General features: G+C 42.7%; 2 protein-coding genes and 2 pseudogenes across 2 annotated transcripts; 3 read left to right on the forward strand and 1 right to left on the reverse strand.

Moving 5' to 3' along the window:
• Positions 1 to 2,346: 2,346 nt before the first annotated feature.
• On the forward strand, positions 2,347 to 3,461 carry LOC142430213 (glyceraldehyde-3-phosphate dehydrogenase-like). The gene has a single exon (XM_075535235.1). The coding sequence runs from the start codon at positions 2,421 to 2,423 to the stop codon at positions 3,420 to 3,422; it is 1,002 nt and encodes a 333-aa protein (XP_075391350.1). The 5' UTR covers positions 2,347 to 2,420; the 3' UTR covers positions 3,423 to 3,461.
• Positions 3,462 to 8,985: 5,524 nt separating this feature from the next.
• LOC142430462 (ras-related C3 botulinum toxin substrate 3 pseudogene) lies at positions 8,986 to 14,638 on the forward strand (annotated as a pseudogene).
• Positions 14,639 to 16,043: 1,405 nt separating this feature from the next.
• Positions 16,044 to 40,700, reverse strand: SPESP1 (sperm equatorial segment protein 1). The gene is made up of 2 exons (XM_075535601.1): positions 40,453 to 40,700; positions 16,044 to 17,209 (listed from the first exon to the last, which is right to left on the reverse strand). The coding sequence occupies exons 1-2, from the start codon at positions 40,514 to 40,516 to the stop codon at positions 16,194 to 16,196; spliced, it is 1,080 nt and encodes a 359-aa protein (XP_075391716.1). The 5' UTR covers positions 40,517 to 40,700; the 3' UTR covers positions 16,044 to 16,193.
• A 112-nt stretch (positions 40,701 to 40,812) lies between these two features.
• Positions 40,813 to 42,921, forward strand: LOC142430464 (RNA binding motif protein, X-linked-like-1; annotated as a pseudogene).
• The last annotated feature ends 29,168 nt before the right edge of the window (positions 42,922 to 72,089 follow it).

Genomic DNA, 72,089 nt, shown 5'->3' on the forward strand with positions numbered 1-72,089 from the left:
GGGGGGAAATGAGGAGCTGATGCCAGGGGCTTAGGTGGAGAGTAAATGTTTTGAGAATGATGAGGGTAGTGAATGTACAAATGTGCTTTATACAATTGATGTATGTATGGATTGTGATAAGAGTTGTATGAGCCCCCAATAAAACGATTGTTTTTTAATGTTGGAGTGGACACAGTAAGATAGGAACTCTCATTTGCTGCTGGTGGTCTTGTAGACATGTACAGCCACTATAGAAAGTGATTTGACAATACCTAAAACAGATGGAAATCATTGCCATAGGACCCAGCAATCCCAGTACTGGGCATATGTTAGTCTGGGTAGATTAGAGGAAAAAATTGATGGAGACACTCATATGCGTATAAGAAAGAGAATTATATACACGAGCAATTGAACATTGAGAAAAAATCCCAGTCCAGTCCAGATCAAGTCCATAAGTCTGATATTAGCCCATATGTCTGATACCAATCTATAAAATCCTATTTAGACTCATGAACAAATGTAATGACACTGAATGTAGATCACGGGCCAGTGGGTAGAAAGTCCTTGGATCCAATGGAATTGGAAACATCTTAGCGCTGGCAGGGGTCTCTGCATCCAGGTCGGTCCATGTGTCTTGTCAGTTACTATGTCTCCCAAGATGTGAGCAGAGAGTCTCCCATCTCCAAGGAGGAAAATTCAATAATTCCCAGAATCCTTAGGGGAAGGCCATGCCCACACAGATCTCATTGGCCATATCCTGATTAATAGCCTAGACTCCACCCCTACACCCCTCATCCTCAAATTGACCCTTGATTATGTAACTACTACAGCATATACCCAGAAGAAGTAAGAAAAAGGCCATGGCCAGACATCTGCACTCCAATGGTCACTGCCGTGCGGTTCACAATTGCAAAGAATTGGAAACAGCCTAAATTCCTGTCAATAGACGAAGGATTAAAAATTCTGGTATATACACAAATGGAGTACTATGTATGCCAAAAAGAGTGATCAAAAGATGAAGCACCTCGTCTCGTGGTAAGAGTTGGAGGATATTATGCTGAGTGAAGTTAGCCAAGCACAAAATGACAAGTATAACATGAGTCCACTGGCTGCTGACTGCAGAAGTTCAAACAGCAGAATGGTCATAGGGGGAAATGTACATATTTCACAGTTCCTGAGCTGAGGACCAGATATTATGGTGAGAGAAACCAAATCCAATAATGTGTATCACACCTGTGCTGAAATACATCTTACCCCCACCCTCCTATACCTTTCTAGTCCACAGAGGGGTAGGGGAACAGGGCACTAATCCACCCAAGCGGAGGGTATTGTTTAAGTCTACAGAGAAAAGGGAGAGAGATAACAGACCTCATTTTGGTGCACCAAGACTTGGGGGCAAATAAATAAATAAATAAATAAATAGAGACTTGGGGCAAGGTTCTTGCTCTGAGCAGCTTGTTCACAGAGATGACTGCTGGGTCAGCCTCAGCTAGAGACATGATGTCCCCTCCCTAGATGACCATGCTACAGAGGACAGTACTGAAGATCCAGTTCAGGGAGTGTGGCCAGTCTGACCTACTCACATGGGGGGAAAACCAAGAGGGAAGTGCAACAGAGCAACAACCGGAGCAAAGCCACAATGTCCCTGAGGATTCCCAATTGTAGACTTCTGATGGGTGCTTGGCACCTCATTTGTATTGGTTGGGGGGATATTCACAAGGGGACCACAATGAAAGTCTAAAGATGTAATGGGGTGGAGGGTAGGGCACTGGATCGCTCCATCCTTGACTGCAGGAAGAGCAATGGGGTCTTGTAGAAGGTGCTAAAAGGGTGTAAGTGCTGTTAGATCAGTGGGTCCTGGGATATGGATCCCTGAAAGAAAAGAGGATTGGACTGATGGATTATAACAGGGCCCACTTGCCATTTAAGATAGAGATACTCATCTGCTCTGTGTCAGGACAATAGTCAAACTTGGAACTATTTGTATGGTTTGAAGTTAAACAAATGGCCATCTAGCAGGGAAGCAACGAAGCCCACATGGAAGAAGCACACCAGCCTGTGTGATCACAAGGTGTCAATGGGAATATGTATCAGAATTTCAAAAACAAGCAATCAAATTAGTGTGAAGGAACATAGATAAAGTGGAGACCCAAAACCCACCTGTAAGATAATTCGACAATCCATCAAAGAAGGGCCACAAATGAAGGGTTGATATATCCAGGGTGCAGCATAGTACTGATGAAACATACAACTATCCTCTAGTTCTTTAATATTTCCTCCCCTTACTATATGGCCTTAGTTTTGCCCCATTAGTCTTGCTAGACCAGCGTATGCTCATTTGTATCATTAAGATCATTCGATGTGGCTCTCTGCTCCTCCTCGTGCGACAGACAGCCGCCTCTCCCGTTCCCGTGCAATCCCAGCCGCATCCCGGAGACACGATGGTGAAGGTCGGAGTGAACGGATTCGGCCGCATCGGGCGCCTGGTCACCAGGGCTGCTTTCAATTCTGGCAAAGTGGACATTGTTGCCATCAATGACCCCTTCATTGATCTGAACTACATGGTCTACATGTTCCAGTATGATTCCACCCACGGCAAGTTCAAGGGCACCGTCAAGGCTGAGAATGGGAAGCTTGTTGTCAATGGGAAAGCCATCTCCATCTTCCAGGAGCGAGATCCCGCCAACATCAAGTGGGGCGAGGCCGGTGCCGAGTATGTCGTGGAGTCCACCGGTGTCTTCACCACCATGGAGAAGGCCGGGGCTCACCTGAAGGGCGGTGCCAAGAGGGTGATCATCTCTGCCCCTTCTGCCGATGCCCCCATGTTTGTGATGGGCATGAACCATGAGAAGTACAACAACTCCTTCAAGATTGTCAGCAATGCCTCCTGCACCACCAACTGCTTAGCCCCCCTGGCCAAGGTCATCCATGACAATTTTGGCATCGTGGAAGGACTCATGACCACAGTCCACGCCATCACTGCCACCCAAAAGACCATGGACGGCCCCTCTGGGAAACTCTGGCGCGATGGCCGTGGGGCTGCCCAGAACATCATCCCTGCATCTACTGGCGCTGCCAAGGCTGTGGGCAAGGTTATCCCGGAGCTGAATGGGAAACTGACTGGCATGGCCTTCCGTGTCCCCACCCCCAATGTGTCCGTCGTGGATCTCACCTGCCGTCTGGAGAAAGCTGCCAAGTATGATGACATCAAGAAGGTGGTGAAGCAGGCATCCGATGGTCCCCTAAAGGGCATTCTGGGCTACACCAAGGACCAGGTGGTCTCCTGTGACTTTAACAGTGACACCCACTTTTCCACCTTTGATGCTGGGGCTGGCATTGCCCTCAACGACCACTTTGTCAAGCTCATTTCCTGGTATGACAATGAATTTGGCTACAGCAACAGGGTGGTGGACCTCATGGTCCACATGGCCTCCAAGGAGTAAGAACCCCCCTGGACCAGCAGCCCCAGCAACAGCACTAGAGGAAGAGAGGCTCTCAGTTGCTGGGGAGTCTTTGCCCCTAATTCAATCCCTTAACATACTGAGAATATAACATCGGAACCCCCTGAAGGAAGGGGAGGGGCTTAGAGAGCCTGACCTTGTTATGCACCATCAATAAAGTACACTGTACCTAAAAAACAAAACAAAAGATCATTCGATGCATAAAATCCAAGATAGATAAGCCCTTTGGTAATAATAACAGGGGTAATGATTCCTTGAGGGTACTGAAAGAGTAGGGAGTGAAGAGAGAGAAGGGGGAACAGATAGCCATGATGACTGTATAGTCCCACTTGAGAGGAACAAATAACAGAATTGTAGGTGAATGGAGACACTGGATGGTGTAAGATACACCAAAATAATGATAATAATATCACATAATAAGGGTTCCTGGGGGTAGGGTGAGGAGGGGATAAATGGGAGCTGATTATCAAAGAGTTCAAGAAGAAAATGTTTTGAAACTGATGGTGGCAGTAATTATACAATTACACTGGATCTACTTGAATTATGGATTGTTATAATATCTGTAAGAACTCCCAATAAAATTATTATTTTTTAAAATTTATTTAAACGTTTTATTAGGGACTCATACAACTCTTATCACAATCCATACATATACATACATCAATTGTATAAAGCACATCCATACATTCCCTGCCCCAATCATTCTCAAAGCATTTGCTCTCCACTTAAGCCCTTTGCATCAGGTCCTCTTTTTTTCCCCCTCCCTACCCGCTCCCCCCTCCCTCATGTGCCCTTGGTAATTTATACATCGTTATTTTGTCATATCTTGCCCTATCCGGAGTCTCCCTCCCGCCTCCCGTCTCTGCCGTCCCTCTCCCAGGGAGGAGGTCACATGTGGATCCTTGTAATCAGTTCCCCCTTTCCAACCCACTCACCCTCCACTCTCCCAGCATCGCCCCTCACACCCTTGGTCCTGAAGGTATCATCCACCCTGGATTCCCTGTGCCTCTAGCCTTCATATGTACCAGTGTACAACCTCTGCCCTATCCAGCCCTGCAAGGTAGAATTCAGATCATGGTAGTTGGGGGGAGGAAGCATCCAGGATCTGGGGGAAAGCTGTGTTCTTCATCGGTGCTACCTCACACCCTGACTGACCCATCTCCTCCCCTAAACTCCTCTATGAGGGGATCTCCAGTGCCCGACACTTGGACCTTGGGTCTCCACTCTGAACTTCCCCCTTCATTCAATGTGGTATATATATATATATATATATATATATATATATATATATATATATATATATATATACACATACATATATTCTTTTTTTTAATTTTTGCATGATGCCTTATACCTGGTCCCTTGGGCACCTCGTGATCGCACTGGCTGGTGTGCTTCTTCCATGTGGGCTTTTTTGCTTCTGAGCTAGATGGCTGCTTGTTCACCTTCAAGCCTTTAGGACCCCAGACACTATCTCTTTTGATAGCCGGGCACCATCCGCTTTCTTCGCCACATTTGCTTATGCACCCATTTGTCTTCAGCGATCCTATCATGGAGGTGTACAGCCAATGATATGATGATTTTTTGTTCTTTGATGTCTGATAACTGATCCCTTTGGGACCACTCGATCACCCAGGCTGGTGTGTTCTTCCATGTGGGCTTTGTTGCTTCTGAGCTAGATGGCCGCTTGTTTATCTTCAAGCCTTTAAGACCCCAGTCACTATCTCTTTTGATAGCCGGGCACCATCAGCTTTCTTCACCACATTTACTTGTTCAACCACTTTGGCTTCAGCAGTCGTGTCGGGAGAGTGAGCATCATAGTGTGCCAATTTAATAAATGAAAGTATTCATGCATTGAGGGAGTGCTTGAGTAGAGGCCCAAGGTCCTTCTGCCACCTTAATATTAAACCTATAAATGTAGACACTTAGATCTATTGCCCCATCCTCATATATTTGTTTGCATGTACATGTCTTTGTCTAGACCTCCATAAATGCCTCTTGACTCCCAGCTCCTTCCTCCCTTGACTTTCCTCCTGCCCCACTACCATGCTCCGTCCCCACCTGGGCTAGAGTATACCTCTTCTCTATGCAACCTTACCCTTGATCATTCCCCACCAGGCCTGCCACTCCCCCCTCACTACCATTTTGGGTCCCATGTTGTTCCCTTGTCCCTGTGTTTATTAACACCACTTCCTTACCCTCCTCCCCCTCCCCCACCCAGAACTGTCTGTCCCCCCGTAACTGTCTGTCCCATTGTTTTTCCTCCAGATAGTTCATCCAGCCTGTCCTATTCAGACAGACCTGTGGAGACACTAACATTCACGAAAACAAGACAGAGGAAAACAAAGCAACAGTATACAACCAGACAACAAAATAACAAAAACAAACCACTGACAAAGAACAAAACAAAACACTCCACAAAAGAAAGGCTTGTAGTTCGTTCAAGGATCGTTTGCTGGCCCTTAGGAGCGTTTTCCAGTCCAGTCTGTTGGGGCACCACGCCCTGGTCCCAAAGTCCACTTTCAGCATTCCCTGGGGACCTTGCCACTCCATTCCCTTGCTGTTCCACTGCACTCCCCTAGTGCTTTGCCTCGGTGTTGTGGGATCAGGTCAGGTGCAATTCCCACACTGTGTCTCCGGTGCTGTCCCCTGTATCACCCTTAGTCACTGAAGGGCATCATTTCTCATAGTGGGGCCAGTCATGTTGTTTTCTCTGTGGACTGGCTGCTCTAATCAGGAACATCATCCTCACGGCCTGGTGGGCCAGGCTGTGTTCCACTGTCTCCTCCTGCCCCTTCATCTGCTCCCGTGTGCTCTGATCAGATATGTCCATCTCCCGGAGCTGCTGAGTCAATGTCATCCTTTGAAACAAATTCTTTTCAGGGGAGGGGCAGGAATCCACTTAATTTTTGGTGCTGGGGCCAGTAAAATTATTTTTAAAAGGAAGAAAAAAAATGAGACACAACATGAGTGTAGGTGTGCTCTCCCAGGTTCATAGCATCATAGTTCACAAGAGCAAGAAACTGGAAGCAGTCCAAATACCCAATAGTGGAAGAATGGATAAAGAAACCATGGTATATACTCCTAATGGAATATTATGCATCCCTAAAAAATGATGAAACCCCACATAACATGGAAGGACCTGGGAACCATTATGCTGGGTGAAGTCAGTCAATCACAAAGTTCAAGTATTGTATGTATCCACTACTATAAGAAGAAACACCAATTAAGCAAACCTTAGGAACCAATTCCTGAACAAAAGAAGAGAAGGCTACCTACCAACCATGAACCACATATCATTTCACGTTTGCACATTTCACAAGAGCCAACGTGAAGGCGGAGACCTCATGTTACCTGGGATCACTGCTTCAAGAGGGGTGAATTGGAAATGTCCATTCACTTGAGGGTAGACAGCATTGAAACAAGGGTGGGGAAACCCAATGGGGCCCCCACAGGAATGGAAGGAGAACCTTGCTGGGAAATCACACCAAGACCAGGAGAGGGGATCATTTTCCATTGTGGGGGAGACGCAGATAGTGCTGTTGGTGAGTGTGGTGGGTGATTAGGGAGAACTAACCACATAGCGGGAAGGGATGCTAAACAATGTGTATGGAACCTAGAGGGACATGGGGCCAGATCTTAGGTTCCTGGGTAGACATTGTGAATATGTTTCTACTCAACCTTCAGTGAACCATGCCAGGGACTAAACACCATGATAGTCATGGAAGGTGACCTTGCAGGTAGCATGCTATAATGCAGGGGCTACACCAGAAGCACTTAACAGAGAGGCCCGGCTGAATGAACTGAATCCTGCCTCAAAGGGGCCTGCACCCATGGACTGAGGAGATGGGTACTTGGATGGGAGAGGAAGAGAATGGCCGCCCCAGGATTATAGAAATGGTGGTCATTGGATTTTTGGAGGGAACCCCCAGTTCAGTGGGTGTCCAGTGGAAAGGGACCCAGGATCACCATACAGGTAGTACCTCAGTGCCCACCCTGCAGTGACACAACAGGGTCTGATCATTGAGCAGGGATCTACACGTGGAAGAATTGACCCAGAAAGGTCCCCCATGATATCATTCCCCATACTTAGGGTCAACAGAGCCCAATCGAATGGAAGATTGAACTGTGTGGGACAAAAACTCATGGGTTGTGGCTCAGGGTGGAACTGTTTCCTCATAGCGACAGTGACTGGGTCACAGGCAAAATTGACGATGGTGATAGTGTAATCGACTTATACCCCGGGGTGTGTGTGTGTGTGTGTGTGTGTGTGTGTGTGTGTGTGTGTGTGTGACAATGCCGTGCTTCTTTTTTACATGGGTTTTTGCTTTCCTGCTTGTAGCTTGATTTCCACCACCACCCCTTTTTCTTTCTTTTTACTTTCTGCGTGTGTATTCTGTTGGTTTGGTTTCTGGTTGGCTTATGGCTACTATTGAGGGAGTTGGTCTTAGAGGGTTATGGCCTCGAAAGTAAACCTGAGATGTGAAAGCCCCATGGACAAGCTAGCTCCAATCAGTTAGTTCAGATACCATCGCCCTACTTTATACTCACCTTCATGAAATGATTACTGAAGATAAGTGAGGTGTAGAAAGTAGATGATGCCAGCTTTCAAGACTATCAATTGGAGTAGTGTCTGGAGTCTTAAAGGATTGTATTCAAATAAGCAGCCATCAATCGAGGAGTCAACTAAGGCCACACAGAAGAAGCACACATGGCTGTGTGATGCAAAGATGGCAATTACAAAATTTGAGTTTGGCAAAGAGCAAAGTATCAGAGCAAAAATTATGACCATAGAAGCCTATGGACAGTGGGAGCTCAAACCCCATCTGCAGAGTGTCTAGTTAGAAATGCTGGCACAGGCAAGAGTCTCCAATTGCCTTATCATCGGCCATAGACCAGTGTAATTTGATTATGCTCAATCAAAGTCGATGCTTGACCAGTTGACCTCCCTATAGACACGACCTGAATTTGTTCTGGGTGCACGTATTTCTTACTTGTTCCATGACAGAAATTTCTTCCCTGGCTTTTTGAATGTTGATGTGGGTCTTTTCTTTCTTACTTATTATGTGTATTTTTGTCTTTATATCATTATTATTTTATCCTTACCACCTTATTGTGATTTTGTTTTTCATGTTTCTGTTGGGTTTCCCAATTTGTGACACACAGAAGGAGTGGACGCATAGTGATAACTGATGCAGGGGATGTGGCCGGAGGGGGTCGGAGATAAGGAGGGAGGATTTAGGGAGAAAACAATGAAGGTGGGGAGGGGGAGGAGGGAACAATAGAACTGATTGTGATTGCACAACTCATCTTAAAGGTGATTTAACCATGGGAAGGCTTGTCCTAAAATTGATGTGGTAATGGCTGTACAATTCTTCTTGATATAGTTGAACAATTGAATTGTACGATATGTAAATTATGTGCCAATAAAACTGTTGGAAGAAATATTAGCATGATAAAAAGAAAGCATGTTAAAATATAAAGACAAAGAGACACGCTGTGGTGCCCGGGCATTTCTCCGCAGCTCCACCCAGCCCCGGTGCCCATGCCGGCCATCAAGTGTATAGTGGTCGGTGCTGGCACCGGCACCGTGGGGAAGGAAGACCTGCCTACTGATTAGCTGCACCACCACAACTGCCTTCCTGACAACTGCTCGGTCAATGTGATGGTAGACGGAAAGCCAGTCAACCTGGGGCTATGGGACATGGCGGGACAGGAGGACTACGACCGGCTATTACCCCTAGACTGATGCCTTTCTGATCTGCTTTTCCGTGGTGAGGCCAGCATCCTTTGAGAACGTCTGCGCCAAGTGGTACCAGGAGGTGTGGCATCACTGCCCCCACCTTCCTGGTTCATACCAAGCTGGACCTGCAAGACAAGGATACCATCGAGAGGCTGCAGGACAAAAAGTGGGCACCCATCACCTACCTGCAGGGGCCTGGCCATGGCCGGGAGATGGACTCCCTCAGCTACCTAGAGTGCTCAGTGTTGACCATAATTATTCCAAGAAGCCATTCAGACTGTGCTCTGCCCACCCACTGAAAAAAGACACAACCGTGGCTGGGTGGGCTGTGGGGAGCAGCCCCCAGCCAGTGTCTGCTGTCCTGTTCAAGTGTGTGGTGTCCCTGAGTCAGAGGGGTGGGTGGACATTGTGGGGGTGCATGGGGAGGAGGTCGCCCAGAAAATGGGAGCTCCAAACCTTCTCTTTGAGGGTGTAGGGTTCAGCCTTCTCCATCCCCAGGGGCTGGGAGGGAGCGGGGTCTCCCTACAGGGCTGCAGGGGCAGGTCCTGGGCAGCCCCAGGGTGGCTTCCCTGTGGGGAGGGCTGGGGCTTGGAGTCTCCTCATCCTGATGATTTTGTATAATAAACACTCTCCAGCGCGCGTGCACACACACACACACACACACACACACGCAAGGAGAAAGGAATAAAAATGGTTCGTTATACAAACTTAGCAAAAGTAAGGAAGTTGAGGAAATGAGGGACAACAAGGTGCAAACCATTTTAAATATAAATGGGTTAAATGCTTCCATCAACAGGCAGAGAATGACAGAATGGACAAGAAAACATCATGCAATTATATGCTCGTTACCAGAGACCCACATAGATCTCAAAACACAACTAAATTGAAAGTGAAAAGACAGAAAATATTCCAGGAAAACTTGTTACTGAAAGAGAGCTCAAATGGATACATTAATATGACTCTAAATGAAAAGCTGTTAATAGAACTTTAAAAAGGAATACAAAGGGGCTTTAACAAGTTCATGGAAATAAGGAATTAAAAGATTTTGGGGACTTCCGTCAAGATGGCAGCCTAGAAGACACACTACACAACCTCTACAACAAAGACAGAGAGGCCAAGTGAAACAGACACAGGTGATAATCCTGGAGGTCTGAGCTTCGAAGGGAAAGATAGACAAGTGAATTGGATAAAGTCGTTGAATGAGCTGGCCTGATACAGTCGTCTTGAACTTTTGCAAGCAGCAATTAAATACAACAGCATCTTAGCAACATGAATGCCCACATCAGTGACTGGTCAATCTCCCCTTGCTCCATACATCCTCCTACCTACCAGAAGTGTAGCCAGTCAGTGGCACCACTTCAAATCTGGATTTATCAGACCAGTGGGCAACACCTTCCATAACCAACTTGCCTGTCCCCAAGTGCTCTCTGGGCCAGAAATAGTTTCTTCTGGGCACAAGGTTCTGGGCCCCAGCCACCCTCTGACGAGGCACGAACAACTTCCACATCAGACACCCTGATCTTGAGCATCATTCAAGGCCAGCATGAACTCTGTTCTGACCCAGGCATTCTATCCTCAACCTTCACTCCACCCCATCTGTGATCTCCTTGGCTTTCAGAGGGCACCAACCCACATCCAAGCCCTGTGCCTCACAGCTTCCTCTTCTCTGGGTCTTGCCCATGCTCCAGTGCTCTACTTATCTTGCTGGCTACACTGTTCTTTCTCCCCCTCATTGATGCTTTCTAGTTTTCTTTTTACCTTCTATTTCCCTTTCCTTTTCTCCCTTCCCTTATTAAATCTTCTTTTCAAATAGTTTTTTCTTTATTGTCTTTGTCTCCTCTTTTCTCCTTTGTTTTATTGTTTTTCTTCTCTTCCCTTGTTCTTATTTTTCCATTCTTTTTTTCAATTTCTAGTTATTAAGTTAATTTTTTTCTTGCGCATTTGCCTGCTTTCCCCCACTTTTTCTTTTTTATTATTTCAATTTTAGCTGTTGTTTACTTTGGTTGTTTTTTCCCCTTTTTTGTACCACCCACAGAGACAGCCATCATACCAAAAGGGCACCACCTCATTCCTGCTTCTTGCAGCCCTACCCACTGAGCAAGAGCCACGTCTTCTTTTTGTAATCATTTTATTGGGGGCTCATACAGCTCTTATCACAATCCATACGTTCATCATCCATTGTACAAAGCACATTTGTACATTTGTTGTCATCATTTTCTTTCTACTTGAGCCCTTGGAGTTAGCTCATTTTATCCCTCCTCTCCCCTCCCTGCCAAATCCATGTACCCTCACAAATCCTTGATAATTTGTAATTAATTTTTCATGTCTTACACTGACGGATTTCTCCCTTCACCCACTTTTCTGTTGTTCATCCCCCAGGGAGGGGGTTATATGTAGATCATTATGATTGGTTCCCCCTTTCTCCCCCACCTTCCCCTTACCTCCTGGTATTGCTACTCTCATTATTGGTCCTGAGGGGTTTATCTGTCCAGGATTCCCTGTATTTCCAGCAGTTTTCTGTAACTGTGTACATGCTATGGTTTAGTTGAAAATTTTAAGGTAGAATTGGGATTATGATAACGGTGGGTAAGAAGCATTAAAGAACTAGGGGAAAGTTGTATGTTTCAATGGTGCTGTACTGCATCCTGACTGCTCATCTCTTCCTGTGACCCTTCTGTGAGGGGAATGTCCAATTGTCTACAGATGGGCTTTGGGTCCCCATTCTACACTCCCCCTCATTCACATTGATATGATTTTTTTGGTTGTTGTTCTGGGTCTTTGATGCCTGATACCTGATCCCATCAACACCTCCTGATCACACAGGCTGATGCTTCTTCCAGGTGGACTTTTTTACTTCTCAGCTAGATGGTTGCTTGTTTATCTTCAAGCCTTTAAGACCACAGACACTAGCTAGGCACCATCAGCTTTCTCCATCACATGTGTTTATGCACCCATTTTGTCTTCCATGATCGTTGTCAGGAAGGTGAGCATCACAGAATGCCAGGTTATTAGAACAAACTGCTCTTGTGTTGAGGGAGTACTTGAGTAGAGGCCCAATATCTGTCTGCTACCTTGATACTTAACATATAAATATATGTACATAGATTTATTTCCCTATTATATAAAATTATATTTAAATTTATGTAAATGTCTATATTTAGACCTCTATATATGCCCTCTGCCTCCTAGTTCTTTCCTCTATTTCCTTTTACTTTCCTCTTGTCCCACTGTCATGTTCAGCCTTCATTAGGGTTTCAGTAATTCCTCCCCTCTCCCATGTCCCCTGGAACTGTCGGCCATGTTGTTGTTATTTTCTCCTCCAGGTTGTTTATCCCGCCTATCTAGGTAGACACGCAGAGACAATAATAAGCACAAAAACAAGGCAGAGCAACACAAAATAACAAAAGAAAAGAAAACAAAAAAAAACCCCCACCACAACAAAATAAACCAACGACAAAAAAAGAGAAAAAAAGAAAAGCCTATAAATAGTTCCAGGTCTGTTTGTTGACCTTTAGGAGTGTTTTCTGGCCAAGTCTGATGGGGTGCCATGCCCTGGCCCCAAAGTCTATTTTGGGGACTTCGTTGCTTTGCTCCCCTTGCTAAGAGCCACTTCTTACTCCTTTATCAGCCAAGAAATGCTATAGAGCAGCCAACTCCATCCCCAAACTCCCTCATTTATGCTACATGATTAGTGAACAGGGAACTGCACTCACACTTCCTTTCTCTATCACACCTAGGAGGCAGGTGGTGAATGTTTAAGGCTACACAGCACACCACCATCAATTAAATACAAATGTAACACCACCACGATGTTTCAGAGATAACAGGCAATTTCAGTTCATATGAAGAAACAAGACACAGTAGCTCAAACAAGTGACCAAAATACAGATCCAGAAAACTTTTCTAAGGAAGAAATAGCACTACCTGGTAACAAATTCAAAATAAGACTATTTAGGTACTTACAGTGAACTGAAAGATTGAAAAAGCTACAGACAAAGTCAAGGAAAACTGGGGGGGGGGGGGGGAGGGAATTGAGAAGGGTTTGAGAAAATGCTACAAAAACAAACTGTCAAAGTAAATGAAAAGTTAGAAACCATACAAAAACAGCAAGTAGAAATGCATAAGATTAAGACTATAATTTCAGAGACAGATTATACAGTGAAAGGGCAAATGAGTGATATCGAATCAATGGAAGGCCAAATTAGTGAGCTTGAAGACAAATCTGTCAATACTAATTTCCTAGAAGAACAATTAAAAAATTAACAACATCCCCCACCAAATCCTAAGCAATCCTAAGTATTATGTGGGAATTAAAAGGAATAACTTTCCAGTGATCAGAATTCCAGAAGGAGATGAACCCAAGAAAATCACAAAGAAAATTGTCAGTTATTGGAAGAAAATTTACTTAAAAGCACAAAGATAAGCACTCAACAAATTTAATGAATCTCAAACAGGGTAGAGCCAAAAGAAAACACCAAGCCATATCATAATCAAATGTTCCAAAATCAAAGTTAAGGAAAGAGTCCTGAAAGCAGCTTGGTAAAAACAAAAAAACTTCCACAACAAAAACATTTCTCAGTAGAAACCAGGCAGCCGAGAAAGCAATGAGATGATGCATGTAAAACTCTAAAAGTAGAGGCGGGGGTGGCACGGGGGGCCGCGGGAAGTGGATAAGAATCATATGCCCAGTAAAATTGTTTGATGGCAAAACTAAGATATTTCCAAATAAAAATGAAAAGAATTGGTTAAAAAGCAAACCAAAACTATAAGACATACAGCAGGAAGTTCTTTGGACAGAGAATGAACAATGGCAGAAAAACAACCTGAGATCAACAACACACAGAAGTCTACTCAGATGTAGAAGTACTCAAAGGAAAACAAACCTACCAGACTAAAAAATGGGATCCAAGGATACCACTTTGTAAAGTAAGGCAATCCAAAAAGCAAAAGCAGAGAGTAGTATAGCTACAAAATTTCCAAATGGCGACGTCAAATAGATACTAAGATAGAGTTGATTGTTTCAAACTTTGGGTAAGAAATTAATAAATTACAAGTCTACCTCAAAGAAAATTAATAAACCTTTTTGTCAAAATAAAATAAGAAAATCATAAAAATTGAGTGAACACTAAAATAATAGAAATGACGAAAATAAAACCCACAATGAACTCAGCACAGAAAATGTTGTGGAGCAAAAGAACCAGTAACATCTCACTCTCACACACGCGCGCGCGGCAAAATACCAGGAATAAATTCATTCCTATCAATATTTACACTGAATTTAAATGAATTAAATGGATTACTCAAGAGCCAGAAAGTTGCAGAATGATCAAGAAAGAGGAGACATCCATCCAATGCCCATGCTCATGTCTCCCATGCTTCAGGCCGTCTGCTTTCCCCACAGCCTTCACTCTCCCTGCAAACTGCTAGCCTTTGGAAGAGACACAAGTGCCAGTGAAGCCCACCACACACAGACCAAGAAGCCTGGCCCTGTTGCTGCTGCCCTCCAAAGTTTTGAGCTTTGATGATGTATGTGTGCCTCCGTGTGAAAGAAGTCCTTCTCTCTCCTCCAGCTCCTCCAACTCCAGTGTTTCTGTAGCATCCTGTCCTAAGCAGATCATGTAATTTCTTTTCCTCAGACGACTACACTGTACATCCTGGTGTTTTCTGTCACTTGTTGCAGATGTTTATGAAAGGATAACAACATATAAGTGATGTCATCTGGTTGCCCCCCCCCCACCAATGTATGTATCCTCTAACTGAATATGACCACCAATGATGTCTTGAGGGGTACCCAGGACCAAGCTTTGATCCCATGATTTGGGACTGTTCATTCTGTCTGAGCATCAAAGTGCTAATTACTTATGTTCTCAACTCTCTGTCATTGCAAGTTAACTAATTTTTTTTAATGTACTTCAAAGAGTAGAAGAACCGTAAATGATAACAAGAGCCTAGACTAAAAGGACCACTCTAGGTACTCAGAAAGAGGAGCCACCCGCCATCGCCAAGAAAGTACAGCATAAAAATCAATAATTTGGAGGTTTCAGTGCTTAGCCTGGTAAATAAATAAATGGTAAACATTGTGCAGTCACTACCCAAAAGAGTATGTTGAACTGTATCAAAAATTAATAATAAATTTTGATTTGCTAATAAACATCAATAAAATAAAGTCAAATGATGGATGGAAAAGGTACAGAAAAGACATATCAATATGTTGTCTACAAGAGACACACCTTAGACACAAAGACTAAAAATAGAATAAAAATCAAAGGATTGGGAGAAACTTTTGTGCTATGTTCTTGATGGATATTTTTCTATAATTTTCTTTTTATATCTGACTTGAATATCAAGGTTATATATTCATTCTTATAAAGTTAATCAGGAACAGTCCACTCTTTTCCATCCTCTGGAATAGTTTGAATAGAATTGATGCCACTCGTTCTATGAATGTTTGGGAGAATTCACCAGTGAGTCTCTCGGGGCCTGGATAATTTTGTTGGGAGTTTTTAAAATGACTTGATCAAAACTCTATTTGTAGAAGATATAACCTTATATACAGAAATTCCTAAAAACAAACAAAAAGGGATACGGTTCTACAGTCTCATTGATGCTCCAAAAGCACTTAACAAAGAAAGAGTAGGGATCTTTATTAATGCCTTTCAAATGAAGCAGCCTTATAGCCAAATAATGTAGTGCAGAGCCCCAAGTCCTCCATTCGGCTGGAGAACACAGAGTCACCCAGAACTTCACATGTCTAGGCAACTATTTAAAATCAAAGCTTAAACAGAAATTAAATCTTCACAGGCTTTAAAACTTAATTAATGAGAAAACACTACAAACTCCTGAACAAAATTTTATTTTATTTTATTTTAAATAGAGTTTTGGTGCATATGAAAACTTTTTATAACAATGACATGGAAATGTGTTAGCAAACTGAATTGCAAGAGAAGATATTCTTACACATCGTTTGAAATCAGTAATATGCTTATTTCTCCTAGGAATGAATGCACAATTCATTTAAGTCCTGGAATATTAAGTAGCCTTAGAAGTTTCATACTAATCTTTATTAACCTCCGAACAAGGCTTTGAGCTTCTTCTCCACCTACACATAATATTTTCTTCAATCCACTGAATACTGTATTCGTTTTTTCTCTCATCTCTGGCGGCACATATTTAATATCAAAATATTCAGGCAATTTATCTCTAGAATTATACAACATGTTAATAACAGATTCAATGTTACCGATTTCGTTACCAGTTTGTCCTAGTGGTAAGATCTGGGACTCCGACATTTTAGTCAACTTCTGTTCAGCGGCTGCTGCTAAAGCAATGCTTCGTCTCAGGTCTTCTTTGGAGGCGCGGATGTCCTCTCGAGATTCTTCATTGAGGTTGTCCCCATGAGGTGCCTGCTGCACCTGTGAATGAATATCTGAAATTTTTCTCAAAATGTCATCATTATTCAAAGTCTGCGTGTGTTTTCCAAACGTTATTCCCTCCAGATTTTCCCCCGAGAGCTGAGGAACGTCTTCCAGCTCCGTGGAGTCTCTCAAGTCACTGCTTTCTCGAGTAGTGGGCGGAGGTGATGTGGGTGAGGTGACTTGTGGAGCCTTACTTAAATCAGGGGCACGTGACAATGGCGTTGTGTTTTCAGTTGTTCTTACAATCACATCAGGTTCTTCTTCTTTTTCAATATAAGGTTCTTTTGTACGTAAAACAACAGAAATATTGTTGGGTTTGATGGACCAGAATGCTGTACGTTTCGTACGTTTTCTCCTCTCGTCTTCCATTGTGATCCCCTGGTGAGGGACCGGCGTCGTGACTTCCCTGATGGGATTGAGTAGAACATCTTTGTCAGTGGACAGCTCCTCGTACCTTATCGCCTTCGTGCCTGTAGGAGTGACACTGCTGGTAGCCTTTGTTTTTGTCTCATGGCCTGTCTCCCCCTTCGTGGGAACACTTAGTAGGAGGTTCTGTAAATCTTGTACATAATGATTCAGGTTTTTTTCTTCATCAGAAGTCACAGTTATGCCTTGAGGGGAAAAAAATCAAATAAACAGTAAGTAGCATTTATTATTATCTGTGACACGGGCAGAAATCTACTGGCATAAATTTACTTCATAAGCTATCACTTCAAGGTTGAGATAAAGTACTAAGGGAAAAAGAGGTGAGTCACCTCTCACTTATTCAAAGAAAATTATTTTCTCAGGTTCATTTTAAAATAGGTGAGCCAGAGTGTATTAACATAATTCTCTGTATTTTTTGTTTTACTCTCCCATATAAATTATGATTCAGCAAGCAACTTAGTAAACTAAAATTCTATTGTCCTCCAGGCCAGTGATGCTGGAGTGCACTGGCTCACAGAAGCAGTTGTTTAATTTTTAGGGAAAGTTATTTTGAGCCAAATGCTAAGTGCAGGTGTTATTAAGAATAAAAAGTATGATTTTAATTAAATATTTTATATTAATAAACACTGAAAACTCACTTATTTTTATTTCACTCATTGTTTTCCTACTTCTTCTGCGTTTGAGGCTATTTGTATGTACCGCTCCTGTATGGGGGAAATACTTACTATACAGTGGTACGTGACTGTGCATTGCTTTCACCTTTCAGGGAGGTCAAGGTGGTAGCCTGAACTCGACCATGGGAGAGTATTTGTACTGTGTAAATGGACAAATGTTACAAATCAGGACTGGACCCGTCCTCCCAAAAAGTTGGCTGTTAAACATTTACCAGTATACCAGTGCTTCCAACCCAGCAGAGGCCCAACTGCAGCCTTTAGGCCAGCAGTTCTCAACCTGTGGGTCTCAACCCCTTTGAGGGTCGAACAACCCTTTCTTAACAGCAGCAAAATGACAGTTATGAAGTAGCAACAAAAATAATTTTTATGGTTGGGGGTCACCACAACATGAGGAACTGTATTAAAAGGGTCGCGACATTAGGAAGGTTGAGAACCACTGCTTTAGGTCATAACTGTTCAACTGTTCTTGTAACTAAAATTATACCGGAATTCAGTCAGTCTTGCCCATATGTAGATACCTGGGGGCCTGCTTCCATGAGACCTTATGCCTGTGGAACACAGTTCTCTGCAGCAGGTGGGATTGCCATGAGGAGAGAGGACTCAGTGACTGCTGTTGTCTGCAATTGGCTGCAACCACCAAATTCAGTAGTTCCAGCAGAGGCCATAGGGACAGGATGGGGAAAGTCCCGCCCATCAGTCATATCAGGCCGGTGGAAATCTTCAATACCAGCTAACATCTTACCTCTCACCAGAGAAGTTTCAGCTATCACTTTAGGGGTCAGTTCATTAAATGTATGGTCCATGAATGATGTTATAAATAAAACACACTTCTCTTTCACTGATGTTTTGCAGGTCTCGTTTCCAAGGTGGAAAACAACAAAGGTTATTGAATGAGATGTCCAACTCCCTGACCCATAAGCCAGGATTTTCAGTGCTCGGATTTTTTAAATAGATTTGCTTGCTATGTACTAGCTTCCATTATCATGGATCCAACTTGACTTAATCCAAGTGAGGCTTTTTCTTTTGGCACATCTATCCTGCATAGTTCCTACCAGAACCAGCTCTGCAAGCTAAACAAAATAACACACTTCCTATTCAGGAGGTATTTTAAAAATCGTTTTATTAGGGGCTCATACAACTCTTATCACAATTCATACACACATCAATTGTGTAAAGCACATTTGTACATTCATTGCCCTCATCATTCTCAAAGCATTTGCTCTCCACACAAGCCCCTGGCATCAGCTCCTCATTTTTCTCCTCCCTCCCTACTCCCCGCTCCCTCATGAACCCTTGATAATTTATAAATTATTATTTTGTCATATCTTGCCCTGTCTGACGTCTCCCTACACCCACTTTTCTGTTGTCCATCCCCCAGGGAGGAAGTCCCACGTAGATCCTTGTCATCGGTTCCCCTCTTCCAAACTATCCTCCGTCTACCTCCCAGTATCACCACCCACACCACTGGTTCTGAGGGATCATCTGCCCTGGATTCCCTGCGTTTCCAGTTCCTATCTGTACCAGTGTACATTCTCTGATCTAGCCAGATTTGTAAAGTAGAATTAGGAACGCGATAGTGGAGGAGGAGAAAAAATTTAGGAACTAGAGGAAAGTTGTATGTTTCATCGTTGCTACATCGCATCCTGACTGGCTCGTCTCCTCCCAGAGACCCTTGTGTAAGGGGATGTCCAGTGACCTAAAAATGGGCTTTGGGTTTCCACTCCGCACTCTCCCCCTCATTCACAATGATATGTTTTTTGTTCTTTGATGCCTGATACCTGATCCCTTTGACACCTTGTGATCACACAGGCTGGTGTGCTTCTTCCATGTGGGCTTTGTTGCTTCTGAGCTAGATGGCTGCTTGTTTACCTTCAAGCCTCTAACATGCCAGATGCTATATCTATCTTTTGATAGTTGGGTGCCATCAGCTTTCTTTGCCACATTTGCTTATGCATTCATTTGTCTTCAGTGATTGTTTCATGGAGATAAGCACACAATGATATGATTTTTTTGTTTTGATGCCTGATAACTGATCCCTTTGGCACCTTGTGATCACACAGGCTGGTGTGCTTCTTCCATTTGGGCTTTGTTGCTTCTGAGCCAGATGGCCACTTGTTTACCTTCAAGCCTTTAAGACCCCAGATGATATATCTTCTGATAGCTGGGCACCATCAGCTTTCTTCACCACATTTGCTTATTCACCCGCTTCGTCTTCTGCAGTTGTGTCAGGAAGGTTAGCATCATAGAATGCCAATTTAATAGAAGAAAGTATTCTTGCATTGAGGGAGTACTTGAGTGGAGGTCCAATGTCCTTCTGCTACTTCAATACTAAACCTATAAATATATACACATAGATCCATTTCCCCATCCTCATATATAAATATATTTGCATATGTACATGCCTTTATTTAAACCTCTATAAATGCCATTTGCCTCCTAGCTCTTTCCTCTATTTCCTTTGACTTTCCTCTTGTCCAACTATCATGCTCAGTCTTCATTTGGGATCAGTAATTCCTCTTGGTTACATTACCCTTGATCATGCCCTACCAGGCCTCCTACACTCTCACCACCAATCTGGATCACTTGCTGTTCCCTTGTCAGGAGGTATTCTTATTTGACTTTTTGGCAAGCGCTAATATTCACAACATGTTCCTCATCTCTACAACTATTTTGTTGTAATTTTGGAATAATCAAATGAAAATACAATAAAATTTTAAAGCATATTGCTAACTTCAGAAAAAGCAAATTCTTAGTGAGAACAGTTTCACTTGGCAAGACAATAATGGAAAGAATCTAGACTTTTGTGGAACACTAGATTTTTAAACTAAACTATGTATTTTCTGTCATGCTAACAAAAGCCTTGCATATTCCAAGATCTGTATGATAGAAATGGATGGAAAAGGCAGATACATACTATAAAGTGTTCAGTATGATCCTTTTAATAATATTTTAACTCAAAAATTAATAATATTTTTAAAACTCACAAAGCATCATATATTTGTGTGTGCGTGTGTGTAGAGAGAGTGAGAGAGACAGAGACACAGAGAGAGAGTGAGAGAGACAGAGACACAGAGAGTGAGAGAGAGACACAGAGAGAGAGTGAGAGAGACAGAGACACACAGAGAGAGTGAGAGAGACACACAGAGAGAGACAGAGACACGGAGAGAGTGAGAGAGATGGAGACACAGAGAGAGCATGAGAGAGACAGAAACAGAGAGAGAGAGTGAGACAGAGACACACACAGAGAGAGAGACAGAGACATGGAGAGAGACACAGAGACACAGAGAGTGAGTGAGAGAGATGGAGACACACACACACACAGAGAGAGAGAGAGAGAGAGAGAGAGAGAGAGCGAGGGAGAGGGAGAGGGAATTTCAAGGCTATGCCGTGTTTTGTTGCTGCTGCTATTTGTTTGTTGAATGGACTGGAAGGGTGGGTAACACACCGAACTCCTGTGGTGGTTGTCTCTGAAAAGTGGAAATAAGAATGAGATGGAAGCTTGCAATTAAGGAATTTTTAGAGTCATCTATACTGTTGTATTCTAAATTAAGAAAAGAAAGAATTGCCTAAAACACTAAACTACTGAAAGTCACATTTTTAAAGAGAAGATAACTTATTCAACTATATTTTTATTTCTAAAATGCATTGTTCTGAATCTAGACTTTTCTCAAAGAAAAATATTAAAATATATAGCTTTGTACACTGAGAAGGAAATCTTTCATTCTGGTAATAGCTCTGTGACTTTCTAGCAGCATGACCTTAAATAATTATATCATTTCTCTGAACATTTGCCTAACTATAAAATTAAGATACTATATCTGACCTTTTATCTCACAGAGTGAAATAAATTAGGTAGCTAACACTTTAAAGCACTACATATTATTCTAGAGAAAGTTAACTATTTACATTTCCCATTAAAAGTATACATTTCAGGACCAATGCTCATTACAGCACAATCCACAATAGCCAAAACGTCAAAATGACCTAAATGCCCTTCAACAAATGAAGAAATAAAACAGAATGTGGTACATACAATGGAATACTATCCAGCCAGTATGGGAAATTATGTTTAGCTAGATGCTACATAACATAGATGAAGCTAAAAGATATTATAAGTAAAATAAATCAATTACAAGAGAACGAATATGATAAGACTTTACAATATTTATATAAAAAAGACAAGAAAAGGCAAAAGTATAGATAACAAAATTTATTAGCAGTTAGCAATGGAGGGGCGGAGGGGAGGAAAGAGAATTGACAGTGATGGGAAAATCACATTGATTAAGTCTTGGGTTGCAGTCAGTTATGATAATTGCTGTCAATAAGTTGTATACCTGTAAAAAGTTGAATTGGCAAAAGATGTGTGATATATTTACAATGCAAAAAAACCACCATGGTAGCTACTGACTATAATAAAACACATCATGGGAACTGGTTTCTTGGTTTAGAGGTTTAGAGTCCTTGTTTCAAGGGACATCTCAGTTAGTGGACTTCTTAATGTGCTTAATTGTTCTCGGTTAGTGGCCCTCATAACGTGTTTATCTACTGGCTGGTTCTTTGCTAGTGCCTTATGTCTTAAAAACTTGCCAAAAGCCATTCAAACTCAATGAGAGGTGCATGACCCAGTGAACAAGGTGAGTAGGGGCTTCATTTGAGTGTGCTTATTAATTTCTACCACTCATTTGTCAGCATGTTGCTGTGATACCCAAAGCTATGCCACCAGCATTTCAAACAGTAGCAGGGTTATCCACGGTGGGCAGGTTTCAGCAGAGCTTCCAACCGAGACTGGCTAGGAAAGAAGAAGAGGATGGTTCCTTTTTGGAATATTAGCTAGTGAGTCATTTTCTGATAGAATATCAGGAGACCAGGCCCTCAGGATAAGAGGCAGTCAGTAAACTGATGCATCACTGGACACACTCACCCATCTAAGCCAAGAACTTTGGAAAGGTTACCTGGCCAGAGGTGTATATCTATGTCCATTCCAAAAAAAAAGGTGATCCGACAGAATGTACTAATTATCAAGTAACATCATTACTATCACACGCCAGCAAAAGTTTGCTGAAGACAATTGCAAAATGGTAGCAGCATTACAGCAGCAGGGCCCCGCCAAAAATTCAAGCTAGATTCAGAAAAGGATGCGGAACAAGGGAAATTGTTGATGCCAGATGGATCTTGGAAAGCAGAGACTATCAGAAAGATGTTTATCTATGTTTCATTGACTATTCAAAGGAATATGACTATGTGTATAATGAAAAATTAAGGATAATAGTGAAAAAGTGGGAATTCCATAACACTTAAAAGTTATGCTCATGCAGAAATTGTACATAGTCCAAAAGGAAGACATTCAAATAGATGAGGGGATACTATGTGTTTTAAAATCTGGAACAGTGTGCATCAACTTTGTACGCTTTACCATATTGTATGTTGGGCAAATAATCCAAGAAGCTGAACTCTAGGAAAGCCTTGGCAGTATTGGACAAAGGCTCATTAATAACCTGTGATATGCAGATGACACAACTTTGCTTGCTGAAAGCAAGGAGACTCAAAGCACTTAGTGATGAAAATCAATGACTACTGCTTTCCATGTGGGTTACACATCAATATAAAGAAAACAAAGATCCTCACAACTGGATCAATAAGCAGTATCATGATAAAAGGAACAAAGATTGAAGTAGTTAAGGACTTAATTTTAGTTCACTCTACCATTAATACCCATGGAAGTAGCAGTCAAGAAAGCAAGCAACACCTTACACTGGGAAAATGTGCTCCCCACTCCCCCAAAAAAGAGACCTCTTTAAAGTGTTAAAAAAAATGAAAATGTCACTTTGGAGATTTGTTTGCCTAATCCAAGCTATGCAATTTTTCAACCATCTCATATACATGCGAAAGCTGGGCAATGAAAAAAAGGTGGGGTATGCCTTTAAGTTATAATGGTGGCAAATAATATTAAATATACCATGGAATTCCAGAAGTGTGAACAAGTCTTGGACATGCCATCAGGAGGGACCAATTCCTGGAGAAGGACGCCATACTTGGTATAACAGATGAAGGAAAACGAGGAGGGTGCTCAATGAGATGTGCTGACACAGTGGCTGCAACAATGGGCAGAACTATAGGCAGGATTGTGAAGATGGCACAGGCCTGGGCAGTTTGTTAGCACCTACCAACAATTTACTAGTTGGTAATGAAGAGTTTTACGTGTCTCCAACGTACAACCACAAAACAGTAAGTAAGCCTGTGCTTACCTTGTTCACTGAGTACTCCATCCTTGCCAGGGACTGTAAATTTTAAGAAGCTTTGATTCTATATAGGAAGGTGCTATGGAGTTGGGAGAGAGTTAGGAGATGTCAGCCATACCTAGAAGCAAGATCTTTGAGAGTGTGATAGTTGAGAGGTTGTAAAAATGTGAAATTATTTACTACACGTGTTTAATGGAAAACCCGACACTGCCTATAACAACTGGTTTCCATTTACATGGAGCAAAAGAAGAAGGAAAGTCAGCACTAGAAGAAGGATATGGGATGTGTGGTAATTGCCTCCAGGGACAACTGCCTCCTTTGCTATGGGGCTGGGAGAACTGGATGTGTCTAGCTACCCTAACAAACATTTTGTTCAAAGATTCCACTGGAGAATCCAGATCACGAGGGAGAATATGCAGAACAGAATTTAAAATTTTCATGTACTCTTGACTTTCTGGGGCCACAGAGAGTGGCAAAACCTGAAACTATTGCTCTGAGATAATTTGTGACCCTTAGACCAAAGATATCACCTAATGTTGTCTTAAAATCAAACAGTTTAGCTTAACTAGTAAGGTCTGCCTTGAACATTAAACTAGCAAGCTCTGCCTTGAGCATTATGCTCTTTCAAGATCTATATGGGTTCAAACTGACAACAGTAACTTAAACATCAGACAGGAGCCCTAGGGGGCCATGAACAACTGCAAACAACTCAGAAGAGGACTGAGACTGGCTGAACAACTGGAAGGATATAATTAGTGTCGCTGAATTGTGGAAACCTTTGACTTAGTGGATGTTTTGCATTGTATATTCTCAACAACAAAATATAAACTTTAGGGAAAAATATGTTTTGCTTCTTATTTAGTAGGAAAAACTAGAGGCTTTTCTGTTAAAGTAAGGAATAAGATAAAGATATCTAATACCTCCATACAAGCCTGGATGGAGCAAGTGGCTTTCCCGTGGTCACATACCTGAAGGATGGGGATGCGAAGCGACCTAGTGGCTCCGTGGAAGAAAAGCCTGGAGAACTGCTTCTGTGAGTATCTCAGCAAGAAAACGCCACGTCTGGTGAACAGCTGCTCTTGGGGACTTCCTGTTATGATTATTTTACCAGAAGATACACTGTAGATTATGTGTGTTCACACGGAAAACACCAATGAGAGATCCCAGTAGAGAAAGGGCTGTCATCAGCAATAATCCTAATTTTTGAAACTGAAAATTTTTCTTAATATGAACAATTTTCTGTTTAACAGTTTTCTGAAGGTATTCAATGGTAATAGGTAAGTGTTACCTTCTGAGGAAAAGGGGTGGTCCGGATGTGATTAAATTAAAAATCTTGACATGAGGAGATCATCCTGGATTATCCAGGTGGGTCCCAAATCCAATCACAAATATTCTTAAGGACAGAGAGAGAGAGAAATTTGATCTAAACACAGAAGAGGGGGTGGCAAAGGTGAGCCTGGGGGCAGAGAATGGGGCGATGCAGCCACAAATCAAGGAATACAGGCAGCCATAGGAGGATAGAAGGAACACATTCTCCGCGTGATCTTCCAGAGTGCACGGCCCTGCCAACACAGTGATTATTGCTCAGTGGAACTGATATTGAACGTCTGGCTCCAGCACTCTGTGAGAATAAATTCTATTGCTCTAAGTCATCAAGTCTGTGGTAAAATTTTATAGCAGTCACTAAAAACTGATACAGGAATATAATAAAGTCTTTTTATGTGAAAAACACAAAGTAAACTTGACAAATGGAAACATAAACCATGCTCTTGGACAAGAAAATTCAACACAATAAGATGTTTAGATGACGGGACTTCTGGGAAGATGGTGACTGACTAACATATACCAGAGGGACTCCGCAGAAATCAGCCCAGGAGAGCTACTAACAGGGAAATACCACCCTGCCAGGTTATAAGAGGAGCATCATAAAGATAAGCAGGCAGAGATCCACTAGATTTTGTGGGTCTGGAGGCTTTGGGATTACCAAAGTGGAGGTCGGCTAAGGTTTGACCTTAGCCCTGCCGCAGTCTTGGACAGAACCGGGATCATTGGGGCCGGCAGAGGGCTTTATCTCACACAGCCACAACTTGCCACCACCTCAGGGCAGGGATTAAATCCCCCAGCCCCATGGTCAGTGATTGGGGCTCAGCTATATTGTTACTTTTGTTTCCCTCACTTCTCTCTATCCCCCCACAGCCTCAGCAGGCTTAATTTTTTCTTTTCTTTTTCTCTTCCCTTTTCTCTCATGTCACTGCTGGCCTCCAGACCACTCCATTTTGTCTAAGGCATTTTTGCCTGCCCTCTACCCAGCTGGAAGCACTACATCCTCTGCAGCATACCCCAAGGCTGGGGATATCCTGCTCAACTTCTTCTGGGGAAATTCCACCAGCCAACACACTGCAGTGCTTGACACTTGGCTGAGAAATCCCACCCACCTTCTTTGGGGTAAATCTTGCCTGTGTGGCTGGAGGAGCCTATATCCTTCCTCTGTGGTCCACGTGACTGAGGGACTTTCCTCCCACCTGCTGTAGTGCCTAACATGGCCTAAGGCAGCTCAGCTAACACTCGCCAACATTCCACACTACTGCGGGATCCTCTACACACAACCTCCGCAGCAATCTACCTGACCAGGGAAATTCTGCCCACCATTCGAGGGTCTCTACACCAAAGCAGGAAACCCACCAGCTTTCTGTGGCACTCCCGTTGCAGTGGGCACCCCCACATACCCTCTGTGGTGCCCCAAGCTGTTGTAGGTCACACCATTATGGCTTCTTGTGAGATCACCCAGTGAAGCACCATCCTTAAGGGTGTACAACACCCTAACCAGTGTCCCCTGAGAGGACCATCCAACTTGCCCTCCAAACAACAGAATATTGGTTGACTAGGAAGAGTGAAGCCACAGGAGGATAAAGTGATAGGCCAATTGCATAGTGAAATTACCTGCAGGCAGTTCGAAGAAGCATTCCTATGAGTTGTCCAGAAAGCCAGTGCTCTTTGACTCCCTGGAAAATGGCACCTGGATCTTCTAAAACAATGCAATGCAAACAGCAATCAGCCCCAATGACCTCAACAAGAAAACAGGAGACACAAAAGGCAGTGGCTGAAGATGTCCTGAATCTATCAACGTGCATAGAAGAAGCAGACATCAATTTGCCACAGAAAATTTTTTTCAAAATTCTGCTTGGCGTCAAGCAGGATATGAGGTAAACAATACAGAGAAAGGATAAAATGATAGAGGAGATTAAGTCCATACACCAAAGGGAAATACAAGAACTTAGGGACAAGATAACAAAAAACAGTAGCAGACTCACAGACTTTTCCAATCGACTGGAGGAGGAAGGGAATCACACCAGTGACCTATAAGACAGCCAAGCAGACTTTAGCCAACATGAACAAAAATCTAATAAGATCATCAGAGAAGCTGAAGACAACCTAAGAGCTATGTCTGATGCTATGAAGAGGTTCAATATCAGGATAATTGGATTACCAGAGGAAAATAACAAAAAAGCCATCTGCAACAATAGTGAGAGAATTCTCAGAGGAAAAGTCACCAGGTAATGAATGAAAATCAGGAAGCCATTCAGGAGGCTGATAGAGCACCAACTAGACTGAATCCCAAGATGAAGTCACCAAGGCACAGAATAAACTATCCAACTTTGAGGAAAAGGAGAAAATAATGAAAGCACCTAGGGAAAAACAAGCAATCACTTATAAAGGCTCCCAAATAAGAATATGCTCAGACCTATTAGTGGACACTGTGAAGAAGAGGAGAGAGTGGAGTAACATATTCCAAAAATTGAAGGAAAATAACACAAACCCAAGAATACTCTACCCAGCAAAATTATCTATCAAGTTAGATAGAGAAGAGTCTCCCAGACAAGAAAAAACTCAAAGAATACGTTAGAAGAAATCCAGCCCTACAAAAGATCCTTACCATCCCAATATGGGCAGAAGAACAGCACTACCAAGTGTAAATAAGAGGCTGCCACATAGAACAACCTCACCCAGAGGGTAAAAAAGAGAAAACAGCCCCCGCAATAGCATTGACTGTAGGGTGGAAAGAAGTCAAGGATGAAACACACACAAATGCACAACTCACTGATAATAAATGGAGGTAGAAAAACACCCAATACAAAAGGTATAAGATGACATCACAGAGTCCATAGATGGAGATGATAAACCTGAATATCAATGGACTGAACTCAGGGATTAAAAGACTGAGGCTAGCAGCCTGGCTTAGGAAACACAGCCCATCAATCTGCTGCCTGCAGGAGACACATTTCAAGACTACAGACAAAAATAGACTGAGAACCAATGGCTGGAGAAAGGCATACCAAGCAAACAGCAATTAAAAAATGAAGGGGTTACAATCCTAATCTCAGATAAAATTGACTTCGAAGTGCAAACCTTGAAAAGAAATAAGGAGGGCCTTTTCACGAAGATGGCGCCGAAGGCGAAGAAGGAAGCTCCTGCCCCTCCCAAAACAAAAGCCAAAGCAAAGGCTTTAAAAGCCAAGAAGGCCGTGCTGAAAGGCGTCCACAGCACCCCCCCCCCCCCATAAAAAAGAAGATCCTTACGTCACCAACCTTCCAGCGGCCCAAGACCTTGAGACTAAGAAGGCAGCCCAAATACCCTCGGAAGAGCACCCCCAGGAGAAATAAGTTGGACCATTATGCCATCATCAAGTTCCCCTTGACTACAGAGTCTGCCATGAAGAAGATCGAAGAGAACAACACACTTGTGTTCATTGTGGATGTCAAAGCCAACAAACACCAGATCAAACAGGCTGTGAAGAAGCTCTATGACATTGACGTAGCAAAGGTCAACACCTTGATCAGGCCTGACGGGGAGAAGAAGGCATATGTTCGACTGGCTCCTTACTATGACACTTTAGATGTTGCCAACAAAATTGGAATAATCTAAAGTGAACCCAGCTGGCTAATGCTAAATATAAACTTTTTCAATATATAAAAAAAGAAAAGAAATAAGGAGGGACACTATATAATGCTTAAGGGAACCATAGACAAAGAACAACTAAGCGTTTTAAACATATATTCCCCGAACGATATTTACAGAGCTTTTTATCCAAATATAAAAAAATTCATATTCTTTTAAAGCCCACATGGCACATATTAAAAGATAGACTACATGCTGGGGCATAAAGAAGATCTCTATACATTTAAGCACATTGATATCATACACAACTTTCTTTCTGACCACTGTGCCATAAGTCTAGAAACCATCAAACGGAAGATGAAGAAAACAAGAGCAAACAATTGGAGGATGAATAACTCTTTATTGCAAAAAGAGTGAGCACTGGCCCAGATCAGATAAAATTAGGAAATTTCTAGAAACCAACAAGAATGAGAACGTGATGTACCAAAATTTATGAGAACCAGTGAAGGCAATTATCAGAGGAAGTTTCATAGCATTACATGCACACAAGAAAAAGGAAGAGAGGCCTATAATTGATAAGCTGGCACAAAATTTACAACAACTAGAGCAGAGTCAACAGGACAATCCTACTAACAGAAAAATAAAAGAAATAATAAAAATCAGGGCCGAGATTCAGGAAAGGGAAAATAAGAAAACTATGGGAAAAATTAATGCTGCGAAAAGTTAGTTCTTTGAAAGGATAAACAGAATTGACAGACCACTGGCAAACCTAACCAAAGAAAGGAGGGAACAAACCTCAATAGCAAGGATGAGGGATGATTTTATATGTGGAAAATCCCAAAAGCTCCACAAGGGGAGTTCTGGAAGCAATAGATGAATATGGCAGAGTGGCAAGATACAAAATGAACAAGCAGAGGTCTCTCCTCAGACTGCTATATGCATCAGGTAAGACCACAGAAGAGGAGATCAAAAATGTGGTACCCCCTTCACAATAGCCAAGCACAAATGGAAATATCTAGGGATATACCTGACTAAAAGAACAAAAGATTTATATGAGGAAAATTTCATAACACGATTACAAGAAATCAAGAGTAACCTCAACAAATGGAATATCCCATGCTCGTGGATTGGAAGCCTCAATATAGTAAAGATGTCAGTGTCAGCAGGGCTTTGAATGAACAGCGGAGAAACGACAATCATCTGCAAGATAACAGGCGCTTATCCCGTCACCTCGGGGGGAGAGGGGGTGTGCCAGTGAGAAGTTACACCTCACTTGGGTACCACTGATCCGTGTATAAGTCAAACCCCAGTTTTTCAGCACATTTTTTGTGCTGAAAAACTCAGCTCATACATGAGTATAAACGGTAATTTCAATCCTAGGTATAGACCCAAAAGATGTGACTGCAGAGACACAAACCCATATTTAACTATGCTCATTGCAACACTATGGGCAATAATTAAAAATATGAAACCTAAATGTCCATCAACAAATGATTGGATAAACAAAATTTGGTACATACAAACAATGGAATATGTGGTGTTGAGATTTTACGCCAACTTGACGGTATCTGTCAATCAGGTGATGCATCCTTGTGGGTGTGACCTTTTTATACAAGAGAGACACTAAGAACTTCTCTCTCTTGCCCTTTACCCGCCCTGCTTGCTACGACTGTGTCTGCCTGCAGAGGCAGCTCCATATGGGCAACTGGCCTTGGGAGCCAACCTGGGAGCTGTTGGTCCCTGCCTTGTTCCCACTGACCTTGGATCCATGGGACTCTACACACACCAGGCTGGGAGCTCCATGCTTCCCAGTTCTGCTTGATTGGCCTGCAAGCACTGAAACCCAAAGAGTGCTCCAGGTAGCAGTGGCCCCATCAACTTGAGTTGCACTAGTCTAGGATGCCTTCTTGATATAAAGTGCTCTCATATACATATGCGTGTTACTGGTTTTGTTTCTCTAGGCAATACAACCTACTCAGCCATAAATAAAAATGACATGCTGAATGTGCGACATCAGGAATTAACCTGGAAACATTATGCTGAGTGAAGTCAATTACAAAATAACAATGATTATATGATCTCGTTTGGATGAACTAGGAAAAATAGGGAAGTAGGTAGAGACCAAAGTTTACTAGTGCTTACCAGGGTCAGGAGGGTAGAGGCCCGGGGGGTATTGTGATTTAGGAAGTAGTGAATTTATATTTACGGGGATGGGAAATTTGGAAAAAATTATGGGTGATAGTTATACATGATTATTGTCATTGATATTACTAAATTGCACACCTAAAAAACGTTGAATTGGTAATGTTTTCTTATGTATATTTTTACAATAAAAATGATATTTACCCCCTCCCAGAGGGACAAACAAAGAAAAATGGGTGAAGAGCAACAGAGGATGATTTAAAATATGAAAATAATATTCTATAACTCACCAAGGGTTCATGATGGAGGGAAGGGCAGGGGAGGGAAGGAAGGAAATGAGGAGCTGATATCAAGGGCTCAATTAAAAAGAAAATGCTTTGAAAATGATGATTGCAACATATGTACAAATGTGCTTGACACAATGGTTTAATATATGGATTGTGGTAAGAGATGTATGAGCCCCCAATAAAAGTATTTAGTAATTAAAAAAATGACTTTTAAAGAACATAAAAGGCAATTCACAGAGACTCCAACTGATTGAGGGATTAACATTTGAGTCTCAGAAAAAAGTAGTTAACTAAAATAGGTTGGGTATTTTCTGGAATGTTACAAAATTGATTGTTATCAAATAATTAGTTCTTATTATTGGATTCATATTGAAGTAAGATAAATTATTACTTAAGTCTAATTTTATATATACTCATATTATCAGGAGATTAAGGTATATTTATTTAATTTATACACATCCTAAGGACAGAGAGGAATCTCTTCCTAAAAACATTAATGGACAAGCTAGTGAGCCTACCTGCTCCTCCCCCAGAGGAGAGGCCACCTTCTAGACATTTTCATATATTTGATGACGTGCTTTTTATTACCTCAAGCAGTAACAAGTTATGTAATGACATTCTATCCTTGAAAGAATATAATTGGCTTATTTTTAACAATTTCACCAACATACAAGTCATGTATCAGATATCTTAAGTGTTCAATCACATTCATAAGATTTGTGCAGCCATCACCACAATCTAGTCCAGCATATTTCTTATTCTTTGCACTCATTGTGGTTAGGTTCCCATTTCCTGCCAGACTCCTCTGCCATGTCCCTTTGGATTTTTGATCCTGTTGTCTCTAAAGGTTTACCTAATCCAGGTTTCATGCACAGAAAATCATACAAAATCAAGACAGAATACAAACAAATGGTCCAACAACAATGACACAATGAAACAAAGAAAAACCTCAATCAATAACAAAGCATAAAATATTAAAAGAAGCTGGAGTAACAACACATTAGATGAAGAGTGAGATTATTGACAAAGCAGTAATCCACCCTGCAGTGTATTTTGTCTGGTAACAAGGTCTTTTCCATCTCTGGTCCTCAGTCAAAGGATTTGCCAGAGGTTTCATTCAAATGAGGAACCCTGCAAATAGGGTTTGAGCTTTCACTGACATCTACAGCCTTCCGTAAAGGTGGTGTTCAGAATTTAAGCTCTAGCACCATTCTCTCCTCTGGGTTTGGATTTTGCAGTGTGAAATTCTTGGCTCACACATACTGGTGTGCTTCTGTGAGAATTTAGCTAACGCCTTATGTTAGTCTAGGTACCTTCGAGAAACAAATCCACAGAAACTCAGGTATGAGAGTTTTATATAAAGGGTAAGTGCACATCAATAAAACATCCCAACTCAGTTCTGCCCAAGCCCACAAGTCCAACATTAACCCCTATGTCCAACACCAATCCACAAAGTCCTCCTTCATCTCACAAAACACACCCCCTGATGTCTACTGCAGCAGGAAAGCTGAATCAGTGAATGTATAAGCATCTCAGCACTGGCAGGGGTCTCCACACGGCTGCATCAGCACCCAGGGCTGCATTGGGGTAGGTCCATGTGGCTTCTCCTCAGGGATGTCTTATAGGAAGCTGAAGCAGGGAACTGGCTAAGGCAGCAGTACCCTGGTCCGACCATCACAAAGCAAGAGACCCGAGAACTAGAAAGGTGAAGCTCACTGAGCCATTTATGCCTCCGGCCTTCTATTAACCCCACATGTGTTTATCGGCCAGGTTGGCACAATAAACTAACTACCTCACACCTCATTTAGACAAGCCTTTAATACCCCACATGTTATTCTTTCTGAAAGCCAAGCACCAGCTGCTTTCTTCACCACACTTTGCTACCGCACCCATGATCATTTCTCTGGGGGTAAGTATTGAGCAGAGCTGTCTTGTAAGAATTAATTAAGTGCAAGCTCAAAATACATTCCTATAGCTATGATTTAGATATGTCCCTGATTCATTTTAAGGCAACATTATTATTTTACTGAAGGACATTATACATTATCCCCATGGGGATATTCTAAAGAGACCACTCCAGCTGCCATAGCATTGAACCTTGAAACAATAGAAATGTGCAATGCCAAAACCATGTGAATTTTACTTTAAAATGTATTTTAACAAAATAACTATCATTTCCACTGCTGATATGTGTGAACAATTGTTGCCTGTTATAGCATTTTCCTTGCCCTTTATGGTTCTCATAAGGACAACTTTCAGCCTAATGACAAAGGTAGAGGTCAAAGATTAACATTGACTCTAATATCAATCTAGAAAATCAAGCTAAGAAGTAATGACATCTGTTCTAAACAATCCTGTACCAGTCTTGGAAACCCACAGGGCAGTTCCATCCTATCCTAGAGGGTCACTGCGAGTTGGAATTAAGTCGATGGCGCTGTTTTTGTTGTTGTTTTAGACTCATGAATATTACAGGATTTAAAATTACAATGCCAAACTGCATAATATATTCCAAATTAGTATTATTTAAATATGTAACTACGATGTTCATACTATTTTAGAAGCTATAGCGTTTTTTTAAACAAAAGGAACTTTTTTTTTTTAAACAATTTATTGGGGCTGATACAATTCTTTTCACAGTTCATACATATACATACATCAATTGTATAAAGCACATCTGTACAGTCTTTGCCCTAATCATTTTTTTCTCTTTTCTTCTTTTACATTTTATTAGGGACTCCAACAACTCTTACCACAATCCATACATATACATACATCAATTGTATAAAGCACATCCATACATTCCCTGCCCCAATCATTCTCAAGGCATTTGCTCTCCACTTAAGCCCCTTGCATCAGGTCCTCTTTTTTTCCCCCCCCTTCCCTCCCCTTTCCCCCCTCCCTCATATGCCCTTGGTAATTTATACCTCGTTATTTTGTCATATCTTGCCCTATTCGGGGTCTCCTTTCCCCCCTTCTCTGCTGTCCCTCTCCCAGGGAAGAGGTCACATGTGGCTCCTTGTAATCAGTTCCCCCTGTCCAACCCACTCACCCTCCACTCTCCCAGCATCGTCCCTCACGCCCTTGGTCCTGAAGGTATCATCCACCCTGGATTCCCTGTACCTCCAACCCTCATATGTACCAGTGTACAGCCTCTGTCCTATCCAGCCCTGCAAGGTAGAATTCGGATCATGGTAGTTGGGGGGAGGAAGCATCGAGGATCTGGGGGAAAGCTGTGTTCTTCATCGATACTACCTCACACCCTAATTAACCCATCTCCTCTCCTAAGCCCCTCTATGAGGGGATCTCCATTGGCCGACACTTGGGCCTTGGGTCTCCACTCTGCACTTCCCCCTTCATTTAATATAATATATATATACACATACATATATACATATACACATATATACACATACATACACACACTTATATCTTTTTTTTTTTTTTTTGCATGATGCCTTATATCTGGTCCCTTGGGCACCTCGTGATCGCACTGGCCGGTGTGCTTCTTCCATGTGGGCTTATTTGTTTCTGAGCGAGATGGCCGCTTGTTCACCTTCAAGCCTTTAAGACCCCAGACACTATCTCTTTTGATAGCCGGGCACCATCAGCTTTCTTCACCACATTTGCTTGTGCACCAAAAGGAACTTTTATTAAGAAGTAAAACAAGCTAAACAGTACAACTATGTTAAAGGAAATTTTTGAAAATTTGAAAATATCCTAAACTATAATTATGAAAAGATCGGACACAAGGTTATTAATTGAATGCATATAAATGTAACTCTACAGTAAGAGAGCATTGATTAGCACCATCAGACTATATGTACACAAAGATGTGTGTAGCTTTCTGTACAGTCAAGTCTCATTCATGTCAACTGAATTTAAACTGGTACTAACTCAATTTGGGCTGAACACATTAAAAATGCACAGAAATTACTAAAAGGACTGAAGTTAAAAAAAATAAATAAAAAATAAAAGGACTGAAGTTTTTCAATAAAGGTAGCTACTTAATACAATGCCTGTGATGGTTATACAATAATTTCAAAATGGTTTTAGTAATCCAGAAAATCTGTCAAACATTACTTTGAATTATGAAAACCTATCTGGCTTATCTTTGACATGAGGGTGGATTTTTTTATTTGACTCTCTCACCAGCAACTTTGAAATTGTCCCCACATAAAATAAAGACTGCATGGTGATTAAATAAAGTACAATGATATGCTGGTTTCTTTGCCATACTTATTTTTAAAATTAGCAGAGTTAAAGTTACTTGGAGAAGTAGAATGGGAGTTGTGGTGAAAAGAGAAGGCAGCCACGTTAGCATTGCGGTGATGGTGGTGTTAGGTGCCATAGACACAGTTCCGACCGATTGACACCCATGCACAAAAGGATGAACCACTGCCTGGTCCTGTGCCATCCTCACAATTGTCCCTAGGCCCAAGTCCACTGTTGCAGCCACTCTGTCACTCCAAATCCTTGAGGGCCTTCACTTTATTTTTTTTTGCTGCCCCCCCCACCCACTTTGCAAAGCATGATGTTCTTCTCTAGGAATTGGTCTCTCTTGGCAACATATCCAAAGCATGTAAGACAAAGTCCTTCCATTCTTGCCTCTAAGGAGTACTCTGGCAATATTTCTTCCTAGACAGATCAGTTTGTCCTTTTAGCAGTCCATGGTACTTCCAATATTCTTCTCCAACACCATAATTCAAATACATTTTTTCTTCTTTACTAAATGTTCAGCTTCCATATGTATGAGACAATTGAAACTACCATGATTTGGGTTAGGCACACACACCTTAGTTCTCAAAGTAACATTCTTGCTTTTCAAGACTATAGAGAGGTCTTGTATAGTAGATTTGCCTAATGCAACTTGTCTTTGGATCTCTTGACTGCTGCTTCCATGAGCACTGACTGTGGACTCAAGCAAGACGAAATCCTTGACTTTAACCTTTTCTCTATTGAGCATGACGTTACCTATTGGGCCAGTTGTAAAGATTTTTATCTTTACACTGAGCATAATCTATACTGAAAGTTTCAACCCTTGATCTCTGTCAGCAAATGCTTCAAGTCCTCACTTTCAGCAAGCAAAGTTGTGTCATTTGCATACCACAGGTTGTTAATAAGCCTTTGTGGCAGTTATATAATCTCCTGTCAACTGGCGAAGTGGTGGAGCCTAGCTTGTCAATCAGGTCACAGTTTGATGACTTCATTTTGGAGGTGTGAAGGAGGTAAATAGCTCACTGGAGGCCAGACCCACACTCTCTGCTTCGTCTTCCTGCTGACAAAACACATAGAGCCAAGTAGATGGAGCCAGAGAGCTCTGGAGCTGGAGAAGCCACGTGGAGACCCACTCTAGCGCTGAGATGCTTCCACCACCAGTGGATACACAAGACTTTCTACCCACTGGTCTGTGATCTTCCTGCATTCAGCATCACTGCATGGCTGCATAAGTTTAAAGAGAACTTATGGACTAATAAGGACATATGGGGTAATATTGGACTTATAGACTTGATCTGGACTGGGATGTTTTCTTAAAATACAAGTACTCTTTTATATAAAGCTCTTTCTTATACACATGAGTGTCTCTGGATCTGTTTCTCTAGTCTACCCGGATTAACTAGGCCTTCCTCCAATCCTGAGGCCTCATTCTTCTGTATACAATCCAGCTTCTCTTATGCATTGCTCAACATACAGAGTAAATACATATTAGAGGATACAACCCTCAGCTCACAAAGGAGTCCTGGTGGCATGGCGGGTTAAGTGTTGGGCTACTGGCTGAAAGGTCTGTGAATTGAACCCACCAGCCATTTTGCAGGAGCAAGATGAAGCAGTCTTATTCCACAAGATTAAATGTACTGTTCAGTTCTACCCTTTCTCTATAAGATCACTATGAGTTGGCATTGAGTCAGTGGCAGTAGGTATATGGGGATACTTCAACAGAGAAATAGATTTTCAAGTATCTTCTAGGGTCTAAGACTGGTATATCTTTTCCTTATGTCTTCTAGCATCTCTGTGGTCAACATACAAACATTCCTTTCCCTGGGCAGCATCATTTCATTGCCCACAAGCGCTGGGAAAGGGTGCAGAGGAAAAGAACAGGCCGTGAGGTTATGGAGTGAGGAAGGAATTTCACCGAGTTCCAAGAGTCTCCAGTGACTCTTGCCAAGCAGTCCCAGAGTGTTTTGTGGGGCAGTATTCATGTCGCCGCAACAAAAAGCTCCATGTCTGCTAGTCACTGTGACCTACTGATCTACAACTCCTAAATTGCAATAATTGGTAGTAATAATAATGACCCCAACCATAAAGAAAAGTTAAAACATTTAGTGTATGTTGCTCACTTAAGGCAAGGAAAAAGATTTTTACAAAGGTTTTTGTTAAAGGAAGTTAAAAATGGTAAGTGCAAGTCTTTAAAAGACTCATTTTAATTCTCTAGAATCCATTAACCAGAACATTTCCCACTACTATTCATAACTATTTAGATTGTGCTGTTTCCTGGTGTGAGTCTGGGTAGGCTAGAGAAACAAATCCATAGACACTCATATGTTTATTAAAAAGATCTGTATATACACAAGAACAACTGAATATGGAGAAATATCCCAGCCCAGTCCAGATCAAGTTCATAAGTCAGATATTAGCCCATATATCCAATACCAATCTATAAAGTCCTCTTCAAACTCACAAAACAAATCCAATGATGTCAAATGCAGGACAATCACAGGCCAGTGGGTGGGAAGTCTTGTGGATCCAGTGGAGTTGTAAGCATCTCAGTGCTGGCAGGGGTCTCCACGTGGCTTCTCCAGGTCCAGGGCTCTCGCTGCCATCAAGAGAGCTCCATGTGTCTTTTCAGTAGACTCTCTCAAGGAGTGAGTGAGTCGAGAAAGAGAGTGTCTCCCATCTCCAAGAGGAATATAGGAGTTCCCAGAATCCTCAGGAGAAGGCCATGCCCACCAAGAGGCCTCATTGGCTATCACCTGATTCACAGGATAACCTCCACCCCTTCACTCTTAATCCTAAAATTGACATCCGATTATGTAACTACCACATTCTTCTAAAAATCTAATTTCTTACTTAAACCTCACTTCTTAAGTAAGCCCTGTACAGTGACTTGGTATTGTCTTCTATCCACAGTCTTTGTAATTCCCATCCTGTGACTTGGTAGGAGCATGAAATAAATTCATAGAGGACTCAGTTTTGCCATTCCACTGGGTATACCAGTGAGCCATCTCAAAAGCAGGAAAAGAAAATATCACAACCATCAATAAAGAAGAGTCGGTAGAGGAGCATTTGTGAGATGCCTGTGTGAAGTAGCAGAGGCAACAAGAGGCACCAGAGGCTGTAGCGGGCAAAACACTGACAATGAGGCAGAACAACTGGCTTCCCAGTCCACAGAATGAGTAGAGCTGAATGCCTTTGGGCAGGAGGCTGGCTTGCTGAGTATGGGACACTTTGGGCATTGATCAGAGCTAAAGAAGCTTTGTAGCACTTGCCTGAGAGCTGAAGGACCAGAGAGAGACATGCTGGCCAGCATGGCTGAGAGGAGACACTGCAGACATAAGAACTGTATCCTTATCATTTTATAAAACCGTTATAACCCCCACAAGGATAAGTATTATCTGTGAATTCTGTGTAACCGTTGTAGCAGATTATTGAATCCAGCATAGTAGAATCTTGTCACTGTAGGGTACAGAAAGTCAGAGAGGAAGCATGTCTAGCCTCTGCCTTGTGGGAATGGGCCTTGGGCTGGTGTGGAATTTGATTCTTCTTCCTTCTGTAGCCCCTGGAGGTTGGACATGGTCCCCATGGTATTTCCTCACCCTGCTAACCATTCTGAAATAAAGCACTGCATAATAGTAAGCACTGAATACCACGGGCAGTTCAAAACCACCAGCTGTTTTGAGAAATCTGTCAATCATGGTGTTGGAAACACTATGAGGCAATTCTATTCTGTCCTAGGAAATATGGATGCAATTATGCTAATATATTTTTCTACATATGCAAAAAATTTTTTTAGCTAGTTCAACCAAACTCCAGCATTACAACATTTTAGAATAAACAGGAGCCAGATTAGATGAACAAGCCTCACAGACCTATTTGGAATGCCAGATACCTGCATGATGTTAATACAATAAGTTCTTCACATCCCTGAATTTGGTTTATTGGTTTTCAGCAACTGGGGAGAGACCATAAAGCTTCTCTGCAAGTAGTAATTTATAATTCTGATGAAAGAAGGCTTTCAATCCTGTGTATCAAAAGGTGGCTCTGTATATTTACATACCGGGCCACACCAAATCAAAAATCCAGTCGTTGTCAACACAAGGTGGAACTGCTCTTGTGAGTTTCCAAGGCTATAACTGTTTATGGGAGTAGAATCCTCGTCTTCCTCCCCAGGAACAGGCTGGTGGCTTCAAACTGCTGACCCTTCAGATCAGAGTCCAATGCATCACCACTACGCCACCATAACTACCTAGAATCCACATGCTCTCCAGGTTTTATCAAAGGGTCAAACTTTATCTATAAAGGGCTGAACAATGCTAACCTAAAGGTTGGCCCGTGAGACCCACCCAGTGGCAGTGACACGGAAAAAAGGCCTGGTGATCTGCTTCCACCACAGCCTGCAGCCAAGAAAACCGTTTGGAGCAGTTCTATGTCGGGACACGCTCTGTGCCAACTACTTTATTCACCCTGCTCTTGTAGCACAGGAAGCAGCCATGGGCAATACCGGAAGAGGGAGCTGGCTGTGTTCCAATAAAACTTTATTGATGTACAACGGTCTCCAGGTGTCTTACTTTTTCACATGGCTCGACAGAACACAACATTTGAAAGTGTTAAGGTCATTTTCAGCTGGCCAGCGATATGAAAACTTGGGCCCGTGATTAGATGAGCTGAACACCGTGGAGACGTCGCGAGCCCCATCTGCCCCGACGCCGCACCCCTAAGTCACGCCTGGCGTCAATGACCGGTCCCTGCGCTCACAGGTTGGCGGCAGCGAGTGCAGGCCGGGGCGGAGAAGGTGCCAAGTGGGAGAAGGCACGCCTGAGCGCAGGTAGGCCGGGCCCTGGGCAGTGGGGCTTGGCGGATCAGGAAATCCGTGGGAAAAGGAAAGGCCAGGCTTCCGGAGGCCCCTGAGCCTGGGAAGGAAGGTCCCCGGGTGCGTCGCCTGGGTCGCCGCCGCCGCCGCGGGGCAGTCACTCACTCGGAAATGCCGGCACGGACGAAGGCCATAGCAACAGCGCGACGAGAAGGACTAAGGACTTCATGGGCGTCGTCCGAACCACTCCGCCATGCGACTGGAACGCCCTGGGCCCACCGGGCCTCAGGACTGAAACCGGGGGGCGGGTGTCCGCGGCAGACGATCCCACCTCAGGGCCCTGGCGCCCGGCAACGGTTGTGCCGTCTGCGCAAGCGCAGAGGAGGTGGGGGAGGGGAGCGCCAGGGGCAAAGGACCCCTCCTAGCCGGGGTCGCGTGCAGGGGGCGCGGTTACTGCTCGTCGCCCCGCCCCTGCGCGCATGCGCGCGGCGGGAATCTCTGGGCCTAGCGCACGTTTGGGGCCGGATGGGGCGAGCTGGCGGGCTCTGTGTATCTGGGCCCATCCGGGAGAACCTGGCACTCAACCTGGCCAAATTGCGGTCCCTGCACTGCAGGAACATCTTGTTTGATGGAGTGATTGAAAAATAACCTGGTTAAAATGATTTTTTATAAAAAGAAAGAAAAATAACCTGGCAGTTACAACCCCGTGAAAATGCTGTAACTGAGGAAGCAGTGGACCTTCTGGAGAACAGAGGAGGTCCCCTCCCTCGTCCAAGGGAGGGGCTCAAGGGGACGAGTGGCTTAAGTCACCTAGATAAAATAGTTCATTCTAATCGGATCACAGACTGAGGAGCGGGACAAAGTAGCAGGCAGAGCTTTGGGACCCAAGTGCTGGGCTGCTAACTGCAAGGTCTGTGGTTCCAAACTACCAGCCCGCCTGAGGAGATGAGGCCGTCTGTCATGGTGAAGATTTATAGAATGGGCCTTCAGTCCCGTTCCCAAGCAGTATAAAGTTTACTGTCTCTTTTATTCGTCCTTGTCCTCTTGGCGCCAGCCAGGTAAGACTAGTGCTTCCCTCCCTCTTTGCCCACCCAGTAGTTCACCCTCTAGGAAATACCTGCCTTTGGGGTCACGTGGTTAAAAGTCGTCACTGGTGGAAGCCTAGAACTCGGCCAGGGAAGCTCTGCATGAACAGAAAGTCTTTACATGGAAAAATCAGTAAGGTAGAACAGAACATGCCATGTAGCCAACATTTGAAAGTGTAGGCGTGACACCCCCCCCCACCTCCAAGAAAAAGAGCCCTCCAGGAAATTTTTGAGGTGGAAGAGGAGGCAGTGGAGGAAACAGGGGACCCCCTTCACATGGGGGCAAATGGATGATGGCGGTTACTCCACGCATTTCAACATGAGTTCTTCCAGAGGACCACTCCAGGATTTCCACCACGCGGTGGAGGACCACCTCCTAAAAGGTCAGCTCCTTCAGGACCAGTGCACAGCAGCAGTGGGATGATAAGAAGTTCTTACTCCTGAATCACGTAGAAGAGATAGTTACAGAGGCTGACCATGAAGGAAACCCCTGCCATCCACAGAGAAATGTTTATTTATCCCAGAGAGATGATGGAGATTCTACTAAAGACAGCTATTCAAGCAGAGATTACCCCATGTGGTAGTCACCTAATCTAGTGTCAATTTAAGGATTATGAGTGTGGGGGTGGAGTTTAGGCTGTCAATCTGGAAATAGCCAATGACACTTCTGTGTGGGCATGCCCTTCTGGGAAATCTGGTACTTCCTCCTTGGAGGCCGAAGACCTCTCTCTCTCCACCCCCACACACCCCCACCCCCCAGACATTGCACAAGACAAGCCACATGGGCGCAACCAAACCTTGGAAGCTGGAGAAGCCACAGAGACCCCTGCCAGAACTGAGACACTTACACCACCACTGGACCCTAAGACTTTCTACCCACCGGCTTGTTAATTGTCCTGTATTTGGCTACATTGCATGTGTTTCATGGGTCTGAAGAGGACTTTATAGATTGGTAAGGGACATATGGGCTAATATCAGACTTACGGCCTTGGACTGGACTGGGTTGGGATGTTTCCTCAATGTGCAATTCCTCTTATATATAAACTTTTCCCTTATATACATATGCGTGTTTATGAATTTGTTTCTCTAGTCCACCTGGGCTAACACACTCCAGTCTCGTGATACAAGGGATTATACATCACCACTAAGAAATGATACATAACCTGATTATGGTTCTTCCAGTTCACATCATGACTATCCCTCCAGAGGCTATAGTGATTGAGATGGCTATGATGACTGCGACTGTTCAGACCATCTTAAGTAGACGTTCCTACAGAGATTCCAACGAGAGCCATGGTAACTCATGCAGTGAGTCACCTACACACAGGCACGGCCATCTGATGGTGGAAGCAAATGCCATCGTGATTAACAGCAGCTCACAGGATGGCCGTAGTGGAGTCATGGCAGTTACTCAAGCAGCAGAAGTTATCCCAACTCATGTGGTTGCGATTGGGTTGGCAGACAAAAAAGAGGGCTCACTCCTTCTACGGAGAGGAGCGGTGGTGGAGGGAGGCAGTCTGATAGAGGGGGAGGCAGAAGCAGATACTAAAAACAAACAAACCCTCGGACCAAAATCCCTGTTCAAAAAAAAGAAATTAAACTCTTCTGTATTAATTCCCAAGGACTATTCATTAAAATATGTGCTGCTTTAAAAAAAATGTGTCCCGTTTTAAGGTCTCCCCCATAATTTTTTTGTTCTTTTGAGGAAAAAGTAAAAGTGCTTTAATGTTATTTGATTTTATGGCATTGCTTTCAACAAGCAAATGTTAAAGGTGTTAAGGCTTGACTTATGTGCCAGTGTTGTAATTCTCTTAAGTGTCCCTGAAGGCCACTTCCTATTGGATTCTTCCAGTAAATGAAGCAAGCAAGCAATACTAAGCTCTTCCACAAACATCTAGCCATTTAAAATGGAGAGCTGACCCATTCTGCCTATATCATCGAGCTGGCTATTAGAAGGGTGCAGATTGCATAGGGGCTGCAAGCTGGAATCCCAAAATGTTCTCGGGGCGAAGAATCTGAGATCAGATGCTTACTTAAGGAAAGTGCTGCTCACTCAGTAACCCCAAAACAAAAGGCTAATGCTGGCCAATATGTTGTCTTTCTGACATTTCCTTGGGAATCTGCAAGAGCCTCCCATTCCACCCACCCATTAAGACCATTTAAACTGTCTGTTAAACAACTACAGAATACTAAGTAAAAAGTTGGCCAAAACAACCAGAAATAAGATTTACAGATGCAGCCACCCTAAGGAGCAGCCCTGTTCTGCCTACATAGGGCTGCTATGAGTCCGAATGGGCTTGGTGGCAGTGGATCACTTCCTTCTGACTCTATATAACAGAGTGAAACTGCTCCACTGGCTTTCCCAAACTGCAGCCTTTACAGAATCAGATTGCCCATTGTTTTTCTTCCAAGTCGTAGTGGCAGAGAGCATGGGACACATAGGAAGATAAGAGACATTCAGAACTAGAATTAACAGGACTCCGTGGTTGATTGAATATAGAGAAGAGAAGAAAGAGGTGATGGCCAGATTTTGGTCTGAAGCATCTGGTCTCTGATGGTGCAATTGACTGACATTGGGGGCCAGTGAGGACTCATGAAGGTGGAAGAAGGTAGCGAGATGCTCTTGGGACTTTTTTTTTTTTTGCTCTTGGGACTTCTTATTGGCGTGACATACCCAGTGAGTAGATGGATGGAGAGTCCTAGAGAGAGCTGAAGTGGAAGTGAAGGTGTGAGGCATTGGCAAGTAGAATTGGGGGTATGTACGGTTTCCTGGAAGGAGCCCGGGTGATGTAGTGGGTTGTGATAACTGAAAGGTGGGACCCACATGCTGCATGCTGGGAGAAAGATTTACAACCTCGAAAAAAGATTTTCATCCACAGGGCCAGTGAGTCAATGGCAGTGAGTTTGATTTTTGGAAAGTTTCCTGGGTACCATCTTTAGAGTCAGTGGTTTAGAAGAGATCTCTGGGAAACAGGACAGAGAGAAGATGGACTTGCAACGGAGATGGGAACTGGGGAGAAGGACACCTGGAGGGCACAGATGCTTCATGGAAGCAGGAGTCTGCCACCGTGAAATGCTGCTGAGAAGTCGAACAGGAAGAGTGGGGTTTAGCAACACGATCCTTGGCACAGGAGATTACACTGGAGGGCTCTGAGCAGAAGTCAAACCACAGTGGGTTGAGGGCTAAGTAAGAGGTGGCGACATGGTGACAGGCCACTAGTACAGGCCACTTCTGGAAGGCTGGTGCAGAGGCTCCACCAATGTGTAACCTTCTAGAATCAAACAGTGTCAACTGTTTGGAATGTGTAACAAAAGTTTTACCTGTTGTAATCGAACTATTTCCAACTCATTGGCTCTACAAGGCAGAATAGAAGGGCCCCATTCGAATTGCAAGGCAGTGAGCTTCACAGAAGTAGAGTCCTGCCCCGTCCTCCGGCAGAGTTACAGATAGGGTCAAACCACCAGCCTTTGGGTTGACAACTGAGCACTTTAACCGCTGCATCATTAAAGAGCCTTAAGAAAAACCTTAACATAATACAACTACGCTGGTAGAAATAATCTATGTTAAAGTAGGGAAACTTTATGTTCTAAGATAGCCATATTAGATTATAAAAGAAAGCAAAATAAGAAATAAGAGAATAGTAAATTATATTTCATGTTTTCAACATAAAACAAAAATCCTTCACAAGCAATATCCTGATAAATGGGGAAAGATTGATGTCATCAAGGGTTTCATTTTGCTCAGTGCTCATGAAATCAGTCAATGCATTGGGCACATGGACTGCTAGCCACAAGGTCAGTGGGTCGAAACCACCAGCAGCTTCGCAGGAGAAAGGAGTTGCTGGTGATTTCTACTCCTGTAAAGAGTGATAGTCTCAGAAACTCACAGGGGCAGTTCTCCGCTATGTGCCTGAATCTGCTCAATGTCAGTGAACTTGTTTGGGGTTTGGACATGGTATTTTCAGTTACCTCAAACACATGTGAAAGCTGGATGATAAATAAGGAAGACTGAAGAAGAATCGATACACTTAAATTAAGATGTTGGCCAAGAGTGTTAAACATGCCGTGGATGGCCAGAAAATGGGCAAATCTGCCTTGGAATAAGTGCAGCTAGAATGTGCCTTAGATGCGAGACTGGCAAGACTTTTGGTTCACATACTTTAGCCATGTTGTCAAGAGAAGGATATCGCGCTTGGTCAAGTCGAAGGTCAGCCAAAAAAAAGGAGGAAGACCCTTAATGAGATGGATTCCCACAGTGGCTGCACCGTACTAACAATTGTGAGGATGGCGCCGGCTGGGGAGAGCTTTGTTCCGTTACACATAGTGTCACTGAGGACAGCACCTAACAACAACAACAATTATATTTGTTGCTTGGAATACTGGACAACTATTAAAATGATGCTTCTAAGATGTATCTAATTTGAGAAAATGCTTATGTTGTAATCGATAGGATTTTAAGGTGGTAACTGCGGCCCCACCTTCCTGGGTCTCCTTGTCCCATTACCAGTCTGTCCTCCATGGGGACATCAATGCTCACCTCTTTTAATTTGCTCAAATGAGGGACTGTTTTTGTAAAGCACTCACCTCCAGGAATCTTGAACAAAGATGTCCTTTAAGGCACCTTCCCCACCCCTTTTTAAATTCATAGATTGAAAATCAAAGCATTTGGGGGAGAGCTGTTACTTAGGGAGAAAGCTTCATTTGTTTGCTTGCCTATTTGATTTGTTTGTGTTTTTAATGAAAGGGCTTGATGGACAAACAAACTGGAGACTGACAGCAGAAAGCATCGATCTAGAGTTGTTTTCTCTACTCCAGAAGCAGGAGGGAGTCACACTTTGGAAATAGAATCCTCTCTTGGATTTTAGGGGTTGGCAGAGAAGGACTCGTCTCTTTATTTCTAAGGTTGAGTTCAGGGGAAGCTGAAAACTTCCCAGATGTGCAGTGTGTCCAGCATGGGGGCCAGAGCATTGTGCAGCTAGGGCTGGCTCGGTACTTAGATGTATAGACAGATCAGGAGGACAACACCAAATAGATTTTTCTAAACCTCAAGGAAGCTCAGCTGTGCTGGGAGTGAACCTTTGAATTCGGACACAACACACCTAAGGCTTGAGTTGCAACATTAAAGGATTCTATGGACAAAATAGTGAGTGATGTAGGAAGCGTCAAAAGAAGATGGAAAGAATACACAGAGTTACGGTACTAAAAAGCACTAGTCGACATGCAATTATAAATTTATATTTCATAAATGACCTTTATTTATTTTTAAATCATTTTCTTGGGGGCTTACACAGCTCTTATCACAATCCATACATCCATCCATTGTGTCAAACACATTTGTCCATGTGTTGCCATCATCATTCTCAAAACATTTTCTTTCTACTTGAGCTTTTGGTATCAGCTCCTCATTTTTTCCTTCCCTCCCCCACCCTTCCTCCCACCATGCATGGAATTAGTTGAAGAGGTATCATATGAGCAAGAATTAATGGCACTGAAGGAATAAGACCAAGCTACACTGAAAACATTATCCAAAAGTAAGGCTCCGGGAATTGATAGCCAATTGAAATGTTTCAACAATCTGATGAAGCACTGGAAGCATTTACCTATGACAGGAAATTTGAAAGATAGCTACTCCTCTTTGTATCCATTCCAAAGAAAGGTGACCCAACAGAATACTCAGATTATATAACAATATCATTGAATCGCATGCAAGCAAAATTTTGCTGAAGATCAACCAGCAATAATTGTCACTGCCAGAGATTCAGATTGGATTCAGAAACTACTTGGAACAAGGGATAGCATTGCTGATGTCAGATAGATCTTAACTGAAAGAAGAGATTATCAGAAAGATGTTTACTCATGTTTTATTGACTATACAAAGGCATTTCACTATATGGATCATTATAAATTTTTGGACAGTCTTGGGGAAAAAAAGGAAATTCTACAACACCTAATTGTGCTCATTTGGAATTTGTACATTAATCAAGAGGCAGTTGTGTAAACAGAATAAGGAATATGGCATGGTTTGAAGTCAGAAAAGGTGTGTGTCAGGGTTGGATCTTCTTACCATATTTTCTCAATCTGTATACTGAGTAAATAGAGGAACTGGATTATATCAAGAAGAATGCATATCGGGATTAGAAGGAGAACAATCATGAGAAGGGCAGTATTTCCTTTGTTTTGCACTGCATCCCTGCAAGTCGGATCCAATTCAAAGGGGCCAAACAGTACCAATCACATGGATTAAGTTTGCCTATGAGTGTTTGTATGACATTCCCAGCCTTCCAAAATAAAGATCATAATTATAAAGATACTGCTAAAGGCAATAATTAATTTTGTCCAAAATTCATAATAGTCTTATGAGCATATAATTCAATTATCATATATATCATACAATTCAATGGTTCAGACATATTTAAAATAATTGTGCAATCATCACTACAATCACTTTTAGAATATTTTCTTCTTTCTCATACTCAGTATTTGAGGTAATTAGTTTATTGTGCCTACCTGGCCAATGAACACGTGGGGTTATTGAAGGGCAGAGGGATAAATGGCTCAGTGAGCCTCACCTGTCTAGTTCTCGGGTCTCTTGCTTTGTTTGGACCAGGGTGCAGCTGCCTTAGCCAGTTCCCTGCTTTAGCTGGCAAGGCTCACTTCCTGCAAGACATCCCTGAGGAGAAGCCATATGGACCTAACCCGATGCAGTCCTGGGGGCTGGAGCAGCCGTGTAGAGACCCCTGCCAGAGCTGAGATGTTTACACATTCACTGACTCAGCTTTCCTCCTGCAATCGGCATCACTGCATCTGTTTTGTGAGATAGAGGAGGACTTTGTGGATTGGTGTTGGACATATGGGTTAATTGGTTAATGTTGACTTGTGGGCTTGGGCAGCACTGGGTTGGGATGTTTTCTTGATGTGCACTTAACCTTTATCTAAAACTGTCTCTTTTTAAAAAATCATTTTATTGGGAGCACTTCCAGATATTATAACAATCCATAATTCAGTTAGGTCAAGCATAATTGTACAATTACTGCCACCATCATTTTCACAACATTTTTTTCTTCTTGAACTCTTTAATAGCAACTCCCCTTTATCTCCTTCCTCTCCCACCCTACCCCGGAAAAACCCCTATTCTCATATTATAAATAGTTATTATTCTTTTTTAGTGGGGGGGCATATCTCATACTGTCCACTGTATCCATTCCCCTACAATTCTGTGATTTGGATAGTGCCTTCTCACTGCCACCCAGTTGAATCTGACTCATAGTGACCCTACAGGACAGGGTAGAACTGCCCCCTATAGGTTTCCAAGACTGTAATTCTTTTTTTTTTTTTAACAATTTATTAGGGGTTCATACAACTCTTATCACAGTTCATACATATACATACATCAATTGTATAAAGCACATCTGTACATTCTTTGCCCTAATCATTTTTTTCCTCCTCTTTTCGTTCTTTACATTTTATTAGGGACTCATACAACTCTTATCACAATCCATACATATACATACATCAATTGTATAAAGCACATCCATACATTCCCTGCCCTAATCATTCTCAAAGCATTTGCTCTCCACTTAAGCCCTTTGCATCAGGTCCTCTTTTTTTTTCCCCTCCCTCATGTGCCCTTTATACATCGTTATTTTGTCATATCTTGCCCTATCCGGAGTCTCCCTTCCCCCCCTTCTCTGCCGTCCCTCTCCCAGGGAGGAGGTCACATGTGGATCCCTGTAATCAGTTTCCCCTTTCCAACCCACTCACCCTACACTCTCCCAGCATCGCCCCTCACACCCTTGGTCCTGAAGGTATCATCCACCCTGGATTCCCTGTGCCTCCAGCCCTCATATGTACCAGTGTACAGCCTCTTCCCTATCCAGCCCTGCAAGGTAGAATTCGGATCATGGTAGTTGGGGGGAGGAAGCATCCAGGATCTGGGGGAAAGCTGTGTTCTTCATCGGTACTACCTCGCACCCTAATTAAGAGTTTCTATGGACTTGTTTCTCTAAAGTACCCAGACTAACACATTTATAGCTCCCCATTTCAATCCAAAGTGCTTTGCCATTAACCTAAGGAACTATTAATCCAGTTATTGTCGCTATAGATTTACCTATCCTGAATTTTATGCAGAGAAAAATATAAGAAACAAAACTAAAGCTCAACAACAATAGTAAAATAGAGACAAGTCTCAATAAAAGGGTAGAAAACAATAAAAACTAGAACAAATTTAAAATGGGTCAAAAGGAAAAACAAGTGATAAGGCATTACATTGTAACCTAACTACATCGGCATTAGTTCCATTCCCAGTACGCTCAGTCCGATAGCAAGGCTAGCCACATGCCTAGTCAATGCTCAGACGGGATTCAACAAGAGATTTTATCCACGTGGGAACCCAGCTAATGGATTTAGAGCTTTCGCTGTCAATCCACAGCCTTCTAAAACTTGGACACTCCGAATTTAAACCCTCATACCATCCTCTCCTCTGTTACAGGATTTTTAAAAATGTATTTACAATCCGTGGGTCACACAGTCCGGTGTGCTTCTTTTGGGGGACTTAGCTGACATCTCACTTAGATGGCTGCTTGTTTTAAGATAAGCCTTTAAGACCCCAGCTGCTCCTCTTTCTTTCTGATAGCTGGACGCCATCTGCTTTCTTCACCACGCTTTGATACGGCACCCGTATCTTCAGCAATCTAGTCATGAGGGCAGGTATCCAGTAGGGTCACACCATGAGAATGAATTGTTCTTAGATTAAGTGACAGCTCAAAATACATCCATGTAGAGAGTATATATGTCCCTGGTCCCCTTTAGACACATCATTATCATTTTATTGGGAAACATTACAATCATCCCCATGGAGTATATGGTAATTCTATTGACAGTAGTATTCATTTAGCCAATGGTATAGAATTTAAAATACTGTTAAGGAAAGTCTACATGTATAGGGTAGATATTTTACCTAACATACATAAGTGTGTTGACTTGTACAGATGAAAAACTTAGTGACTGTGCACTCTGAAAACAGTGAAGGTTGGAGACTAGGCAAAACTCTGAATCACACTCATCCGCAAAGGCAGAGCCCTGCCTGCTGGCAGAAATGTCATGAAATGCCAAAGGAATATAAAAATAGATCCAATAAAATGATTTTAAAAATAGAAAATAGAGGTTCATCTGGAGCCACCGTTTCTTGGGCATCCTCGAAGCAAGAGGTTTGAACTGAAATCCACTGACTTCCAAATCCATAACCTTGGTTTTTCTAACACTAGGATGTTTCGGCCTTACATCTAAGGGATTATTTCAATTCCTTCCATCTGCCACAAGTGGGTTAAAGTAAAGTCTAGTTCACTCAGTGGGGTTTACAAATCAGATCCTGCTGGTTAATGGGTTAACCATTAACTTCATAAATATGAAGGATATTGGAAGCCCAATATTCATGTGAGCCACTTTACAGCAGTATTTGCTTTATTGGGGTAGTTTGGAACCAAACCCACAAGATCTCCACGGTGTGCTTGTACTTTTCAGCCAACAGATTTGAGTATATTTGTCTACTCATAGGTGTCACCTCCCCAACCCATGCCATCACCTGATTATCCTCCGGGGATGGATGTGTGGGCCAGTTTTGCTCCTGTAGCCCTTGCCCAATGAGTGCCAACACAATTTTCAGACTCCAATCTCAAACACCATTTCCTAAAAATACATGACACAGTTCCTGTCAAAATGTGATATTTCTTAAATACATAGTAAGTGAATAAGTCCAGTCATCTAGTGATCCATCTCCCTTGTGGTGGGTACATAATCTAGTGTTAACTTGAGACTATTAACAGTGAGTGGGGTGTTTAACCTGTCAGTCAGGTTGCAGCTTGATGACCTCATTTGGAGCTGAGAAGGAGATAAATAGCTCACTGGAGGCCAGATACACGCACTCCATGCAGGACATTCCTGTTGAGAAGGTACATGGAGCTACACTGATAAAGTCAGAGCCCTGGAGCTTGAGAAGCCATATGGAGATGCAGATATGCTTCCACTGGATCCACAAGACTTTCCATCCACTGGCCCGTGATCTTCCTGCATTCAGCATCATTGCTTATGTTGCGTGAGCCTGAAGAGGAAATTATAGACTGGTATTGGACATATGGGCTAATATCTGACTTATGGACTTGATCTGGACTGAGATGGGATGTCTTCTTACTGTACAATTGCTCTTTGATATAAAATTCTCTCTTATAAATATATGAGTGTCTCTGGATTGGTTTCTCTAGTCTTCCTGGACGAACACACTTGTCATTCTGAAAACCATAGAAGACAGCTCCAGTGACAACTTCCTATGAGAAGGGCTTCCTTCAGCCACCTGGTGGCAGCAAAGTCTCACCAAAAGCCAAAAACAAATACTTCCATTTCTCCAGTTTGTCTCCAGCTGGGTCTTGGGACTGGGTTTTGGTTTTGCTTTGTTGCACCATGTTTGACTCTTGTCTTTGGTTTTACTCTCATACCTGACATCTAAAATGCACCCAGTACCGAAAACTCACTGCCATCCAATCTATTCTGACCCCTCAGGACAGGGTAGAACTGCCCCCCGTGGGGTTGTAAGACTGTGACTCTTTATGGCATTAGAAAGCCTCATCTTTCTCCTGTGGAGAGCCTGGAGGTTTCAAACTGCTGACCTTGTGGTTAGCAACCCAATGTGTAACCGCTACACCACCAAGGTTCCTAAATACACCCAGTAGCAGATAACCATGTGTAAAATGGCTCAATAGTAATAGCCTCTCTTCTCCAGTGCTCTGGCATTTCAGACAGTCCTGGAATGAGACCAGTGAGGACTGGGAGCAGAGGGAGGGGGCAGGCTGACCAGGAGGAGTACCCTCTCAGTGTATTTCTACCCCACCCGAAGGAGAGAGAATGAAAATGTTCCATTCATTTTGCAAGACTGAGTTGGCTCCATGGACTATTTGGTTTTGTTTCTGAATAAATGAATGATGAAGGAATGCTGGGAAGGATTTGCAAGCATGTGGGCCTTGGGAGAGTTTTAGTTCTGCCCAGGAAAAGCCCCCCTCTTTTGAATATTCCCAACTCTTCAGAGTGCCTTAAAAATCTGGTAGCAATAGCTGGTGTCTTACAAAGAACTCATAACAAGATTTACTTACTGATCATGGATCCATTCACCTAGGACACCTGCAATTCTTAAGGAGTTCTCAGCGCACGCTTCATTTGAATTTCCTTAACTTTTGAAAAACTGAAAAGTGTCCCCCATGAAATAGAAGGCCATCTGTTTTTGTCTTTATGTCCCAAGGACTCTGCACAGTCCCTGGTGCAGTGTGCCCTCTGAAAGTATTTGAATAAATAATAAAATGTGGGACTTTCTCACTAATGGCACCAAATCAAATACAAATGACTTTGGGGAAAGGAGAACTTGATCTCTTTGGATTGCACTTTATTTCTTAAATACTCCTTTATTATTGAGTCACACTTCACCAAAAGCATAATGATATTGTTGTTGGGTGCCCTGAAATTTATTCCAACTCATAGCAATTCCATGTGACAGGGTCTAACTGCCCCATAGGGTTTGCTTGGCTGTAATCTTGATGGATAGGCTTGAACTGCCAACTTTTCTGTAAACAGTAAGTGCTAAACTACTGCACCACTCCCTCTAAATCCATTGCCATCAAGTCAATTGTAACTCATAGTGATTCTATTAGTAGGACTTCTTTGGATTCCTGAAACTGTAAATCTTTACCATTTCTCCCATGAAGTGGCTCGCAGATTTGAACCACTGGTCTTACACTCAACAGACCAATACTTAACCCATTACACCACCAGGGCTCATTACTGCATCACCCTAAAACAATAAACAACCAAACTCACTGCCCTCCACTTTATACCGTTCATAGCCACTCCACACAGAGCTTTCAAGACTGTCAGTCTTTAGAGGAGCAAACAACCTCATCTTTCCCTCAGTAAGTGAGTTTGAACCCACTGACCTTATGGTTAGCAGTCCAGTGCCTGTCCCACAGCACTACCATGCCTCTCTGTTTTACCACTAAGACTCCTTAAAACCTTATAGAGCCATATGAGGCTTTACAAGTGGATCTAGGGTAGTGCTGAAAAAAGCTCATGAAAAATGGAATTAAAAGATGATGGAATTTTCTTACAAACTTTCTGAATCCTGCTCTCTCTCTCTCTCTCTCTCTCTCTCTCTCTCTCTCTCTCTCTCTCTCTCTCTCTCTCTCTCTCTGTCTCTTACACACACACACACACACACACAGGGTAGGTTTAGAGGCAAAAGTGGTGAAGAAAGCTGATGGTGCCCGGCTATCAAAAGATATAGCGTCTGGGGTCTTAAAGGCTTCAAGATAAACAAGCTGCCATCTAGCTCAGAAACAACAAAGCCCACGTGGAAGAACCGTACCAGCCTGTGTGACCATGAGGTATTGATGGTAGTTTCTTATGAAACTAAAACTAACCAGACAACCCTGTGGGTATATGGCTCTTTCATACTGAGAAATGAAAATGTAAGTCACAAGAAAACCTGCATACAAATGTTCATAGTACCTTCATTCAAATTAGCCCCTAAGTGGGAAATAATCCAGTTGTTCTTCAATGGGTAAATGCTTAATAACGGTGGTGCAACCACACCATGGAATATTACTAACACAAAAATGAACACACTATTTATGCACACCCAGCAATGTGGGTGAATCCCCAAGGTATCATACTGAGTAAAGCAAGCAACCCCCAAAGGTTACATATTGTATGTAACTTGCTTATGTCACGTTCTTGAAATGACAGGATTATAAGAAAACATTAGTAGTTATTGAGATTCAGGGATTGGGGGCGTGGCCTCTGAGAGGGAGATGGGCATGGAAATCTATATCTTAACTGCATCAATGTCAATCTTCTGATCGTGACATTGTGCTATGGTTTTGCAAGGTGTTACCTTAGGGTGGGGGAGTGGGGATAATGGGTAATGAATGCATGGGATTATTTTTTACAAATGCTCATGCAACTACAATCCACCTCAAAGCAAAAGTTTAATTTTTTAAAATAGCCAAGCCAATAGAGATCAATGTTTATGAGTAGTTACCAGAGTTGGAAGGGAGGTAAAAGGGTGGAGGGGATGTCATTGCTTAGTGACTGAGTTTCTGTTAATAGTGATGGAATCATTTGGAAACCCATTCACTGCCATTGAGTCAATTCTGATACACAGCAACCCTAATTAGGGTTTCTAAAGTTTAGTCATCTTTTTTGAAAATCATTTTATTGGGGGCTCATGCAACTCTTATCACAATCCATACATCCATCCATTGTGTCAAGCATATTTGTACATATGTTGCCATCATCATTCTCAAAGGATTTGCTTTCCACCTGAGCCCTTGGTCTCAGCTCCTCATTTCCCCCCTCCCTCCCTACTCCTCCCTCCCCCATGAACCCTTGATAATTTATAAATATTATTATTTTGTCATATCTTACACCATCCAACATCTCCCTTCATCCAATTCTCACTGTCCATCCCCCAGGGAGCAGGTTATATATAGATCCTTGAAATCTGTTCCCCCTTTCTCCCTCACCTACCATCCACCCTCCCCATATCGCCACTCTCACTGCTGGTCCTGAGGGGTTCATCTGTCCTGGATTCCTGTGTTTCCAGTTCGTATCTGTACCAGTGTACATCCTCTGGTCCAGTTGGATTTGTAAGGTAGAATTGGGATCATGATAGTGGGGAAGGGGTGGAGGAATCATTCAAGAACTAGAGGAAAATTGTATGTTTCATCATTGCTACACTGCACCATGACTGGCTCATCTCCTCCCTGCAACTTTTCTGCAAGGGGATGTCCAGTTTCCCACAGATGGGCCCTGGGTCCCCACTCCGCACTCCCTCTCATTCACAATGCTATGACTCTTTTTTTTTCTTTTTTTTTTTTGATCTTTGATGCCTGATACCCGATCCCTTCAATGCCTCATGATCTCACAGGCTGGTGTGCTTCTTCCATGTGGGCTTTGTTTTTTCTCAGTTAGATGGCCCCTTGTTTATCTTCCAGCCTATAGGACCCCAGATTCTATGTCTTTTGACAGCTGGGCACCATCAGCTTTCTTCACTGAATTTGCTTAGTTTGGTCATCTTTATGGAATCAGACAATCTCATTTTTCTCTCATGGAGCAACTCATGGGTTGCAGTTAGTAATATGGAAAAGAACATTCAAAATGGTTGCATGATTTGATTAATGTAATTAATGTTACTGATATAATTCCACTCAATTATGTATTTGTACATCCATACACATATAGATAGGTGTGTCTAAACCAAAACATGGTTATTTTCAATTGTCTCATAGGTTTGTGAAAGTTGGACATTGAATAAAGAAGACCAGAAAAGAAAATCAATATATTCGAATTATGATACTAGCGAAGAAAGTACCATGGACTGCCAAAAAGGAAAGCTGATCTGTCTTGGAAGAAGTACAGCCAGAATGCTCCTTAGGGGCAAGGATGGCCAGATGTCTTCTCACATACTTTGGACATGTTGGCAGGAGAGAGCGGCATCTAGAGGACATCATGTTTGGTGAAGTCGAGGGGCAAGGGAAAAGAGAAAGGCCCTCTACCAGATGGATTTACTCAGTGGCTGCAATAACAGGCTCACATAAAAGAGCAGGCCAACAAGGCCGGCTGGTGTCTCACTCTGCTGTACACAGGGTCTCAATGACTTGGAGCTACGCTATGGTACCTCACAGGGACAGCAAATACCCGCCCAGAGATATCTGTTGTGACTGTTGCTGGGTGCCATCGAGTTGGTTCCCAGTCATGGTGCCTAGCTTTGCAACACAATGAAACACTGCCCAGTTCTGCACCATCTTCTCAATTGTCCTTATGTTGGAACCCATTAATGTTCCCACTGTGTCAATCCATCCTGTTGAGGGGCTTCCTCTTTCGCTGCCTTTGCCAAGCATGATCCTTCTCCAGGAATAGGCCTCTCCGGTTAGCAAGTCCAAAGTACAGGAGATGGAGTCTCACTGTGTTAGTCTGGGTACATTAGAGAATCAAGTCCACAGAAACTCCTCTGCGTAAGAGAGAGTTTTATATAAAGGGTAAGTGCACATCAAGAAAACATCCCAACCCAGTGCTGCCCAAGCCCACAAGTCCAACATTAGTCCATTTGTCTGACACCAAGCCACAAAGTCCTCCTCCACTTCACAAAACACACGCAATACTGCTGGCTGCAGGAAGAAAGTCGAGCCAGTGAATGTGTAAGCATCTCAGCACTGACAGGGTCTCCACACGGGTGCTCCAGCACCCAGGGCTGCATCGGGGTAGGTCCATGGGGCTTCTCCTCGGGGATGTCTTGTAAGAAGTGAACCTTGCCAGCTGAAGCAGGGAACTGACTAAGGCAGCTGCACCCTGGTCTGACCACAAATCAAGGACCTGAGAACTAGAAAGGCGAGGCTCACTGAGCCATTTATCCCTCTGCCCTTCAATAACCCCACGTGTTCATCGGCCAGGTTGGCACAATAACCTTCTACAATTCTAATCTTAGCATCTAAATATTGAGAGAATTGGGTATCATGTGCTTCCTGGTATAATGAACTACAAAGTGTACATAACAACAGATGAAATATTTTTGCTAAAATGTGTTTAGTTTTTAGTTAACAGGAAGTGGAAAGAATGAAGAAATGACTCAAGAGATGAGTATCTTCATCTCCTGGGGTTACTGCGACACAAACACTACACTTGTATGGCTCAACAGAACATAAATTAGTTTCGCTCAGCTCTGGAGGCTAGAAGTCCTAGTTCTTGGTACCACTGTAGGGAAGGGTTCTCTCTCTCTCTCTCTCTCTCTCTCTCTCTCTCTCTCTCTCTCTCTCTCTCTCTCTGTTGACTCTGGGAGAAGATGTTCCTCCATTCTCCATGTTCCTCCATTCCACATGGGACATCTGTCTCCCATGCATTTATGCTTGTTCTCTATGTAAGAAGTTCTACACTGATCTGGTCCCACTAAGTACAGAGAAAATCCCATTTCCGAATAGCACTGGATTCACAGGTTAGGATCCCAACACAAAATTTGGAGAGACACAATTCAATCCCTAATACTGGGGCATTCCACAAAGCACCTGTCAGTGGTGGCGTTGTTCAAGATGAAAGAGGTTTACAGTAAAATTGCAGCTGAGGAAAGCAACTGCAAAGGCATCATGGGGACAGTGGGAGCATTTAATAAGTTCTGGATATTAGATTATATAAAGGAATGATTGCCAATATCGTTACAGCTGATCCTGTGATTTGGGGTATGTCCTTATTCTTTAGCGATATCTGCTGAACTACTGAAAGTAAGATATACTGGTGCCTGTATTTCCTTGACGGTATCTCAATAAGAACAAAAAGTGGCAAGTGTTAATAATTGTTACTCTAGTCAGTTGGGATGTGGATGTGAGCTATCAGATGTACTCCCAGGTTTCGTTTCGTTATAATTGCTCCAGTGGCATAGTGGGTTAAATCTGGGGCAGCTAGCCCAAAGACTCACACCCACCAGCCATGGCAAGGGAGAAAGATGAGGCAGTCTGTTTGGGTGAAGATTCACAGCTTCAGAAACTCGATGGAGCAGTTCTACTCTGTCCTATAGGCGCAGTCTGAGTTGGCATCGACTCAACAGCAGTAAAATCTTTTCTTTATGTTGAAACATTTATAATAAACAGTAAGGGAAGCATTTGAAGTTAGGAAGGCACCTCCTACTTGCTTTGAAGACACGCCAGCATGAAAAATAAATTGCAAGTTGGGTCCCATGGTAGCAGATACTATTCTCAAGGTATACCAACCAGCATAACTCTAAACAGGCAGCAAAGAAAAGGACTGCACTGGGAGCCTTTCTCCTGAAACGAAAGGCCACTGAAAGCACTGTGCTTTGGGTCACACCAAAATCTCTTAGCAAAGGGGCTGGAGAGAAAGTGGCAAGGGCAGGTGGAAGAGGCCCTGTGGTGAGAGGAAGACACCAACGAGCTGCCGGAAAATGGATAATGAAAGAAGGCCCCACACAGAAATGTATCCAATCCAGGAATCTTAAAATACTTCCACCTTCTTCCTAGAGGCCACAGTGCAGTGGAACAGCCACTCCCTGCACGGACCCACACAGTGAATCCATTCATTCGCTCCTTCCTTGGTTCTGCCGCATTTTCCAGAGAGACTGTTAAACACCATATTCTTAGATTGGAGACTTCAATATTGTGGACAGGTCATTTCTCCCCAAGGAAGAACCCAGAATTATTTTTTTAAAAAACAATAAACAAACAAACAAAAACATGCTTAAGCTGTATTTGGGGGACTTTCAGCAAGCTGATGGGCTAGGCAAACGGGCCAGGACTCTTTACAACAAAGATACAATATTCCAAGCAGGTACTGATGATAATCCTAGAGCCCTGAGCTTCAGAGGAAAGGAGAGAGAAGTGGATTGAATACCAACTAGGAGAGGCAGCTGAAGGAGCGCAGTGAGAGAGGAAACATATGGGTGAGTACTTAGCTGGCCTGATGTGACACAGACATACTGAACTTCTCTGCGTTTATGAATTTTAACAAGGTGCACTTTTGTGTTTGTTCAGGATGATGTTTTTAAAGATGAAACTGCTACTCAAAGTACTCGCCTCAATTCTCCCCACTTTTTGTACTTCCCGTTTGTTCCTTGGCTGCACTCACAAACTGCTAAGTTGTTTGACAGTCTATTAATAAGAACCCTGGTGAAATTGTGGGTTAGGCGCTCGATGGCTAACCACACATTCATAGACATCTTTATTAAATAAAAAATCAAAATATGAAATGAGTGCTTATCGTTCTATCATCCATCCAGTTCTGTCTGGAGACAGTGCTTCCATCTCTCTTTAACCTACTTAAGTTATCCATTTCTCACTTTTCCAGGCCTTCCTAGTCCTACATCTGTCTCTTTCTAGACACCAACCAATTCAGGTAAATTTTAAGATATTTTAAAATAGGAAGCAGATGCTTTCTACGAGTGGTTCTAAATGAAATGTTATTTCTGGAAGATTCCAAATGGGTTAGGAGAGTGGAGTGGGTCAGGGGACACTTAAAGAGAATTGTGATCTAACAATTCTTAAGTGATTGAAGAGCAGCTACCTGAAGGCAAAAAATGACTCCCACCAAGATGGTACTTCTTCCCCACCATCAACTAGAATAAGACCCTACTGCCTTTGAGGGGGTTACCCTAGAAGAAAGTCGTGATGGGGGGAGAAATTCTTTTTAAATACTTTTATCGGGAGCTCTTCCATCTCTTATCACAATCCATACATTCCTTCGGTGTGTCCAGCACATTTGCACATATGCCGTCATCATCATTTTCAAAGCATTCTTCCCACTTGAGTCCCTGATATCTGCTCCCCATTTCTCCCCTTCCCTCTCCCACCGCCGCTCATGAACCCTTGATAATTATAGGTTATTTTTTTTCCACATCTTACATCATCCTCTGTCGCCCCTCACCCACTTTTCCATTATTCATCCCCTGGGAGGGGATTCTAGTTTGATCCTTGTGATCAGTTCCCTCTTTGTCCCCCCACCCTCCCCTAATCTTCCTGGTATCTCTACTCTCCTTGTTGGCCCTGAGGGGTTTATCTATCCTGGATTCCCTGTGTTTCAGGCTCTTATCTGTAGCAGTGTGCATGTTCTGGTCTAATCCGATTTGTAAGGTAGATATGTATGATATCTATCATAAGTATGATAGTGGGGTGAAGGAAGCACCAAAGAACTAGAGGAAAGTTGCGTGGTGCTATACTGCACCCTGACTGGCTCATCTCTTCCTTGTGACCCCTCTGTGAAGGGATGTCCAATTGTCTACAGATGGGCATTGGATATCCACTCCATGGCCCACCCCACACCCTTTCACCTTGGGTATGGTTTTATTCTGGGTCTTAGATGCCTGATACCTAATCCCTTCGATACCTCATGATCACACAGGCTGGTGTGCTTCTTCCATGTGGGCTTTGTTGCTTCTGAGCTAGATGGCCACTTGTTTGTTGTCAAGCCTTTAGGACCCCAGACACTATATCTTTTAATAGCTGGGCACCATCAGCTTTCTTCACCACATTTGCTTATGCACCCATTTTGTCTTCATCGACCGTGTCAGGAAGGTGAGCATCACAGAATGCTGGATTGTTAAAACAAAGTGTTCCTGTGTTGAGGGAATACTTGAGTCGAGACCCAATGTCCATCTGCAACCTTAATTCTTAACATATAGATATGAGTACATTGTTCTATTCCCCTATCACTACACACACACACACACACACACACACACACACACATGCCTGTATTTAGGCCTCCATAAGTGTCCTTTGCCTCCTGGTACTTTCTTCTATTTACTTTTTACTTCCGTCTTATCTCACCATCATGTTCGACCTTCATTGGGGTTTAGCAATTCCTCATTGCTACATTGCCCTTGATTGAGCCCCACTAGGCATCCTATGACTTTCTGTTGCTTTTCAGTTCACTTGTTGTTCACTTGTCCCTGGGTTGGTCCCCTCCCCTTTCTTTCTCCCACCTCCCCTTCTCCCATATCCCCCCAGCACTATTGGCCCCATTCTTTTCTTCTCCGAATTATTTATCCCGCCTATCTTATCTAGATAGACATGGAGATACATTAATAAGTGGAAAAACCAGGCAAACCCAATAAAACAACAAAGGAAGTCTAAACAATAACAGCAAAAAACAAACACAAAATAAGAAACAGAAAATGACAAAAATTGAAAGTCTATAAATAGTTCAAGGTCTGTTTGTTGGCCCTTATGAGTTTTTTTTCCGGTTGAGGCTGATGGGGTGCCACACTCTGTCTCCCAAGTCTATTTTTGGTATCCTCCAGGGGTTTCACTAGTCTGCTCCCCCTGCTGCTCTGCTGCATACCCTCAGTGCCTCGCCCCAGGGTTATGGGACCAGACCATGTGCTATTCCGCACAGTGTCTCCAGTGCTGTTCCCCACAGCATCATGGTTCAGTGCAGGATACCATGTCTCATGCTGGGACCAGCCCTACAGTCCTCCCTGTGCGTTGTCTACTCAGAGCAGGAACATTGTCCTTGGGGCTTGGTGGGCCAGGATGTCCTGTCCTCCCTCTCCATCCCTTTGCATTTCTCCTGTGTGCTGTAGTCCAATGCACCCTTCTCCTAGGCTGTAGCCCCAGTGCTGTCCTCTGAAGTGCATTCTTCTGAGGGGTGGGGAGTGTGCACATAGTTAGGATTGGGGCCAACCCCACAGACCTCTCTATTGGTTCCCTGGTACATGCCAGTGTGTTGTATTCATGTATTCACGTCTTAGCACATTGGGTTGAAGCCTCGTCTCTCTCTCTCTCCCTCTCCTGTGGAGATATAAACAGTACCCTCCCCTTAGGTGTATTAGTGCCCTGCTCCTGGCCTACCCATGGCTTTTTTCCCCTCTCTTTCTTTCCCCCTCGTATTTAATTGGCTGCAATATGTATCCCTATATTGGGTTTGGCCCCTGTAATACTTGTTGGACTTCACGCCAGGGATGTATGTATACAGTAGCTTTTCCCATATGCCCCGTTTGTTTGGGTTTTTTTAAAGCTTACCTCAGTGGACTCATGTTGTACTTGTCCTTTTGTGTTTGACTTACTTCACTTAGCATGATTTCCTCCAGTTCTTCCCATGCGCATAGTACTCCATTGTATGTGCCACCGTTTTTTAATCCACTCGTCAGTTGATGGAAATTTGGGTTGTTTCCAACTCCTTGCAATTGAGAACTGTGTTGCGATGAACATTGGAGCACAGATGTTTCTTGCCTTTTCTGGGAATATGCCCAGTAGGGTAATTGATGGGTCATATGGTAGCTCAATCTCCATCTGTTTTTGATATCACCAAATCTATTTCCATAATGGTTGTACATACCTCCAGGTCCGCCAGCAGTGGATGAGTGTTCCTATGTTACCACAGCCCCTCCAACACTTGTTACTTTCTGATTTTTTGAATTGGGCTATCTTTGAGGGTGTTAGGTGGTATCTCATAGTTGTTTGAATTTGTATTTCTCTTATGACTAATGATTGGGAACATTTTCTCATATGTTTATTGGCCATTCAGATTTCTGCCTTTGTGAAACTTCTGTTCAGGTCCTTTGCCCACCTCATCAGTGGGCATTTAGTTTTTCTCTTATTGTAAACTTGCAAAGTATTGTAGATTTTAGTAATAAGGCCTTTGTCTGATGTGTCATTGCTAAAGATGTTTTCCCAGTCTGTGGGCTCTCTTATTACTCTCGGTGAATTCTTTCGATGTACACAGGTGTTTTATTTTCAGTATATCCCACTTGTCAATTTGTGACTCATTTGTATTTGTGTCCTTCCCTGTTTCTGATATACTGTGTATTCCCTGAGCCAAGATTCTCAGGTTTGCCCCAATACCCTCATTAATGGCCCTAATTGTTTACGGTTTTACCTTAAGATCTGTGATGCACCTTGAGTTTATTTTTGTGCAGGGAGTGAGGTAAGGGTCTTGCTTCATTTTTCTGCAGGTAGATATCCATCTTTTCTAGCACCCTTTATTGAAGAGGGCATCTGCTTACTATTTGATAGTTTTGAGGCCCTTGTAAAAAATCAGTTGCCTGTATGCTGATGTTTTTAATTCTGGGTCTTCAGTTCTTTTCAATTGGTCTGAGTATCTGTCATTATACCAATACCACACTGTTTTGACCACTGTGGCCGTATAATACATGCTAAAGTCAGGTGGAGGAAGTCCTACCACTTAGTCCTTCTTCTTGAGGAGTGCTCTCCTAATTCTGGGCACCTTCCCTCTGCATATGAAGTTGGTAATCAGTTTTTCCAATTATTTGAAGAAGGATGGTGGTATTCGTGTCGGGATAGCATTAAACTTATATAGTGCCTTGGGCAGAACTGACATCTTTACTATATTGAGTCTAGATCACTCTTGGTTTCTTGTAATAGTGTTCTATAATTTCCCTCATACAAATCTTTTATTTTTTTAGTCAGGTATATCCCTATAGATTTTAATGTCTGCTTGGCTATCGTAAAGGGTACTACCTTTTTAATTGCCTCTTCTGTGATCTTGTCTAATGTGTATAGCAGGACTTCTCTTTGTTAATCTTCTATCCTGCCACTCTGCCATATTCCTCTATCACTTCCAACACTCCACTTGAGGAGTTTCAGGGATTTCCAATGCACACAATCATAATGGCGGTGAATAATGATAATTTTGACTCTTCCTTCCACAGATGAATACCTTTGATATCTTTTCTTTGTCTTATGTTGTTAGCTAGAGCTTCCAGTACGATGTTAAATAGGAGGAGGGACAAGGGACATCCTTGTCTGGTTCCTTTTTTCAGTGGAATTGTTTTTGTCTCTTCTCCATTGACTACCATGTTGGATGTTCGTTTTCATATATAGCTTGTATAATATTGAGGAATCTTCCTTCTATTCTTATCTTTTTGAGTGTCTTAAACAGAAATGGGTGTTGGATGTTATCAAATGCTTTTTCCACATATATCAATATTATCATGCGGTTCTTATAATTTTTCCTGCCAATGTGGTGAATAATACTAATTGTCTTTTGTATTTTAAATCATTCCTACATCCCTGGTATGAATCCCATTTGGTTAACGGTGAATTATTTTTTTATATGCTGTGTATTCTATTGGCCAGTATTTTTTTGAAGACTTTTGCATCAGTGATCATGAGGGATATTGGTATGCAGTTCTTCAATTCTTGTGGGATCCTTTCCCACTTTAGGTATCAGTGTTATGCTAGTTTCATAGAAAGAGCTTGGGAGTTTGCTGTCTTTTACTGTTTTCTGGAAGAGTTTGTGTAGGATTGATGTCAGTTCTTCCCTTAATGCTTGGTAGAATTCTCCTCTGAAGCCATTTGGCCCAGGGGATTTTTTTGTTGGTAATCGCTTGATAACCTTGTCTGTTTCTTCCATTGCTATGGGTCTGTTGAGCTTCTTGACATGCATCTGGGATAGTCTAGGGAGGGATTGTGTTTCAAGGTATTTGTCCATGTCTTCCATGAATTTGTTAGAGTACAGGCCTTCATAGTACTGTGTAATTATCTTTTTTATTTCATTAGGGTCTGTTGTAATGTACCCTGTTTCATCCCTCATCCTTGAAATTGAAATTTTTTCCTTCCTTCCTTGCATTAGATTTGCCACTGGTCTATCAAGTCTATTAATCCTTTCAAAGAACCAACTTTTAGCTGCATTAATTTTTTCCATAGATATCTTGTTTTCCCTCTGCTGTATCTCAGCTCTGATTTTTATTATTTCTAGCCTTTTGCTATTAGTAGGGTTGTTCTGTTGACTCTGTTCCAATTGGTATAAGTTTTGTGCTATCAGCCTTCCTATGATAAATGCCTTTGCTGTATCCTAAAGGTTTGGGTACATTATATTTTCATTCTCATTGGTTTCTAGAAATTTCGTGATATCATCTCTGATCTGGGCCAATACCCACTCCTTTTACAATATGGAATTATTCATCCTCCAGTTGTTTTCCCTTGTTTTCTTCACTGCCCTTCTGTTGATTTCCAGTCTATGGTACAGTGATCAGAGACGTCTGTATAATCTCTATATGCTTTAATTTACTCAAGTTCTACTAGGGTCCCAGCATGTGGTTGATTTTCAAGTATGTGCCATGTGGGCTTGAAAAGAATGTGATTTTTTTTCATTTTGGAATGAAATTATCTATCAGGTCAATTAGTCCAGTTGTGCTGTTTAGATCTGTAGCCTCCTTGTTGAGTTACTTTTCCAGTGATCTGTCTTTTTCAGAGAGTGGTGTATTAAAGTCACTTACTATAATTGTTCAGCCTATGATTGCTTTTTTCATATTTTGGAGTGTTTGGTTTACAAATATCACGGGTCTCTCGTTGGGCGCATATATATTTATTATGCTAACTGGTTCTTGTTCTACTGTTCTCTTGAGCATTATATAACACCTCTCCTTATCTATCGTTATGGCCTGTACCTTGAGATCAATTTTGTCAGATATTAAGATCGCTACCACTGGTTCTTTTGCATTGCTATTTGCTTGGTATATTTTTCTCCAGCCTTTAATTCTCAACCTGTGTTTGCCTGCCAGCTTGAGATGTGTCTCCTGTAGGCAGCAGATCAATGTGTCGTGTTTTCTGAGACAGTCTGTTAGCCTCTGTCTTTTAATGTCTGAGTTCAGTCCATTGGTATTCAGTGTTATTACATCCATCTGTTAACTGTATGATGTCATTTTACACCTTTTGTGTTGTGTGTTTTCCTACCTACCTATCTTATCCATTTGTGTTATGTGTGTGGTTCATTCTTGCCTTCTTTCCACTATTGAGCCAATGCTATATTGGGGGCTGTTTTCTTTTTGTCGTCCTCTGGGTAGAGTTTTTCTATGTGATGGTCTCTTATTTGCACTCGGTGAATGCTGATCTTCTGCCCATATTGGATCGGCAAGGATCTTTTGTAGGGCTAGGTTTCTTTTTTATGTATTCTTGGATTTTTTCTTTGCCTGGGAAGACTCTTACTTCTCCATCTATCTTAATAGATAATTTGGCCCCATATAGTATTCTTGGTTTTATGTTATTTTCCTTCAGTTTTTGGAATATGTTACTTGATTTCCTTCTCTTCCTTATCTGTCCACTGACAGGTCTGAACATATTTTTACTTGGGTACCTGTATATGTGGCTATTTGTTTTTCCTTAGCTGCTCCCATGATCTTCTCCTTTTCCTCGTAGTTAGATAATTTAACTATTGTATGTCTTTGTGACTTCTTGGGATTCAGTCTAGCTGGTGTTCTTTTAGCCTCCTGAATGGTTGCCTGGTTTTCATTAATAAGCTGGGGAAGTTTTCCTCTAAGAATTCGCTCGCTATTTTTGCTGTTGACTTCTTTGTTGTGTCTTGTCCCGGTAGTCCAGTTATTATAATATTGTACCTATTCATAGCATCATACATGACTCTCAGGTTTTTTTCAGCTTCTCTAATTGTCTTATTTGACTGCCTTTCCAATTTCTTGATGTCTGTTTTGTTATCCTCCATGGAACTGGTGCGATTCTCTGCCTCCTCAATACTGTTGGCAAAGTCTGTCAATTTGCCACTGGATTTTGTTATTTCATCCAAGTCTTGTATGTCCTTTGATGTGTTGCCTTTATCGCCTCCATAATTTTATCCTTTTTCTGTCTTGCTTCCCTTATATCCCATATGACTCCAAGAAGCATTCAGAAATTTTCTTTCTGTGGCAGGTCAATATCTGCTTCTTCTATGCACCTCGTTAGGTTCGTGACTACTTCCGGAATTTTCTTCTGTTTCTCCTGATTTTTCTTTGAGGCTCTTGGAGCTGGTTGCTGTTCACATGTCGTTTTAAAGGATCCCAGAGCCATCTTCCAGAGTTGAAGAGCACTGGGCTCTCTCTTGGGGGACTCTTTTGAGTGCTTCTACAAACTATCTGCCGATAGCTTCACTGTGGGGTCAGGCTACCGCTGTATCTTCCTGTGGTTTAACTCTTTCCATAGCTGACGAGTATTACATTGTTTGGAATGTGAGTTGGATAGTCCTCTCATGGGACGCTGGTTGGGTGGTTGTGGGCCCACTAGGGTGGCGTTTCACTGGCTTATCTCTAAGTAAGCTGTAGTGGTTTATCTCATGATACTTGGAGGACCTTGGGTGGCATGTGGTGTTTCTCTCTGCAACTGGGGTGCAGTGGAGGGAGTGTGGGTGTACTGTCCTTGGTGTAGAACACCGTGGCTGGCATTCGAATTACACTAGTCAGAGAGATCACCATGGAGGTTAGGTGGATATTCCTGCGGCAGCATGAACCACCACCAGAAGTGGGCAGGAGTTCCCTCAGTCCCTTGTAGGGCTTTGGGGGTTAGGCTGGAGTTCCCCAAACTATTTGAAAGGTAGAGCCCCCAGCCACTTGTGCTATGGGGGAGGACTGGCATGGGTTCCCCAGCTGAGTGTAAAGTCAACAATTTTGGGTGGGAGCTCCCCAAACGAGGCCTTCAGATTTGCCCTAGATGGGGGAGAAAAGGCTTGGAGGCTGATAGTGGCTTGTGAAAGGAAATTAAGGGAGAAGAAAAGAAAAAGAGAGAAAGCAGAAAGAAGAGAAGAAATAGAGAGGAATTCGAAAACAAAGACAGGAGCAGAAATACCAAGCAAACTAACACCCACAGACCCCCCAAAAAAAGCAAAGACAAAACAAAAGAAAAAAAGTCAAAAAAGAAAACAAGAGAAAGGAAAATTGAATCGCTGACACTATGGCAGGAAAAAGAGGAGAAAAAAAAACAAGTGAAAGAAGAACAAAAGAAATTTTTAAAAGCAAAGAAGAAAGGAAAAACTAGCTGAGCCAAGTGCCATGCCATGTGTAGCACTGCCTTGTGTTGTGTGCAGGCGGCAAGCGGTAGCTCTCCCCATTGGGTTTGTGGAGTTGCCCTAGGCAGAGGGTTAGGGGCTGAAAATCAGCAGTGGTATGTGGAAGGAAAGAGAGGGAGAGGAGAGAAATAGAAAAGCAGAAAGAGGTGAATAGAAAAAAAATAGAGAAGAAAGAAAGAAGAGGAAAAAACACAACTGTGCTCACTAAGATTGACTTTAGTGGTAAAGAGAGAAGTAAGGGAGAAGGAAAAAATAAATAATAAAGTGATAGCTTATCTCTGATTTTCTGAATGTGGAGCCGGAGGGGTTTAAACCCTGCCCCAAGGTGTCAGGTTGGTGTGCCCTTTTATTGCAGACTCCCAGTGGTGCAAGACGGAATTGCCCTAGTTGGAGAGATCACCTTATAGGTCTGGCGGAGATTTCCTCAGCAGTGTGGAGCCCTGTAGAGGGCTGTCACAGCTGCCTCGTGTGGTCTGCAGCGCTCCCACAGAGGGCAGGCTGAAGCTCCCCCTCTATTGGAGTTGAGTCACCCTAGGCAGAGGGTAGTGACCTGGAAGCCAGCAGTGGCATATGATAGGAAAGAGAGGGAGAGAAGAGGAAAAAGAAAGAACAAGAGAAAAACAAAACAGGGCCTGTTGAGACTGGCTGCAGTGGGAAAGATAGACTGGTGAGAGAAGAAGAAATAGAGTGGTGAGTAAGGAGATAACTGAGGCTTGATTGCCTGGCCATGGGGCTGGAGAAGTTCCAACTCTGCCTCAAGGTAGCGGACTGGTGTGTCAGCTTGGTGCAGGGTTCCACAGATGGTGGGTGTGATTACCCTCAAAGGCAAGGTCACAGCAGAGGCCAGGCAGCGGTTCCTACAGCAGTATTGAGCACTGGAGATCACTGACATGCCTAACTTGTGCTGTATGTAGCACTACAGCATGGGGGGGGGGGTGTTCCCTCAGCCCCATTTAGGGCCCCAGGACAGGCAGGACCTCCCCAGCTGTGTGTAGAATCACTGAGGAGCTGGGCATATTGTCCTATCTAGACTGCTGATACCCTAATAGCTCAGAGGTTGTTTGTTTGCTTGTTTGTTTCCCTTGGCCATCTAGAATAGAATTTAATTAAATTAGCTCCTTTGTTCTGGGCTCTGGATCTGTTCTCAGTTTAAGCATAGACTTGCTCCAGAAGGTCTTTGTTATTTTGAAAACCTCCAGGCACTGTAGCTATCTTCTGGCATTCCTTAGCATGCACTTCCTTATTATGCAAATGTATGTTAAAAGACTCCTTCTACCTGATACCTTGGAATTGAACAATGAGCCTGGGATTTGTAGTTTTTACCAAGAAAATATTTTTCTCTCTTTTTATTTATATTGGGCTTATGAAATGCCCTGATTTGGGGGCTGTCATGCTGACCCCCAGAAGGGATATCCAGCTTATCAGAGGGGTTGTTTTCTTCTCGGCCAACTGGAACTGAATTCTCCCCCTGGACTATAACTGCCTGCTTACTTTCTGCCACACCACGACTCGGCTCAAGTAAATTTCCTCACATCTTTTCAATTGCTCCAAATCTATGACTAACCCCTTACCCGATCCCCAGGCTACGAGCTGACGGCAGCTAACAGCATGTGGAGCTGTGGTGTGGGGTTCTCCTCGTGTCTTGGAGTATGTCCCCTTTAGAGCATCGGCCTGGGAAACCAGTACTCAGTGCAAAACTAGGACATAAGTAACTCTTTAGCTGCGGCTCACAAGCCCAGCATGCCAAATCCAGAGCAGTTTCATGCACTCTTGGTTCGCTTTGTGAGTGGAAATCACAAAAAAGTAGGGTTCCGGACAGACCCTAGTACCCTCGTTCTAATTTCAGGACTCTGCCTCCCAGTCTCCTTCACCTTACCTCCCAATTTTCTGGTCTGGCAGCAGGAGCTCCAGGCAGGTGAGTCTTAACTCTACTCCATCATCTTCCAAAATTCCCCATTAGTTATTTTTAAATAAAATAAATAATGTCATTTTAGCTCCCTTTTGACCCATTTTAAAGTTGCTTCCATTTTTTTTAATTGAAGGAGAAATACATGTGGACTAAGTCCTTGAATTAATTGGAAAGTGGATTATTGTAGATTCAGTTAGGTTCAATTTTAATATCTTTTGATCCATCTTTAACTTGTTCCAACTTTTAATATTTCCTGCTTTTTTCTATTGAGGTTTTTATCTGTTTTACTTTGTTATTGTTTTTAGGTCTGCGTTTTGTTTTTTAATATTTTTTGTATATAAAATCCAAAATAGGCAAATCTATACGGTCAGTAACTGGATTAATGGTTCCTTGGGGGCATGGGAGGGGTGGTTGATGGAAATGGGGAGCTGATAACAATGAGTACAAGAATAAAGAAAACATTCTAAAACTGATTGTGATGATGATTGTACAACTCTTCTTGATGTAACTGAACTATTGAATTGTATATGTGAATTATATACCAATAAAACTGTTAAAACAAAAACTCCTTCCCAGAAAAAAACATTTTTTTGTGGTGGTCTAAGATTTAAACAATAGCAATTATTACTGTTGGGTTTTATTCCATTATGTGTGTGTGCATGTATGCGTGTATTTTGAATGAGCACCATATTAGAGCCTTAAATTCTAAGCACTCTATTTGCAGAAGACTATGGATGACGTGAAAACCCATAATCCATTTACAAAGTACCCATGCAAATTAAGCCTCCATTGAATCCCTCTGATCATTAACCAAATTAGTAGATCATTTTTCCCTGAGGCAGAGTACACCGCAAAGTGGATTACTTCCAGCCAGCCCAGGTAGGAGCACTCTTCTTAAGGGCTTACCTGGCTCTGTCAATGGAAATCACTTTAATGAGGAAAGTTCAGGGGGACGCTGGGTCATAGGTCATGCCCTATCAGTCATGTTCTGACTATCTTGGTCAGAAGGCCCTGGACCAATCTTGTAAGCTCTTCTGTCACACATAATGTGTGTGTCCCATTCATGGTCCCGTTCATGATTCTGTAATTCTCACCTATAACTATGATCTGCCACCAATCATAACTTTGTGACAGTTTCCATTGTAACATGTCTTATTTAACTAACATCCTATGAATTCTCGGAAGCCATTATGGCCTCCCTCATCCAGATGGTGTGGCTGTGTTTTTGTGTTGTCTTTGTCCTTTTTATGACGCAACAAATTTTCTCCTTAAATCATATTTCAGATTGAGGGCTCTTTTGTAGCCTAAAACATTGGTTGGCATTTATAAAATCATGTTTTAACAGATATTGCCAATGGTGACGCCCCTTGAGCATTATTTTGTTAACCATAAACTTTGAGTCATTTAACAGCTTAATGTGGGGAGGGGGCAAGCCTGAGGGAGTGCTGTTCCTGGGTGCTTGCTGTGAAAGGAAAGAAGGGGGCAGAGGCAGTGCAAGCCACCTTCTGAGGTGTGCTGGCTTTCTGACTTTTGAAGATCAGTTCCGAAGAAGTAGTAAACAGAAAAAGACGAATCGGGCCTACATCTTCGGGAGATGTTTCACTTTATGCCAAGCACCCAGTCCTTTAGAGTTCCTTCCCAGAGCTGACAATAGACTGAGTACTCCTAATAGAATTCCACACGAATATAGTGGTCACCAAAGTAAAAGTCATATGCATACGTGCTGTCTTAGGCTACAAAGGAGACCTCAAACTCTTTCAATTTAAGGCGAACAAGTATTAAGCCTTAAATGGGACAAAGATGCAGCCACACCATCTGCCTGGATGAGGGAGGCCATTTGCATGAGATCACAATGGGGTCTGAGAATTCATAGTCAGGATGCTAGTTAAATAGGTATGGAACAAAGAGAACTGTCACAAATTTATGATGGGTGGCAGATCAATACATCAAGGTTATAGATGAAACTGCAGAAGGGGGAACAGGACCATGAAATGGTCACAAACATTAGATTAGATAGAGCTTATAAGATTGGTCCAGGGCCTTCCAACCAAAGCAGTCAGGGCATGACTGATAAGGCATGTGTCATGGCTATGTCACCTCCAGTGCAGTCCAACCAGAACATACGTAGGCAAACCCTTAAGAGAGACCGTGCCTCCTTGGGCTGGGTGGAGGTAACCCACTGTCCAATGCGCTCTGCCTGAGGACAAGACTATTTATATCCTTGGCCAATGGTCAGCAAGAATCCAGCGGAGGTTTTACCCATTTGGGGACTCTGCATACCCTTCTGCAATCAGGGTGCTCAGAATCGAAGCTCTAATACACATCCAGATTTCAGGAGTTGTTCAAGCCCCCTTTGGTGCATGCAGTCTCTGCCTCCAGCCCCTAGGATCCCACGTCCTCCTGCATTTAAGTGATGAGGAGGTCATGGTTGGAAAGCAGAAGAGACAGAGCCAGGGTTACTTCAACACTGTCCTTCTTTGTGG

Source organism: Tenrec ecaudatus, chromosome 17, assembly GCF_050624435.1.
Source record: "Tenrec ecaudatus isolate mTenEca1 chromosome 17, mTenEca1.hap1, whole genome shotgun sequence".
In the NCBI taxonomy this organism is placed as follows: Eukaryota; Metazoa; Chordata; class Mammalia; order Afrosoricida; family Tenrecidae; genus Tenrec; species Tenrec ecaudatus.

Excerpts from the sequence above, each read along its gene's own strand:
- SPESP1 (XM_075535601.1), bottom strand. The coding sequence starts at position 40,516 with ATGAAGTCCTTAGTCCTTCTCGTCGCGCTGTTGCTATGGCCTTCGTCC. Across the intron at positions 17,210-40,452 it reads GTCCGTGCCGGCATTTCCGA|GCATAACTGTGACTTCTGAT; the intron begins GTGAGTGACTGC and ends TTTCCCCTCAAG.
- LOC142430213 (XM_075535235.1), top strand. The coding sequence starts at position 2,421 with ATGGTGAAGGTCGGAGTGAACGGATTCGGCCGCATCGGGCGCCTGGTC.